The sequence below is a fragment of the Dermacentor andersoni genome, chromosome 10 (genome assembly GCF_023375885.2).
Source record: "Dermacentor andersoni chromosome 10, qqDerAnde1_hic_scaffold, whole genome shotgun sequence".
Taxonomy (NCBI): domain Eukaryota; kingdom Metazoa; phylum Arthropoda; class Arachnida; order Ixodida; family Ixodidae; genus Dermacentor; species Dermacentor andersoni.
Window position 1 is genome coordinate 75,325,053 of NC_092823.1, and position 72,089 is coordinate 75,397,141.

At 45.2% G+C, this 72,089-nt stretch overlaps 1 long non-coding RNA gene across 1 annotated transcript; it reads left to right on the plus strand.

Moving 5' to 3' along the window:
* The first annotated feature begins 11,258 nt into the window (after positions 1-11,258).
* LOC129380687 (uncharacterized) lies at positions 11,259-32,501 on the plus strand. Its single transcript, XR_011890379.1, has 4 exons — positions 11,259-11,279; positions 25,423-25,478; positions 28,269-28,364; positions 32,197-32,501. It is a non-coding gene; the product is annotated as an uncharacterized lncRNA (long non-coding RNA).
* Positions 32,502-72,089: the final 39,588 nt, after the last annotated feature.

The window sequence follows — 72,089 nt, forward strand, 5'->3', positions numbered from 1 at the left end:
CACTGTGGCTACTCTCACTGATGTTTTATTGTGTCACCGAGTCTTACTGAAATGCCATTTGTCATAGCCACACTAGTGATCGCCATTGTTTTATTAGCTGTACATTTTATACCATTTACAATGAGAGACGTTTAGGCAATTTGCACCAATGTTGCTCCAGTAATTAGCATTCCATTTTCCAATTTCATTCAAAATTCATTGACAGCACGTCTTCTGCAATGGCGTCGTTTGATTATGTCTGGCCTTGGCGTCATCAAACACTATACATCTATCAATCAATGCCCATTACACGCTAGCACGTTGCAGGTGCAGAGCAAAGTCCGAATGGCATGACCGTGAACTCGAAGAGGCCGTCTGGCGGTATAAATGCCATCGTTTCTTAGTCGCTTTCGTCGACTTCGATTGGCCAAGAACCAGTCTTGAGATCCATCGGCGAAAGTACTTAGCATTGCAGAGCAGGTCTAATGCGTCGTCTATCTGTTTGTCGTTTTTTGTGATTTTGTTCAAGCGGCGATAATCGACGTAGAAGCGCCCAGTTCCATGCATATTTCCCTTAGACAACAGGAGACGTCCACGAACTTCCCGACGGCTGGATGATGTCGCCTCGCAGCATTTCTTCGACTTGTCTTATAGCTTCTCGTTCTCGCTTCGAAACTCGGTGAGTGCTCTGTCGCAATGGTAGAGCGGATTCTTCAGTTATTTTGCAGTGCTTTGCTTCTGGTATTTGTCGAACCCTTGACGACGTCAAAGCGCAGAATTTGTATCATTGGAGAATACTTTTGAACTGGAGCTTCTTACTTATGGGGAGACTGAGATTTATGTCGAATACTGGTTCCCGACCTCACCGTTGACGCAGATCCGACATAATCCGAAAGGACAAACGAATCGCTTGTTTGCACAATTTCCTCGATGTATGCTATCGTCATGTTTTTGTTGAATTATTTAACCTCATGGCTGATGTTTGTCAGCATCACTTCAGTTTTGTTGGCCGGCACATTTGAGCCATTCCTCTTTCGACGGAAATTTCAACGTTGAACAGTAGACCTTGGTCGTTCTCGATCAATCCTACCTCTGCGGTGTTTCAGTGCCGACAAAAATGAAATAATGCATGGATGAGTCAGATTCTGGTTGCCCTGCATACCATTAAGCACACTTATTTTTTAATCTTGGAAATGATTTCCGAGTTTAGATAACCGCATTATGTAGCGTGTCAGTTATGCCTGATGTGTCTGCCCAGCGGAAAGACCATATTTAGTGTAGGTAAGTGCTCTTCCGAATATAGTTGTTAGTTGCGTTTGTGCCAGTGTTCTGTGTATGTTTCTTGTAGTTGTGCCCTTGCGCAGTATTATGTCATCAAATATAATTATCCGAATGGGCATATTGTAGAGTTCAAAATAGACGAGTTTATCTCCCTTAGCAGAGTATCGTTTATTGCTTGGACGTTTCAGTGCTTTCAAGTTTGGCAAAAGGTTAAGTTACAGAGGCCAAATTAACGGAAAAGGAAGCTACGACGTTTCCAATTGGTTTCTTCAATCCTGTCTTTGAACTGAACAACTTAATCTCTCATATTTGGCGGAAATACCTAAAATATTATCAGTGATTGCTATGCTTTGATAAATGCCATAATGCGTGATTTTCTTGTGGCCTGAGGAATGAACTATGTGTGCAAACACTTAGGAGCGTTTTCAGTGTGTTTAAGAGAGGTGCAACCTATAGACAGCTTCCATGGCCGATATAAAATTTCTAGCAAGATCCCTATTAGCCAACACAGGAGGAACACCGTAGCAGATTTTTCGGGAAGTCACATGTGTATTCATAAATGCGAGATGTGTGACAAACTTTTTAACTATTTAACTGGAAAGATAAAAAAGACCTGACCTACAATGTTTAATTGATTTTCTTCTTCTTGCTAGTGCAGAAATACATACCAAATAAAATATGAAAGGGTTTCTCTGAACACTAATTGAGAAACAGCGGGTCAAAAATATTGTTGACCTGACGCTTAGAGGCTAATGTATGGTCCGAAACATGTCGTTGGCGCTTGTTTTGTCAAGGTAAATTCGCGTTCTTGAGATTCACCTTAGTGGAGAAAAAATAGAATAGCTTTCTTGAACAAAGGAAAAACATTTCGCATTACCGATAATATGGCCACCACGTCCGCTAAGACGATACCGACGAGTTCTTCGAGTGTTGCAACCAAAACATGTGCTGTTGCTCCCGCTCGACATTTTTGTGACTACCACTGTTGAGAAGGCACATAAATTAGGGTAAATTGAAATGCAGAGACAAATATATGGTCTCGTATAGTGTTTGTAGTTTTATTTGTATGGTCAACAATATTGCTGAGCTTCCAATCAAAGGGTTAACAAGTGCTGGGACGAGCTTTATCATTATTTTATTCTTTCCTAATGTGCCCAGGGAAGTTGACTTGACGGAACTTCATATTTGTAGAAACAATCAAAATATGTAGGCAAACTTCAAATGCCCTTGGCATAAGTGAGGATTTTGCAATAATTCATTTATATAAGCGCTAATCTCCGTAAGCCTGAGGTGTGCATGCGTGTAAAATTTAGAACGTTTCCCTGACGTAACTACAAATTTCACAAAGCCAAACTTGGACAATATGCCAATACTGTAAGCAATGTGTGTGAATCAAATACAATGATTGCAGAAAAATTTCAACTGATGTGTTGGAAAGTGTCCTACGGCCAGTGACTACTTTTCTCAATGTCTCGAAAGATCTCTTATTAGAATGAAGTTCAACTTCCGTGACAATAGCGGACATTCTATGTGTAACTATTAGTGAAATGTTAACGTTTTTGGCAAATTTAGGAGCTCTCAAATAAATATGCAATTCCTTTTTGTACTTTACTTCGTGACACGAGGCCGATTTTAGCTTTTCTCGGTGTTCTCGACGTGTAATGAGGACTTGTTTAAATTTACTGACAATTAATGGTAAGTTAAGAGTGGCACGTAAGAAAATTTGAATGCGTGTGAGTTGTTTGCGGTGTTTTCGATATATTATGTATGGAAGTACCCTTGGCTCTTTGCATGTAGTATACCACAATTCATTTCCACTACTTTCATGCTATATACGAGGTGCTAGTACGTCTACCCGTAGTCATCGGTGAGATAAATGAACCCCATTGTTTACCTTTGGTTAAAGTAAACACCTCCTTATAAGTAATGTGTAGGCCAAGTTCAATGAGTGTGTACTAAGTGCTACCTTATATCATTTGATGTAAATTACTTATACAAGTTACACGCATTGTTTTACGTTGGTTTTACGAAAAACGCTATTTCCCGCTGGCTTGGAACAGTTATGAATGCAATTGACGTCACATCTGGCGAAACCGAGGTTGACAGGGAGGGTACGAGACGGGACATTATTACTAATTTTCTTGCAAAACAAAGTGCGTGCGAATAAATTACTGCCTGCACAACAAGCGTTTACCAACGTCCCTCAGCGTAATGTGAAAGCAAGGTTACAAACGCACTAGTCTCATGTTGGTATTCATCTGAAGTATGTCATTAAACAAATGACAACTGAAATTCTTATTACAAATTCTTGTTCCAAATGCCATTCTGATTTTCTAAGGTCGCACAAGTCTGCTATTTTTCTTTCATTTTAAAAATTGTCTCAACTTAGGACAATCCCGGCGACAAAGAAGGCACGGGGCTGCCACCAGCGGCTACTGAGGTGACAACACAAGGAAATAACGATGCGTCTCTGATTGCGAACGCTAATAATGACGAGATGTTGCCGTACGTTTGGTGTCCGGCACTTCGTCCTCGAGAAACACCTACAGAGCCCGTACAGAAGCTCACTGGTAGCAACATTAAATCTCGAAGCTTGGTGCAGACCAGGCTTGAATCTGTACCTCGGTCCATATGGCAGCAGGTGAAGGGGAGAAGCACCCTGGGTGTAGTGAAGTCAACGGTAAGTATAACAGCATCCGTATTTCTGAAATTGATGACAGCTTTTTAAGGCGATGCAGCCAACGCTATGTTGCGGGAGCACGTTTCTTGCTACTTCAATGTCTGTAGGCGATGTGGCGTGGAGCAATACGTAACGACTGTTTCAATTTTGTTCAGGTAATTTTTTTCCTCATGAAGGACAGAATACTTGCTGGGTAAAGGATTTCCGCTTCTTTCCATTTTATGATTTCGGATAATGGGCGTACATGCTTGGTATTTTTTTGGTGGAAGCAAAGAAGATTTCTGTGAATTGTAGCGCCTTCTGGAGACCCTGTAAGAGGGTCATAATTCATGTATCAGGAGCATGCGAATAGAGTCGTGTGGTACGAATAATAATATTATTGTGACGACATAATGATGAATGCGGCAAGTACTGAATGTAAAGCGTCGGACGTACCCCCTCACGCAACAAGACAGGACAGACTGCAATGTTACAGCGGAGCTGTATATGGCTAGGGTACCACAGAATCTTTGTGTCCGCACAAACAAAAGTCATCAATGCATAATGCCACCATTAAGTCTCATAGCCACGTAAGAGAGCAAAAATGCTACGGCGAATAGCCCGTAAGGCAGAGGCTACAATCATTCAGCAAAGTGAAGCGACCAGTGCCTACATTATTTCTAAGGACTCACACAGCACACATAACAGCATGTCTAAAATACTCATCATTAATGTCTCATACCCTTGTACGCAAGCAATAAATGTAATGGCTCCTAGCCCCGTAAGGTTGTTGGCTACTCACTCTGCGTGGGTTAGTTGCGATGACACTACCCCTGTGGTGGTTGTCGGTGGTTTCAATGTGGATGCGTCGGGACCCAAAAGGGAGCGGTTTACGCGCTTGGTGTCGAAGACATATCACTTGTGATAACACGCCGATTCGGCCCAACCAACCACCGAGCGACATACGTGCGTCGATTTGACATTCTCGAAGAACGTGTTTGCAGTTGCCGGTATGCCGATCAGTATCTCATAGCGACTACAAAGCCATTGTGACCGTCGTTACTAAGTAACGATGAGTGATGCAAGAACGGCTTTACCAGTAGTTTTCTTACTACAACGTTTACAGCTCCATGGGTCATCTGCCTTCGCAGGCAGAATGGGCTTGATTTTTTTCATTGGGTCGTAAAAACCAAATACAGGTAACTCGCGCAAAAGTTTATGATGAGAATGAGTAATCAATAGCAAACCAAATTGTTTTGTATGAATTCTTATTTTAGAATTAATTCACCATGAGTAAGCGCTGCTTAAAAACGAAATCTTTCCTTTGCTGTGTTATTACCCAAGTGATGAACTTGAATTGCAGAGTGGCAGTGCCTCAAGAGCAAAAATTTCTGCTCTTATTTCGCTGTAGTCGGTATCGTAACAGTAAAAGTGTGGGGACGCCTATATAAGACAGCAATTTCCTTGTCACTAAGATGAGTCAGAGATAACCCCTCTGAAGACGCTCACAATGAATCCAGATAAAACAAATATAAGGAGCTACGTATATATTTTCGTCATTACCGTGATGCTCCGAATACAAAAAGTTCCCACCAGGCCACGCAGTCCGTATGGTATAGATGCGAGCGAAAGCACGTAAGGGTGAGTCAAGAAAAATGTGGTTTGACAATTGTCCGCCATTGTGTTTTGATGGATCTCGCTTCGCCGCTAGCAGAGCCGCGCACAGGTGAAACCAACGGAAGTGTGTTGTGATTAGGCGGCTTTTCCTGGAAACAAGGCGTATCAAGAATTTACTAGTACGTGCGATCACATACTATTGTGGCAGTAACAGTTTCGTTTGAGGGGTTGTTGTTGTCTCTACTTCTCTGGCAAGAGCGTTAATAATCTGACCTCGTATGCAATATTTTTGTCTTACATAAAACGTTTTCTCAATCACCTGTTTCTCGGGCACGCATCACTCACGTTAGCGACACTATTGGTGATGTGATCAAAACTTCAGCACGTCTTCCCAAAGATGTTACTGGCCTGCTTGGGCAGTTTGCGGCACAAGAAACAGGTAAATTTTAAGGGAGGAAGAAATATCGAGCTCCCGTGCAGGCTAATAGCACTGCAAGGCAGCAAAGCCACAACTTCAGGGACAAGACTGATTTCAATCAAGCGCGTTCGATGCGCTATCCGGCCACCTAACGAAGAAGTCAGTTGGCTTGACACGCGGTTCTATAAAGTTTAGTTGTCAGTGCCAATACAAGGTCATCTGAGGGGAGTGGGCACCAAGGACACACTCAATAGAGCACCATTCTATACCAATATAAAAAATGCGGTTTGGTTAGTAGCTTACGTGGAATGTAATTGAACATGCAAGTCGGCCAGTATTGCTAGCAGAAAATCTGATCTAGGATTTGTATGAGTGTCTGCACGGTTCTTTCAAAGGCATAACTTACAGTGGGGCTTATTCCGTGTGCTTGATGAGTGCGCCATACGGATGAATAGATAAGCAATGTTTAGTAGTGCACGGATACACTGCAATGAAGTTACGTATGGAATCGCACATGAAATTTTTCAGCTCTAACAAAGCATGGAGCATACACATTACGTTGTACAAAGGGTTTTGTTTCGGCTAATGCAACTAAATTCACTCTCCAAAGCTTCTTCAACCATTTTTAAGGGAAGCTGTTAAGGGAAGGTTTGCGGTAGTGGTCAATCCACGCCGTCACACCGAAGGCGAGGAAACTTTAATAGACAGGGCAGGCGCTTACGGATACACAAGACAAATTTTCATTCATATTACACAACGGAACGTTTCTGCTGTGGCTGAAAAATGCACATGCGAATTTGTTATGTGGACAACTGAAGTATCTAGTACAGAGGCAAATCTGCACTAAAGCGCAGTCGCACATAGACGACACTACGAAAGCCGCAGCACATCAAGACAACATCTCTGTACAAATTATGGTTATTCAACGCAGCCCTCACAGAAAACCTCGCTTACATAGATTCCCACAGAGCATCGTTTCCTCATCACCTTTATTAAATAAAGATTTTTTTTTCGCGCTTCACTCGTCTTTACCGTTGCTGCTGATACTGCTGTGGATTGGCCCAATAGCTCACAAAGATGACCACACTCTAATTCCCAATACTTCCACTTGCGACTATTCCTGCGTAGTCATGTTGTCGTCACCATGACACCAAGTTCACTCGCTCTTTGTCACTCCGTTGTCATATCTTCGACATCACGCTGACCGCGTTCAACATTTGTCATCAATATGTCGTCATTGTTCCAACGTCTTCATGACAGTTTCGTTATGTAGGCGTTGTGAGACTGTCTTCGACATTCCGTCTCGTATTTCTAGCATTATTACGCCTTTGTCCTCATGGCATTTTTGTCACGACTTTGTTGTCGTACAATTGATATCCCTGCTAATTGCTGGCTACCGTTTTGAACGATGGCTTGTCCTGTAAATAGTTGAAATAAACACCGCGTATCGTGCGAATCGAGGTGGCCTTCGAGGACACCCTATGCATGTAAGCACATACGTCAGCTACTACGCGAACACGTCATCGTTAATGTACCGCTGTAATCACTGCGTCGCCCTAATGCTATCGTGATCTTTCCTTTGATGTCAGTTCATTGTCATTGTTCCCAACGCCTTTCCTTTATCGTCGTCTCTGGATCGGCATATAACCGTGAGCAGGCTGCTATCTTCAAGTAGTCGACGCCAAAACGTCATTGTGATTTAGTCGACGTCACAGAATCGGTGTGATGCCTTATTCGCGATTCTTTCGCCGTCAGTGTGTCTTATTGATACCACTGTCGTCATCCCTTTGCCATTACTTCTTTGTGATAACGCTGTCGTCATCAATGACAGCCGTCATTTCATCTTCTTCGTAACATGGTCATTATGTCGTCGTCGATCTGCAGTTGTCATCATATCAGCATCATGCGATCTTCGCCATACCAATGTAATCATTTTCATCGTCAGGGAACTGTTATCATTGTGTTGGCGTCATTCCAGCTCCATGATCCTATCCCCAAAGCATTGCCGTCTCGCTGTCGTCGTCGTACCAGCGACATCGTTCCTGCAATGGCATCACGCTGTCGTCACTCCGTCCTGTCATGTCATCGTCATGCCGCTGTCGTTGTTGCATCGTCGTCATGCCTTCGTGGCAGTTTTGTCGTCGTCATTTTCTCGTATTGGTTCCGGTGTTGTCATGCCATTGTGGTCGTGCCGAACTAATCATTCCATCATAATTGTAGCGTCATTATGGTCATTCTATTGCCATGATAGATTCGTCGCCATGCATGATATGCGCATGACCAAACGCCACAAGTTTACACTGAGCGAGGCAGTTCCTAGAAAAAAAGCGCCGAACTTAGTTCTGTAGTCACTTCTTGAAGGTGGTCGTTGTGCAAGAAGAGTATACTCCTCAATCATGGTGAAAGCTTTGCTTACACTGATTATCAGAACGCATGCCTTGTGCATTTCATTTTCTGCCTCAGTCGCTTATTTGGTTTGCTATTGTGGCGACAATCATCTCGAGGTCGACAATGCGCCACCAAGCACAGCAGTCCCAGGCTAGGGTAAGGAAAACGGCAGTGTAGGTTACGATGTCATATTTTTTTTGTTTTTTGTTTGACAATCAGTTCATGTGCTTCTGATGATGCTATTAGTCTAAAACGTATGGATATTCTATTCTTTAATATAATGCGATGTATATGCGCTAAAGCAGTCAAAAGCAATGCCGAAACGTAAAGAGCAAATGAACAGTATATGCACATGTCAGACGTCAACAGTGACGTCGACGTAGCGATGTTACAAGGACGAAGCCGACGAATAATGCATATTTAATGAAAGAATGACGATGAAACATGGATGCACAGGGAAGTGCAACACGTGCGCAAATTTATTTATCCATTTCATGCCATGTGCGACAAAAAGTCACACACCCTCTGTGCAGTAAAAATAACCTAGACGCTTGCGCAGCTTCAGCTGTTTATTCAGACTGAGCATTATACCACATGGAGAGCATGTGCCGGAGCATGCAAGGGGCAGGGCCTTTATAAGGCAACAAGAGACACCGCTCAAACACTACTGAGACTGAAAAGCAGCGTCCTGCGTTTTCTTACTGACGCATCGCAGCGCTCTCAACATAACAAGAACAAGAATATATACATCTTCCTTTCTTCCCCTTATAGTATCACAGCTAGTGATAGATCAGTCGATATGGGGGATGCGCGACATGGGTACTCTGTCTCAGTGAAGAAGCAATAAAATTCTTCGGCTAAGCCATTTCAAGCGAAACTTCTTGACCATCCTTTCCAGGCTGTCACTCATATGCTGTAGTTCAATGATGTAATCACATACTTCAGTAATATCATCCTTTAAAGAGAGCATCGCAGATGATCTGAAAGCACAAATCATTTCTTTTTGTCCTCATAAACCAGTCATTCAGTGGTGAACTTAAGTGTGACCTTTTTTTGAAGGCACCAGTGCACACCTTCACTCCTTACTATGGACACAAACACACTGACTAACAGAAAACGCTATGTGTCTTCTCCCTCAGTAGCTATTTGCGCGAAGCACTTCCGTCTCAGACTGGGCCGGCACTCGGCCTCTCGTGAGGAGAAATTCTCCTTTAAGAACAGTTCTGTGGCGTCTTTCCCATAAATGTATCCATCGTTGTCCTATACGCGAAGACAAAGTTGTCCATTGCACGCCGAAAAAACATGCGACAATTGTTTAAACATTTAAACATTCAAAACAGCGGAGTCAAAGTGTGCTTGACTTCATTAGCAGATAGAAATGAAACACTTTGGCTCGGAATCTTGCTACCTCTGTGTGAATTCTGAATGGCGTCGCGACTGTTTTGCTGCAAACAGCCGTCGTCTTTGGGCAAACGAAATAGGAGTTCAAAAAAAGGGTCATAATTTTTGTACAATATGGCCAACCATGCCATGCCATTTAGGGAACCGAGGTTAGGATTGCGTCCGTTGTCGCTTCACGTTCTCTAAGTTTAGCAGGTTGTGGCATTCCATTTACTGTGGATAAGTAAAAATAAACTTAATTTCTTGCATTGTGTGCGGCTGCAGCAGTTGTGAGAAGCCGTCGGCATGGAGAATGTTAGCTCCTCCTCTGTACATAATACTCTAGGGGTAGCTAGAAAAGCAACTGCGCGATGAATGCGGCTGGTAGCAGCGGCATGAGTAACATATTTAACTTCAAGTTTATTATAAGTGGCTGGTGATCTGCGATGTCAGGCTTGCGTAATGATGTATTAAAAATAATTTTTTCCGAGCACCTAACTAGGTTATTCGACTTTAACTTCCGAGCTTCTTGCGAAAAAGACTGAAATTTGGAATTTTTCCAGGTGATCTGTGAGGTCTTCCCCACCTAAACTATTTTCAAGAGCATTTCGTTGGCCCTGCATCTATTAATTTTTTAGCACCTTGGGATTTATTGGAGTTGCGCGAAAAAAAACTCTTGAAACTGAAATTTGCTTTAGCTGGGCCAAAAGCACTCGAAATGTTCAAATGTGTGGAAAATGATTCTTAAGCTAATCACGTCACTTCATCTAATTGTCATACCTAAAATCTAAATGACTAGCTCATACAACATCCATTCGGAAAAAAGAAACTTGTTTTGTATCCTGTAGCTGAGTTGAATCAGAATAATAAATTGTCGCCAGCATGCTTCAAAATTCTTCGCACCACAAAAAAACATGCAGAACGAGGTTTCAGTACGAGCAAACGTGCGGAATTCTTTCAGCTTTATTGGTAATCATCACAACAACGTTAATTATTTGCCGTGAAACAACCCACTACATATGCAATAACTGTTGGCCCGTAAAGGAGTAAATGTAATAACAATGTTCCCTATCTTTGCGAATGGGTTCTGATCATGCTAGTTCAGTAAAGCGAGAAAGAAGCGTGAAGTATCCTTCCCAATTTCTCCCATAATTCTAATTCGTATACAGTTTTCTTTGACGGTAACCTCTTCGTGTGATGAGTATTGCTGCCGCAGCCGCTATTGGTTGATAAGGTTCAAGAATCATTCGTTTCTATTGGTACCCTAAGCAAAATCTCTAGGGGAGTATGCTTTATTCTGTTGTGTCACTTACCTGTAACCCTGTATTTCGCTTGTTATAAAGTACTGGCGCGTAACTTCCGGAATCGATCAGCTCTTCCTGGCTTCTTCTAAATGTGTCTGCTTTGCATGTGCTTTTATAACTATGTACAACGTAACTATCATTCCACTTTGGTCACCCCCTACCCGCTCATGTATATTCCCACAAGGAATATTCAGGGGTAATTAATAATAATATATGCCTTTTTCGTATTTCAGCTCACACAATGGAAGAAAAAGTGAGTGTACAAAAATTGTCTAATGTTAGCTAAATATTTGTTACAGATAGCGCTAGCGAATACTAACTTCCGGGTCTTCCTCTAACCTTAATTGAATCCTGAGCCACTGCAATCAAGTCCCAAAGGGAACGTCTTCTAGGTCTCAGCCTTCTTTAGGAAATGATTTGATGCGAAACAATTCTGTGTTGAAAGTATGCCACTTACGTCGCCTTAACGAAAGAAGGTTCGTGAATCCTGAATCACCTATTGCGAAACACGCTGCAGCTTAACGCACAGAACGGTTGCCCTTGAGACAGTACTATTGTCTAAGCAACAAAAAATCTTGTCGTGTCACGTCAGATGCATTTTCTAACTGTAGAAAAAGTCGCGTCTATATGTCGGTCGTTGCTGAGCTCCAATGAAAGTCAGAAATAATTCCATTATCTACAGCGTGCAGGATAAATCTGAACAAGAACATTGTTAAGCGGTATAAAAAAATCTTTTATTGTTGAAAAATAAACCGTTGCAGTTCAGTGGTTTTCGAGGGAATAAGAAAGTTTTTGATGATAATTTAACAGTTCAAATAAAAAAAATTTCTCTAGAATCATAAAGTTTTGCAGAAAATGTCTGACATAAAGAAGCCTATGCTTAGGAATGTGAATGTCAGCAATGCCGCTTGCATACCTAGTCACCTTTGTACCCAAGCTCTTCCTGATGTTTCACAAAAATTCATGCCTCGTATTAGGCTGAAAGTGAGCGTCATGCTTTTTTTTTATTTTTGAGGCTGCTAAACTGTCTGGCATGACAAAGTTGCTTTGTGTGCATAAATCGGTCCATACTCCACATCTGAGAATAGGGAATTCTGAAAAACAAGCTCACTACAAAACTTAGGGTTGTTACCAGTTCACGAGGCAAATTTTCGCGATAATGCTTCTTTTTTAGATTCTCTGCATGTTTTTCTTTACTTCGTACCGTAGCACATGTGCTTCCGTTTCGCCTACTTGTTCTCAAGCCGCGCAGACGCGCACGCGGAGAACAGAAATACGTTATTTTCTATACTGCTATGTCGCCACGATCATTCTCTTTCATCGTCTTACGCTTGCCTCAGGGCTCCTGCTTGTGGTACTGAAATATACCGCTAATCAGTTGTTCTCTTACAAAGCATGCTATATCATCCGCTGTGCAGATCGAGACAAACGCAACAACTCGCGCACTGTACGGTCACCAAAAGTTTTCTAATCAGCAAGAACGCCAGGAAACAAAATGGAGGCGGGGCCCCATGATGTATTCGTCACGCGATCATCCAGCTTCGGTTCGGAAGAACGCAGGGAAAGAATTTTGCTTGCAGAGGCTAGATGGGGCAAATGGAGACGCCGTTCATCTTGGCGGTGATGCTCGCCTTCTTAACTTACCTGTTCGCGACACTTGAAATATTTTAAGCTCTCGTAATAACGAACTAACTTGAAGAATCCTTGGGCTAGACCATTCCCTGGAAGCATGTAACATCTGCAAGGTAAAAGCAAAACTTTAAATTTTTTTCATCATTATCATCATTTTATTTTATGAAACTAATACAACAAAACATGATTGGACCCATAGCCAGCTCGGCTAGTGAAAGGTCCAAATACAAGGTATTCACTAAAGAAATGGCAGACATTCAAACTACATGTAGAAAAAGACGTGAGATACTAAAATAGCGCTATTGCAAATATGTAAGGCGCATACGTATTCTGAAAAACAAAAAAATAGGTTCATAAGTATACAAAACCAAACAGAAAGGTATTTAGTCCCACAGTTCTGAACAGACAAAAAAAATGTTTTTCAACAAGGCCGAAAAATTATGTTTGAGTTTGGTGTCATCGGGAATCTCTTTCCATATCTGAGCACCATTGTACTCTAATAGCCTTTCACCGTAACTGTTATGACAAAGCGGTAGGTTAAATCTATTATTAGTGCCGGCTTCCCTTTTTCTCAGCGGCGATCTAAACAGTGTAAGAGGAATTGGATCAGTAGTTCTTATTATTGTGCTTATTATTTGAGCTATCTTTAGTTTGTATGCAACTGATACCGGTAATATTTGTAGTTCTTGAAAGAGTGGTTGACTAGGGTCGGTTGTCCTTGCGAAGGTTTGGGTATGAACAGCACGTTTCTGCAATCGTAAAATTGATTCTAAATACGTTTTAAAGGTACCGCCCCATGTCTCTAGGCAGTAACATAAGTCCGTATGGACAAACACGAAGTATAAAATATGGGTAAAATCGGTGCACGAAAACATTCCCTTGGCCTTAATAAAATATGATCGCCATAAACTAATTTAGAGCAAATATTTTTAATTTGTTGCTTCCAATGCATGTCCGATTCGAAGACTACACCCAAGTACTTGGTGTGGGAGACATTAAGCAAATACGTACCGTTTAATGTTAAAAATAAATTATAACAGCTAATATTCTTTTTCCTTGAGTGAAGTAAAGTATACTTTGTTTTATCGGTGTTAAGTGTGAGCCGATTGTTTACGTACGAACCACTGCGAAATTTTACTGAGTTCCTCGATAACTTTGTCCTCCAGGTCCTGTAATGTATCTCCCGTAAAAAACAGCGCAATGTCATCAGAGTGTATAAAAGCTTCAGAATAGTTCAGAAACAATGGAAAGTCATTTTTGTATATAGAAAAAAGGAGGGGCCCGAGTACAGAGGGCTGCGGCACGCCAAGTGTAATTTGTTGAGGAGCAGATATATAGTCACTGGTAACAACGCAGAGAAGTAGCTGTTAATTAAATCATAAAATTTTCCCCTTAAACCATAAGTCTCTATTTTCTGTTGTAATCTCGAATGGTCAGCCGTGTGAAAGGCTTTTAATATGTATAAGTAAACAAGTACGGCCAGTTTGTTGCTATGTAATGCCGTGTTTATCAGTCTTGTAAGGACCACAACTGCCGAGGAAGTGGATATATGGGGTCGGAAACCGCGCTGATTTAGACAGAGGACATTGTACTTAGTTAAAAAGCTCTGTATTCGCTTGCAGAGCACATTTTAGAGTATTGTATTAATTACACTTAATACAGAAATTGGCGTGTAATTTTGTAGAATGGACCGCTCACCACCTTTAAACGCAGGCGTGACCTTGGCGGCTTTGAGCTCATGAGGATACACTCCACTTAGGGAAATATTAAAAAGATGCAACAAATGGGTACCTAAAATATCAATATTGTTTTTATAAGTCTCACATGTATTGCGTCTGGTCTGGTATTCGCCTGGTCAGGGACCTATCTCGCCTTTCCAGACCTGGCTCAGTTTCTCCGCCTCGGTCACATTGCTATCACCTGGGCGGCAAAGGCCGATAACGTCAAGGAAATACGACACACACTACCACCCGGCGTGGTTGCTCAGTGGCTATGGTATTAGGCTGCTGAGCACGAGGTCGCGGGATCGAATCCCGGCCGCGGCGGCCGCATTTCGATGGGGGCGAAATGCGAAAACACCCGTGTACGTAGATTTAGGTGCACGTTAAAGAACCCCAGGTGGTCAAAATTTCCGGAGTCCTCCACTACGGCGTGCCTCATAATCAGAAAGTGGTTTTCGCACGTAAAACCCCATAATTTAATTTTTTTAAAACACACACTACTCTGCAGGAGTTTGAGGGCTCCAGGAGAAACTTTTTAAACTGCCGCGTTGACGGCCAATTCCTTTGCCTAATAGGTGGCGATGCTTCCATAAATAACATCTTACACGCTTTGGCACTCAGACGGAAACCGATGCTGGCGAGCGTCACTGTTGGGCTCCACAAATGTTTCGTTAAGGCATGCTCGTAATTTCCAAGCACTCTTCATTGATTTTTCATTTATTGAACCCTCAGGGCCAAAGGCATTAAAGAGGGGAGTGGTTACAAAACAGAAATACATAAATAAGTACAATGCATATTACAGAACAAGTATTATCATCCTCCTGTTATACAATGTTAGCTAGTGCTGAACGAAAGTGCTGGTTATCAATTATGTCAACGATATCTACGGGAAGGCGGTTCCATTCGCGTGATGTGCGAGGCAAGAAAGACTGAAATGCAGTTTTAGTGTCACATGTTTCAATGCCAACTTTGTGACGATTTTCAATGCGATTTGACACGTATCTGGGGGACGAAACGAGGGAATCGCGTATCATGGGGTGATGCTATAGTTTATGAAAAAGGCTCAAACGAATTGTCTGCCGGCGGGATGCTAGATGAGGTAAAGAAAGATTAGCTTTCATGCTTGTTACACTTGCGGTACGGTTAATGTTGGACAGGATAAAACGAGCAGCGTTATTTTGAACGAGCTCAAGTAAAGTTATCAGTTTTTCATGATGCGGATCCCATATCGCGGAGGCATATTCCAAATGAGAACGTATTAGTGTTTTACCCGCCGCGGTTGCTCAGTGGCTATGGTGTTGGGCTGCTGTGCACGAGGTCGCGTGATCGAATCCCGGCCACGGCGGCCGCATTTCGATGGGGGCGAAATGCGAAAACACCCGTGTGCTTAGATTTAGGTGCACGTTAAAGAACCCCGGGTGGTCAAAATTTCCGGAGTCCTCCACTACGGCGTGCCTCATAATCAGAAAGTGGTTTTGGCACGTAAAACCCCAAATATTATTATTATTAGTATTAGTGTTTTATAAAGCAGTAATTTCAAAGAAGATGGAGTTTTGGAAAAGTTACGGCGCACGTAGCCCAACATGCGGTTAGCTTTGTTAGTAATGTATTCAATATGGCGCGTCCAGTTAAGGTCAGCAGAAATATGAACACCCAGGTATTTATATGAAGTAACCGCTTCTAACGCAACGTTATTTAGGTAGTATACAGGCGGAGAGTGGGCACTTCTTGATATTCGCATAATTTTGTACTTATTAGTATTAAGTTCCATAAGCCATTCATTACTCCAAAGAGAAATGTTAGAGAGGTCACGCTGAAGGCTGCTAGCATCGTTGGGGGATTTTATTTCGCGGAAAACATCGCAGTCATCAGCAAACAAAAGAATGTTAGGTGATACAATGGAAGAGAGATCATTGATGTAAATAAGAAATAAAAGGGGTCCAAGTAATGGCCCTTGTGGCACGCCTGAGTAAACTTCGCTGAAAGGTGAGTTAAAATTATTAGCGTAAACGAACTGCGATCGGTTAAAAAGAAAGTATTCAATCCATTTCAGAACATTGTAGTGGATACTCAGTTGGGTTAGCTTTAAAAATAATAAGCGGTGACATACCTTGTCGAATGCTTTCGAGTAGTCTAGGAAAATGCAGTCAGCTTTTGATGCGCGATCTAAAATATTGTCACGTGGTAGTGACGGTTGAGAAGGCAGCAAAACTGTGATTAACGAAACGAGCGTTTTATTGGGCGAACTTGTGCCCTCAAAAACAGGCTACACTCAAAGAAGGATGGTAGCGGCGAACACGATCGGCGGTCGTCGACAATCTGATGAGCGGGTCAAGCGCATCGGCGTTTATACATCTGTCGTCGAATGTTCCAGAGCAATCGCTGGGACCCGCGTGCTTTCCATAAGGTTCCACATTATTCACGTCGCGCACACATGCAGTCAGATAACACAAGTTGCGGTGAAAGACAGTAGACGGAACCATCGATAACATTCCAGAAACTTCTTTTACATGCAGGCGCGTCCTGCGCTGTGCGATAACATTTGTTAGGCGGCGTGAAGTGGTCGCCCGATAAAGATAAAGAAGTACACGTGTCAATATGGTGAAGTTTGATAGTGAAGCTGGAAAGTTGTGTTTCGCAAGAAAATGACCTACGAACGCCATGCTGTGTGGGCGTAAAAAATGATTTCGACTCGAAAAAGTTCACAAGGTTAGTGAACATTACATGTTCTAATAGCTTGCAACAAGTACTAGTGAGCGAGATGGGGCGTTAATTTATAGGGGATGTTCTATTTCCTGACTTGAATAATGGAACCACCTTCCCGACTTTCCATTGTGTTGGCAGAGTGGAACTATCGGGAGTCTGGTGAAATATCTTTGTTAGTATTAGGGACTGTAGACAATTGTATTTTTTAAAGATTTAGCATGAATGCAGTCAAAACCGGGCGATGAATGAAATTTTAGGGCATCAATAAGTTTAGCAACGCTAGATGAATCGATGAAAATTTGAGACATAGTTGGGAAATTATACCGGAGTGGAACGGGATGTTTGGTGTTTGATGTGCGCGAGAAGTTCAGAACAAAGGTTTCGTTAAGTTCTAATGCGCATAAATCAGCCGGAATACGGTCACCTGACGCGTCAGTTAAGTTAATAGATTCTTCGGTATGCGGGTTGATGACGCGCCAAAATTTTTTAATGCTGGTAGATAGCATCAATGTAAAGTGTTAGAGAGGAAGTTATCGTTTGCTTGCTTAAGCGCAGTTATATACGCATCAGCGGCAGCCTTGTATGCGTCCCAATGTGCGTTAGTCTGTGATAGCCTGGCTGTACGATATTGGCGCTTTTTTCTGTTAGATAGGCGTTTTATATGGGCAGTATGCCATGGGGCTTGAGGATTAGAAGTGATGGTGCGTCTTGGAACATATCTTTTTGTTAGTTCGTGAACTTTGTCCGTGAACATATCCCAGTTAGTTTGCACAGAGCGTTCGTTAAAGTTTCTGAAGAAGTTTTGAATAAAAACTGATAATTTATTGTTAATGGCATCGAAGCCTGCCATAATATAATCTAGTGTGGTCTTTTTCTTTCTTGCAGGTTTAGGACAGGCAGTGTTAAGGTTGAAACAATGCGAAAATGATGATGTTAGGTAAATAGGTGATGGCTGAAGCAAAGTCGGCTCAATTGGTTAGGATCAAATATAAAGTGTTGGCTGTGTTGACAGAGATTCTGGTAGCGTTAGTGACTAATTGGGTAAGTGAAAAAACAGAGCATAAATCAAGAAAATCGCTGGCATCGGACGAAAATTGAGATAGGGTGGGAGGCTGGGTAACCCCAGAAATATTTGGAAAGTTAAAATCACCTAGTAAAAACAAGGAAGCCGATGGAAATCGGGTGTGTATTGTGTTAAGTTCGTCATGAAGGTCTTTAATAAACGATCGTAGAGAAGAAGGAGGACGATAGCGTACGCCGAATATTATTTTCTGATGGTCAAGAGTAACTGATGCCCAGACAGTTTCCAGGACGCTATTAGTGTAGGTGCATGATGACGGTATGTCTTTCGAAATAGCAAGGAGTACGCCGCCTCCCCATTGATTAGTTCGGTCATTGCGATATGCTGCGAAGCGGTGTGCGTTGTGAAAGAGTTCGTTATCGTGAATTTGAGATGATAGCGAAGCTTCAGTAACTGCGATGATATGCGCAGAACAGGTGTCGATTGCCGATGAAAGAGAAAGAGAAGTTTTCTTATTCAAGATACCTCTGATGTTAGTATACAGAATCGTAACATCAGATGGTGATGAATAACCACTGCCCCTCTCGCGCCCCTAGGACGCCCCATGTGACGAAGCACTTGTTCCTTGGGGCGCGTGTTCGGATGGCTGCTCGATTTCATCGATTGTGTCGTTACATGGATTGTACATGAAGCATTTGCCGCGTATGTATAGCTTATTGTAGCGAAGGCGAAATATGGGTGATCCCGGATGGCCAATTCCAAATTCGGTATGTTTCCGTCTCGCAGTTCGAGTGGCGGGTGAAAAATCTTCGCTTATTGAAATTTTGCGTTCCTTGAAATCGTTGCGATGTGATAGGATTAACTCTTTTATTTTGTAGTTGGTTAACTTGGCAATGATGGGTCTACATTTATTAGCGGAAAATATCCCTAAACGACGAACACGCTGAAATGGGTCGTTTGGTAGCGAGTCGAGAACCTTCGTTAGTGCTTTGGTCAGTGTGCTTTCAGTTTGTTGCCAAGTTTCAGATGAATCTGTTAGTCCATGAAAAATCAAATTATCGCGGCGTGACCTGTCCTCCATATCATCTAGGCGCTTTCGTAACAATTTATTTTGTGAAGTTAAGCTTTCAATACATTCTTGCATGCCTGCAAACTCATGACAGAAGGCATCAAGAACTTTCCCTTTATCTTCTAGTTCATCCAAACGCTTCTGAACGTTAGTTAGAACTCTTCTGCCCAGCCTTAATGGATTTAATGTCTGCGGTCAGCTCATTTTGTGCCGTCGAACTTTGTAATGAGCGGGAGTGAACATCTTTGAACAGTTGAAAAATTACGGTTATCTGTTCTGCAGGGTCTTCAGGGAGTGATTCAATTTCTAACAGGGATTCGGATCGAGTGGTGGGGGCGGGGCTAGTTTGTATGTCGCCAAAGCACAAGAGTAGGAAAGCCATAGAAAAGCACTCATGCACAGTTTCACAGTTTCATCGACATCGTAGCATTCGTCGGTTCCATGAGAGCCAGGGTCGCAAGGGCCGGGGGTGGGGGGTGCGGAGGGATAGTGCGGTTGCCGGTGTTGTAGAAGGATCCTCGTCTCTTCACATAGTGTTGCTGGCCAGCGCATGTGCGCTGAGGAGTGTAAGCAAGCTCCTTCGCCAAATGCCCCCGGCAGAGACATTAATGAAAATATATTTGCAAGCGCTCCAGCGAGTTGCAACAGAGCGAAGCAGGCGGGAAGAACTTTAAAGAGAAGCATATTTGCGCACCCCCTGCGCCTCTATCGCGAACCGTGGCTGCTGCAGCTCGTGCGTTCAGGCCGACTGGCTCAAACATGGCTGCAGGGCGGAGGCGCCATCAAGGAGCGATGGTTCACACCACTTCGACCGCTACAGTGGAAGAAGAGGGAAAAAGACGCTTTGCCCATTTGGGTCCTTCGTCGGGTTGGAGACGGTGAGTAGCCCGCGACGAGAGGTGAGAGAGGGTGGCGGAGGAAGTGTCCTCAGGATCCGCACGCTTTTCGCCTCCTGACAACCACGTGCATGTAACTTTCCTTGATCAAGGGGCTTTAGGGCGATGGTCGCATCTGCGCCTCGAAGTGAAGGTCGGGTACCCGAAACAAATGGATCAACACGCAGGATTCTCTTGCAGCCGCTATAACATCGGTTGCGTTTATGTGTGCATTGAATTCCAGAGCTCCTCGTTCGTGGCAACCTAGAGCCAGATGAGAAGGTGCGCACAAACACTGCACCTCAAGTTACTCTGTATAAAGATTCCAACAAAGCAAGTTGCATCTGCTGCACTTTTCATAGCGGTGCTGGATATGGCTAAAATCTGGTGGATCGCACTCGCGCATAGGCAAACAATTTTTCATACGTGGGCCGATTCCGAAGATAATGCAACCAGGCGGAGCCGCGCCGGAGGTAAAGCAGGAGTTAAGCACTCCCCATACGGGGGCTGATCCCGAAGCAAATGAAATGCCAGGGCAAACCGCAGCGGAGGTGAAGCCGGAGTTAAGCAATCCCTACGTGTGGCCCGATCCTGAAAATTGTGAAATGCAGGGCCGACCCGCGGCGGACGTGCAGTTCGCTATTAAGGGGCCCACATACGCAACTTCGCTGGTCGTCCTTCTTCACAGAGTGGAAGCGCCCTGCGTTTTTTTTTTCAATCGTCGATTTCTTACACATGACGACCAATGTCGTCTTACTCACATTGCTCGCAGTCCTGTGGCAATATTCATTCTTCGGTCCTGCGTATAGCAATCAAGAAGCTTAGTAGTACGAGCTTTCTTCGCGCTTTAGTTCATAAGATTTTTTAAATTGTTGTTCAGTCTTAAGAAGCCATTCAAGAAATGCATCTTTACATGTACCATTAAAATCCCACAAGTATTAGCTTATTAAACTATGTCGGCCACTCATGATAATGTGGGATCAATAATTCCAGTCTTGTTGGATACTAGTGATAATATTGTTTATTGCATGCGTAATTTGGGGAAGCGTTGCATCTGTCTAAACGACACTGTCGACATTGGCACCACTTTGTCAACCTTAGGTCATCACTGTGCCACGAACAGCCAAAGCGCTTCGAAAGTTAAACCAAGCTATTGCAATGGCTGGGTAGATCTGGATGATTCTCGGGTAACCATCTTTACCATGAACGAGAAGAAAGGGGGTTAACAGAGGGGCCTGATTTTTATTAGTCATATCATAAGAAGCCAACAAACACTGACACCAAGGACAACATAGGGGAAATTACTTGTGCCTAATAAATTAAATAAAGAAATGATAAATTAATGGAAATAAAAGTGGTTGAACAAACAACTTGCCGCAGGTGGGGAACGATCCCACAACCTTCGCATTTCGCGTGTGATGCTCTACCAATTAAGCTACCGCGGCGCCGTTTCTCCATCCACTTTCTTGGGTACTTATATTTATATTATACTTATACTTATATTACTTATACTTGAGAAGTTAAAGACCATTCCACAGTTAAGCGCAATCCCCGTCCGCTCCTTTATTACTTACGGGAAGGAGACAACAACTGAAGTGATTTCCGACGTGGAGCTTGAAATCAAGCATGCGGACCTCAAGAGTCTTTTGAGGTCATCGGTGCGCATTATTGAGATTCACCGCTTGGGGCACTCCCGATGTATCAAGTTAACGTTTGCTTCTTCGACATTACCAGCGTCTGTCAAAGTGGGCTACGTTATACACCGAGTACGACCATTCGTTCCGAGGCCTATTCAGTGCCGGAAATGTCACAAGATAGGACACGTGAGCGCTGTTTGTAGAAGCAAAGCCACCTGCTCGCGTTGCGGCGGAGAGCATGATACCACCGACTGTGAGGCGTCCTCATTTAAATGTCCCAACTGTACTGGCTCTCACGAAGCGACTTCGAAGGAATGCCCGAAGATGAAACAGGAGGTTCGTATTCTTCGAAAAATGGCAACAGACCACTCTTCACGTAAAGAGGCTGCTCAATCTGTTCGCCAGAGTGACCAACGCTCGCGACAGAAGCATCACAAAACCATTTCAGGAGAACTACCTAGCGTGGCACAGGTACCACGACCACCTCTGCCTGCGCGTGCATCGAGGACGGTAACGGCGTCTACTGATAATTCAATGTCGACGAGAGCACGCGGCAAACATTCACCTCCACCGGCTGATACAGACACGGAATGGCCTTTGCTGCCCTCTAGGCCCACGGCCATGCCAGCGGGCACTAGCGATCCTCTGCGCCATGAAGCCAAGAATTATAGGGCCAATGAAACCGGTGACACTACGGGCAAGCAAGGAGATGAACACAATGAGAAGGAGAGTGTACAAAAAATGCTGAAGCACCAAGTAAAATCAATGCGCGTGATTGTCGGTGGTCTCGAGACTCCGGCCGCTAAAAGTGCCCTACAAGTGCTCGCCGTGCTAGAGCCGCTTATCGCAGCTCTTTATATGCTATAAAGATTTTGTTTGGCGCTTGTGCTGTTCACGCAGGGGAGGCCCACACCAGCTTCGTCCTAACGCCTCTATTTTTAGGTTCAAATCTGTGACTACAGACTTGAGGCGAAACCTGATTGTGGCTTCATGGATGACATTTGTGAATGTTTATCATCAGAGTGTTGAACTTGCTTTCATCTTTGCGCATCCCTCTTGCTATGTCATCATCATCCCTCATCACACCATTATGTCCCCGTTCCTCCTCCCCCTGTGCAGAGTAGCAGGCTAGAGCACCTTAGCTCAGGCCGACCTCTCTGCCTTCTTTCAATTATCTCTCTGTTGTTATATTTTCCTAGCAGAACCCTGGGAGTGTTAGCCAGCGCCACCACTCACAGACCTTGCTGGCGGACGTGGAACGTCCTTTCCGCCACAGGCGTCACGAGAACGTGATCTTTTTGTGTGAAGGCAATTGGTCAATAAAGCCACATATGCTAGACCCACACAACCTTCGCGAAATGCGAAGGTTGTGGCAAGTTGTCTTTTTCACCCACTTTCATTTCCATTAATTTATTGTTTCTTTACTCCATTTATTAAGCACAAGTAACTCCCCCTATGTTGTCCTTGGTGTCAGTGTTTGTTTGCTTCTTGTGATATGACTAATAAATATTGGGCCCCTCCGTTAACCCCCTTTCTTCTCGTTTATTGCATAAACGAGATGCCTTAGGATAGCATGTGTGGGTTTATTGACTATTTACCTTCACCCAAAAAGATCACGTTCTCGTGACATCTACGGCAGAAAGGACGTTCCGTCCGCCGCCAAGGTCTTTGAGTGGTGGCGCTGGCTAACACTCCCAGGGTTCTGCTAGGAAAATATAAGTACCCAAGAAAGTGTATGGGAAAACCGGCGCCGTGGTAGCTGAATTATTGGTAGAGCATCGCACGCGAAATGCGAAGCTTGTGGGATCGTTCCGCACCTGCGGGAAGTTGTTTTTTCATCCGCTTTCATTTCAATCAATTTATTTTTTCTTTATTTCATTTATTAAGCACAAGCAATTTCACCTATGTTGTTTTTGGTGTCAGTGTGTGTTGGCTTCTTAGGATACATCTTTACCATGAGTGTTTCCCTGATATTCTTCTTGTCGGATCCTAGGTTTTAAATGGGAGCTTTGTTTTTTTGCTTCTTTCTTCGATTCCCTCTACTGCAGCTGTCCTGGTGAATAGGTCATACACAGGACACAAATCCTAAATTTACTGGTGGTCTTTCCATCGTCGTCATTCTGTCGTAGTGGTTCCAGCGATATCATCTGATTGCGGTTATGCCATTGTAGTGGCGCCATCGTCATCATTCCCGAGACGCCATCCCATTGGTGTGATCGTGTCGTCAGGACACAGTACTCGTTATAGCATTTCTCTTCAAGACATCGTACTTGTACCATTTTCGTCCTTGCTGACTCCTGGCTACTCCCTTGCGCAATTACAAGACACCGGATATAGTGCAAATACACAAACAACATGGCAATATGCATGTGAATACAGGCAAATCTAGATGACCTACAGTGGCAGGCGACTAACGTAAAGACGGACATTAGCTCCAACAGGAAGACGCCCAACGTCGTCGTTGGCATTCCCTTCATCACCGTCTCTACGTTGCCACGTCTTCGTTGACAGTGGACATTCTTCATTGCATTGTGGACGCGCCATCGTGCGCATGCAGTCATCGTTAATCCACCATCGTCATACCTATGTCAGCATGCCCTGGTAATGATACCACTGCAACCATTAGAGAATCACCAACCCGTCGCCATCATGTTATCCTAGCCATTGCAATTTTATAATCTCAAAGTCACTCCACCATGGTCATGCTATCGTCGGCATGATTCGTTTCATTCTAGCCGGACATCGTGTAGCGTTACGCCGTCATCTTCACGCTGTCATTTTCCTACCTTTGTAAATCCCTCGTTTCGTAATCGCATGGTCATTATGCCGTCGTCGTCATATTGTCACCGTCATTCTGTCCTCCTCTTCTAATCATTTATTGCGTCTTGGTCGTGCTATTTCAGTCTTTCTATTGTCCTAATTTGGCCGTTGTGATTCCAGTGTCTTCGATCCATGATCGTCCTGCGGTCGTCGTCAGGAAGTCGTCGTTATTGCATTGCCGGCATGTAGTCTTCATGCCGTTGTCGTGCGTGGCTTGTTTATGATCGGATGATACAAATTTATGTTTGGCATGTCAGTTCCACTGAAAATGCGTCAAAATTTGCTGTGTGGTCTCTACTTCCTAATAGTCGCTATGCAGGAACAGAATAATTGAGAAACACCTATGAAAGCCGCTGTAATACTTGTTTCCTCTGTGAATGATATCGGCCAATTTTCTGTGCAGATACCTGTCATCACCATTCTACCCTCGTCAAGCTTCACACTTAACCTTCTTCCAGCTCAAATTACCTGGTCTTTTACGTCCACCTACATGGCATCACCTGTAGTTATACGGAAAGCCTTCACAGAATATCCCGTACGCATAATGAAAGGTGAGGGTAGGCAATAAAAACACGAGCCGCGTCAAATCGAATGACACTTAGAGCACAGTATGGAGATTACCGTTTATAATAAGCGAAGACCGGAATTCTAAGATATCGTGACATGCACAGTTCTGCTCATTTCAAGTATTCAGAGAGGAGCACTCGATGAAGCACGATCGTTGTTTGAAACACAATAGCTTTTACTTCAAACGTATGGTCTAAACATTCGTGTTTTGTTGTAGTACCGTAGCTTGTCAATCGCAATACCTCATATGTATTTGGTAGGTTCTGTTTGTTCGATCTATTTTATTCTTGAGAGCAAGTTCTAATTGTGGCATGCAATTTGACATTCCTAATTCATTTTCTGTTTCAGGAAATATCTACTTTATTTGTCCGTGGCAAGGCACGTCGTCCAGATAAACAACACCAGTGAGAGCGCAATCTTTTTCGAACACTTTGTCTTAGTCATTTTGAGTGCTTTGCTTTCTATTCACGACTATGACTGAATGCTATTAAAGTCACATAAGAGGCAGCTTAAGACACTCGTAAACTTCTTGCAGTCAAATGTAGGCTCCCAATACGTGCTCACACAGTGCCCAAAACAACCTAATATCAAATCGGTCTAACCTACTAGCACTACTCCTGGCGTACTTCTCATACGATGCACTCTTTCACCATACATATTGTTACTCTGCGCTTGCGCACAAACGCGATAACGGCGCTTTCACTGCGAAGAATACGGGGTGCGGGAGAGGCGAAGCATGACCTGGCGGATGGTTTTGTTCTTTCATACCTTTGTATATATTTCACAATTACTCAGCTACTTTTGCTTTACGTACGCGTGATGGCCGTATCAGTTTGGTGGTGTTTGGGGGCTACCAGGAACCCGACCACGTAGCTCTACACTTGTCGTTACTTCGGTGTTTCCATGATTGCGGACGATTCACCGAGCGCAGCGCCAACGTTAGATTGAAGGACATGAAGGACTGTCCTTTTGCAACCGACGTATTCTGCTCTATGGATTACGTTGACGTTGAGTATTTGTTGGAATACTATGAGCATGTGGGTCACTACAACCACGTATATCCGATCATGCTCATGAAAGTGTTATTTTACCTCAATGGAACTGGAAATGCATAGATGAAAAACTTATAGGGGTATCTGGGAAGCTGGGACGCCCGCAAAGACAAACTGCACGGTGAAGCACGTCGCAAAGATATCAATCCATGAAAACCCTATCTTTGACATGAGTAACCATGCTCCGTTCGCGTGTGTTTCTCCTGCATGAAGTGAAAGATGAGAAAACTTAATAATTTGCTAAAGGTGTGTCAGCAAGTACGTTTAGATACAGTAAGAGAGTAGTGTGGATCAGTGACCAAGCGGGCATAGGCGATATTTTGGCTGACAATAAGAGGCAAAAAAGGGAGCTGGGCAGAACATGTAATGTGCAGGGAAGATAATCGAAAGACCTGAATTGAGTTACACAATGGGTGCAAAGAAGAGGGAGCTGCAGCAAACGACGGGAGAAATTTAGTTGCGGTAATGAAAAGAGGAAATTTGGTCTCACGTTGGGGGTCAGCTAGCGCGAGATATGAATTATTCTATATTTCTAGGAGAGGCCTTCGGTGCTGTCGTGCAAATAAAACTATTCTGATGATGATGCCGTTGATATTATATAAGCGAAACTTGTCGTCCTGTTCTTGCAATCCTAGAATCATACTCACATTACCATGCCAGAAATCGTTCACGTTTGGCACCCTAATGATGACACTTCATAAGTACACATCAAATAATTTAAAAAAGCTTCGAACTTCACTTCTTATTTTGATGGAAACGCGAGAAAAAGAAAGGGACAATTTTAGGAAAGTGCAGGAATTACCTTAACATGCACTTCAATCTCCTCAGCTAAGAATATTTCATGGCAAATTACGCAGCATTCTTGTACGAAATTGCACAATCACAACCAAATTGCCTCTTAAATAAAGTGCATACATCATTTTTTCCCGTATATAGCTCGTCTATTTGACACCTTGGACGTACGTAGAGCTTTCAAGCACCTAATAGGAAAACTTGAACTTTGCAAATTCAGTATTTCATCCATAGGCATTTACTTCGCCCGAACATTACTCATAACAGGCTGCAAACGGCGGGTAAATTGCCATAGAAAACTCGTCTAATTGAGCCAGGAAAATTCGGCTGACAAGTTTCCCTCTGTGCAGCTTATTTGAAGGTGCCGTCTTGTGCAGCTGTCTTAGCACTCCGGAAAACATGGCAGTTAACGGCAGTATGACACTTTCCAGCGCTTGTAAAGAGATTTTGAGCAAAGGCAATGGTTTATTTCGATGCATTTAACTTGGCAGACTTATTTGCAATAAATTTCTCCTACTTTTCGTAAAGTTAGACTTCGCGGCATTTGTGCTGCGAAATCTAACATATAACAAGTCTAAAAGGTATCAAGTGCTGCTTGTTACATTTTGCACAGTACTACGTTTAGGAACTATTAAGTATGTAATTTTTCGCACAGGCTGCACCTAATCGAAAGACCTTTAGTCTTGGTTATGCAAAACCGACAATGTGCACTCCCTTTCTTAAAGCGTTAGCTTTGTCAAACATACACTGCCTTTGGCACACATAGAAAAATGGCCTGAAATAGCATATAATGTTTTCCATGAATCGTTCAAGCATTTCGTAACAAAGGCTGTATCTGTTCCGAATAAGCTCAACGTCACATGGTAATCTTTCATAGGGTGACCCGTTTTCGGCACTGTTACCTTGGTGACATACGTAGTTACGCCAGAGTAGCAGGAAACATTTTTCGCAGATTGCACAAGACGCATAATGCTGGGCGACACTTCCACAAGAGCTTATTGCTAAGGCTGCAATTAGCCGAGACCAATTGCATTTTGGCTGAATGTTACCCATAGTGGATCACTTGTTTTGCAACATACGGCTAACAATGGTAAGGGCCATAACACAAACATGAAAATTAGATTGCGGTATTACACTGGGAGCGTATGTGCAAATATTGAGAACATGCTTGAAGCCTCCAGAAATGGCCGTTACTCAGTGCTACACTCCCCATATGTTATATGTTGGACGAGGCTAGCAAACTATACAGGGGCCAAACTGAGCTCCGCTTGGGGAGTTTTACTGAACACTGTGTTTATTGTCGTGGGTTAGGTAAGACAATATGTTGAAACGAGTAATTTAACTTTGCAGATCCTCAAAGCTTACCTGCGGATGTTGACCCAGAGTACGATATTTTGTACGCAAATGACATCTGCATCATTTTAGGGAAAAAGCCATCACCAGAAAGTAAGCACCTATTGTTTAAGCAGCAGTCAAGATTATTTTACAGAGCCTTCATTCTTTACAGAGCCTTCAGGACTGCAAGAGTAGCGGCCGCGATGCCACTTGGACAGGTGGTTTATGCATTTCGGGCTGTACAATTTTTCATCAAAAAATAAATGGAGTTGACAGATTGTAAGGCAAAGAAAATATGTTAGTTGCGTTTTAAATGTCATAATTATGACGGATGAGTATTACTTATGTAGATTCAGGAAAAAGCGCATTCGAATACCCATGTGTCAAATGGGACACACCCACGGCGTTGGTCTTCTGAAATATTAATAACAAAATTTGACGTTCAAACACTGAACGGTAAGATAACTATAAAGGCAATTTACAATAGTGTATGCCATACTCCGCGTAGAAAGTGAACATGAAAGCCGACTGGATCTGAGAACATCTTTGCTTCCTGCACTGGAATAGCAATAAATTACAAAGCTGCTTCCCTCCTTCTTCACAAAATCAACTGTCGATTAGAGGAAGAGATTTATTTGCCTTGACACTCCTCTACTTGAGGGAGAAATTAGCGTACTAAGCTAGAAGCTTGCTCATGAATGTGCCTGAACACAAACGCTCTTGAAGTGTCAAAAAGAATGAAGCTATCTTCGAATGCGAGTTTCTTCAATATTATGTATGTAAATGTACTCGCATAATATAATCGTAGAATTTAAAAGGTAAGTAACAAGTTTTTGATAAGTATTTGTCCACTGCATTCGTCTTTTGAAAAATTGGGACCGCCGAGATGCGTAAACCACCCGTGCAAGCGTTTAGAACACAAACATTTTAGAATTATCGAACAAGCAACCTACCGTGGTTTCTCCGTGGATATAGTGTGGGGCTGTAAAGCAGGAGGTCGCGGGATCGAATCCTGGCCATGGTGGCCGCATTCCGATGAGGCTTACTGCCCAGAGTTCTGCCCGGCCCAGAGTTCTTCGTGAGCTTCACAATGCCCCAACCACTGGCCATCTTGGTATTACTGACACACATGAGCCCGTGCGCCATCGCTTCTATTAGCTTGGTCTAATACGCGCGATGCAGCGCTATATGGCCGCATTCAGCTCCTGCTGAATGCGCCTGCTAGCTCGATGAATGCTGAAATAGCTCGTATCTTGAGCCCAGCTGGTATCTCGAGCCCAGCTGTGCCCTTCCGTCTCGGTTGGGACCTTCTCCGAACATTTCCTGCGACTGCTTGAGGAAACAAATTAGTTGCCGTCGCTACCGATTACGCGACGCGTTACGCAATGACACAAGCGCTGTCGGATAGCTGCGCTACAGCCGTGGCGGAATTTCTGCTTCGTGAGCTAATTTTACCCGCGTACGCTCCCCTACTCCGCGGCGTACTCGAAGGACTGAAAAATGTATCTCCTTTCTACAGTTCAAACACTTTCTCTTCCTCTCGCAAAGAAATATATTTAAATGCTTCTTGTACTAGTACAGCTTTCAATTGGTCAGCTAGGATCAGCTCGAGGAGGGCCTCAAAGTCCTTAATTTCACGTGCCTCTTAGTAGTTTTGGTAGCTATGAAGACGTGTCAGGAATGTTTTTGACGTCTCGCTTTGTTTATTTGGCATTAGAAAACCGTGTTTCGTATTCAGATGCCGACAGCTCTGGCTCCAGGAAAACAACTGATTGAGGCTCCACAATGAGCCGAGTGTATAAGCAAGCCACGGGATTAACGATAATTGACGAAACCATCTGCATCTAGTACACACTGGTTAAGCTGCTAGCGAGCTCTCCATACATGCAAATCCGATGAGAGGCTCGCCACTTTACGAAAACTGTTGACGAGGGCTTGTAAGAAGCCAAAATAATGTTGGCGACCTACTGGACATCCCCAGAGATTGTGCGTTGCCCTATATGTAACGCGTTATACCCAGGATGCGCAATTGAGGTCGAGCAAACTCTACTTTAAGCTGCAAGTACTTTCTTCTGCTAATTTGGGTGTCCACATTTTCTCTCAGAAGCGGGTATACTACACTCGTTGTAACTGACACTACCATCACTATCCCCCCTGCTAGCCATCTCACTCATGTTCTTGTCCGGACTCAGATGCCTAAATCAGATTTGATTAAAAGAGAGGAGTTCACGAAGCTACCACACTCTTCAGCAACGTGGCCAAGGGACCCACTTAGCGCTGTAGAGTTCTTCCAGGTTCCTAAAATATATAATGCTGGCTATTACTTTGCCTGTCTATGTCTTCTTGCGCTCAGGGTACCCTGACTTCTTCCACGGTCACTTAAAGGCTGAATACCAGTAACACCGACAAAGAACCGCTTCGGAGAGCACTTTGTTGCACTAGCCAACTTCGCCTTGTCGGTTGCCTGATCTCCACACCTTTTGGATTGCCTTCGCTTGTAGAATGCGTGCCACCGCTTTATTGTTCGAGATATTTGACACCACGGTTTTCTCCGAAGTGCAGACGCTACTTGGCTCTCTACTGCTCTCTTAATATCTGATGACTGTGTTTATATATCTCGCTGTTGGGTCAGTAATGTACAGTCCCAGTGTGGTCTCGCTGCTCGATGTAGCTGCCATCAAAGTTTGTAAAGGGGCCTCACATTTCAAACTTGCCTTTAAGTGGGTGTCTTTGCAACAGTCCTAAATCTCCCGTAGTTACCCTACACCAGGCCTAGAACACACCTGTACCTAATTTAATTCTAGGTGGCCGATTGCAGCACTCCTGTGCTTCCCGCCGCAGCGGTGGATGCTCGACTGTTTCACCAAAGCTGTGGTGAGCGAAGGGGCAGCCAGAAACCTTCAGAAATCTCTATTCGGCTCTCTTTTGAGATTAAAACCCAAGTAAACAACCATGCGCCGCATGCTGGCACATCTCGACCCATCAAGAAGAGTTAGTGCGTTTGCGGCGGTACAAGGATTCGTAGTACCTTCCACTTACGAGACGGAAGCTTTAGCATTTCGCTAGTGCCGCAAAGCTGAACACTCTGTGGTAGGCACCTTTCTTGCCAGTGCCAATACCCCTGCGGTGCTTCGATGTTCGTTGACTGCGCCAGTAAACTCAGGTTCGTACTTCGCAAGCTTCGAAACTACTTGGAAGAAGTCGACCCAAGTACACTATGTCAAGTGCTCAAACTGTATAGAGGAAAAGAACATACAATGAAAGTCAATACAAAGCATTCTTGGGGGTAGGCAATCTAGAGCAAGTCTCACAATCCTAGTCCATGGTCAAAAAATACCAGGCTACCTAGCCTGATCTTCGGCAGGACATGACTCTCTTGCAATAAAAGGTTACCTAAAAATAAAAATACTTGAAATGTAACCTTGCAAACTGCGGAGGGGGGGGAGCATTTTTTCAGTTCATCTCGTCTGCCTTCACCATCTATACCGCATGTGAAGCATCCGCCTCACCATTTGCCAAGTTTTTTATTGTACCAATGATGCATCCCTGTGGAGCAATAATGTAAGTTAAGCTCGTGTAATGTAGGCTCATTTGACTCGTGAGAAGCCGGACGAAAAGTAAATGGAGAATTGGTGTCTAACCTTACAGAGATCTTAACATTTTGACAGTGCACTGGTTCTAGCATCTACGACGTTCATAATTTTTTCGTTCTAAGAAAGTGTTTTGTGCTTTTCGCATGCGCACAAGGAAATTATTGGTGTTCGCATCTTTCTGATTGAATAATTTTATTGATAGATAGCACGAAGACCTTTGCATTTCAGATTTCACTCTCAACTCCCGCATGTTTTATTTTCTTTGCTCCGGTAAAATACGTGGAGTAAGCCATGCTTCTTCATCTCTATGTTTGTCTCTATGATGCTTTATATATGCATTTCTTTTGCAGAAACGATAGACTGCTATTTATGGACCACTCAAAGCAGTATTACGAAGAGCAATCCTGAGTGCGATTTGATTTGGCAACATTATTGTCATTTCCATGTTACCGTTAAATTTGATTGGAGCGAATGCACGTAGCTGTATCATTTGTCAATAAATGCGAGACAGCAGCTGCACAGTGCTTTAAGTGATTTGGCAAGTTTCACTTCTTATTTCACTGCACCTTGATGTTTTTTTCTGGAAGAGCAGCTGTTTATTGTAAAAATGTTTTACGACATAAATGTATTGCTGACATCTGTCCCAGACTTAAAATCTGCAGTTGAATAGTCTGAGATTTCTTGTTGTTTTTCTGCACACGACGTCAAATGCGAGCGTTACCTCTTCAACACAGAATGTAAAGCAGCACAATTTTAAGAATTTGGTGCTTGGACAACCGTAGTGACATCTTTCTCGGCTAGGCTTTTTTTTTGTGAGGTTGGCGGCAAGCGAGAAGACGCTGCGTTGCTTCAGGTGTGTCATATGACAGTCTGATGCGGTGATGAAGAAAACCATTACACACGCATGAAGAAATGCTGATCGTTTCACAGGTTTAGAACATGTTCAGCATGTCCTGCCATTGGGCTCTTCCTTTGGTGCTCGCCGTTGTAGTATTTCTTTGAATGTAGACAGTTTTTCAGGGCACAGGTTTGCCCAATAAAACGCTATTTCTTGTCATTCAAAGTTTCCGGCTTTCTTCAACCCCACTACTACGTGACAAATTTATCAATATTGAATTTCATGTTCTCTAATCTGCATCTTCATATATTTCTTAGGTAAGTCACTGCGATCAGTTGCATTTAGGTAATTTATTAATTGAAGAATCTAGCGATTCAAGTGCTCTCAGCCATACATTGTTCTGCAATTTTGGAATTTACTTAGTTTTTTTTGTATAGGCAATAGTGAGGTTTTGATGTATACAGTTTGCTAGTTTTTCTGTGTTGCAATCACCTGTAATAGTACATCTGCTTGGCTGTGAGCTTAGTGTGTTCAATCATCGAGTATGCGTTCTGAAGTCCTGAAGTCTACCCCTGTCGTTTTCGAAGCATCCAAAGATTGCTTCTTCTAAGGACATCAATGTCAGTACTTATATCAATATGTTGTACCCCATACAAGCGAACAATATTTAAGTTGTGAATAAAACATGAAGTAATATAGTACTTTGTTAAACCAAAGTGAAATGAGATCTCTGATTCTGTTAAAACATCCCGTGGTTTTGCTATGTTCGAAAAACAATTTTTCCACACGTGTCTGCCAGTTCTCCTGGACATATAATCTTTTAACCGGATACCAAGAAACCCATGACCTTGTGCTTATTCCATTTGCACGTCGCGAAGCCATATTACTAACTTAAAATTCGTTTGTCTGTTAATTGGAGCAAATATTATAAATTCAGCTGTCTTTCCGTCTAATTGCAATTTGTTACTCTGTAACCGTGAAGAGAGCAGATTTAGTGAGTATTTATTTAAAGCTGCATGACTTCTCTGCCAGAAAGACATTTCTGTCAACAGCATACATGATTTAACTTCGAGCATTTGGTATATAAGATAGATAATTGATGTATAGGTTAAATAAGAAAGGTCCAAGTATAGAGCCTTGCTGGACACCTTGTAATGTCTTTAATTTCGGAGATTTACAACTGTTAATTCATACGTACCGATGAAAGTTTCGTAAATTACCGCCTATTAAGTCATATTATGTCCCTCTTATCCCATAAACATAAAGTTTGGTGATGAAAATGGCATGGTTTCCAGAATAGAAAGTGTTTGTGGGATGTATAAAGAGACCACTGGTGTATAATAGGTATTCGGTGTTATTTATTATTTGATGTGGTGGTGGTGAATTGTAGCAACAGGCGGGTGGCGGGTTTAGCCTGGTGAACAAGGCCGGCAATTGCTCCGCTCGAGGGTCTCGCACAATACCGCTGAAGGGTTTCACCATATGTCCATCAACCCAGCCTCTCTTAAAAAATCGATAAGAAGACGTGAAGTTTCTTTGCGGGCTATAACTCATCCCTCGGGAAATATTAGGCGTTGCAGGCGCGCATGCGGAAGGTCCTTGTTTTGCAGATTATTCAGGAGAGTGACTCTTTCATCTTGAAATTGCTGGCAGGACCACAAAAAGTGCTCAATGTCTCCTGTCTCGTTGCATGCCGCACAGTTCGGAGAATCGATTCGCCCCGTTTTTAATAACCAGGCCGGTGTATTAGCGCATGCTGTCCTTATTCGATATAGAAGTATGGCTTCCTCTCGGTACAATCTATTGGTTACGCAGGGCATATGCGGTGGAACCCAAAGCGACGCAAAGTGATTTCGAATGTCAGATTTTTGCACTTGATTACTTTTTGGAGCTATCATTTTGGGAGGATGATAGAGCGCTGCGTATGCAAGCGCATCAGCTTTTTCGTTTCCTGAGATACCAATGTGGGCGGGAATCCACTGAAACTTTACTGTGAAGCCTTTGTTGTTGAAATCTTTCACGATGGCTAGTGGTTTGCGTGGGAACTTGAGGGATGGCAAACCACGGTATACTTGTTGTAATGCGGCCTTTGAGTCAGTAAGGACAACCACATTCTCCGGAGACAAAATCTTTAATTTGCGCAGAGCAGAAGCTATTGCTACGCCTTCCACAACTGTCGACGAGGCTATACAGTCCACACGGCCAGACCACGTATATCTTAGAGAGAGAATATAGAATGCAGCTGTACAGCGGTCTTCGTCTGCCTTGACAGAGCCATCTGTGTATACTTGTAGGTGATTCGGGTAAATTGTGTTCAGGTGTTCCAGGACTAATGACTTGGCTTCTGCAGATGGAATGCAGCGCTTTGATTGCAATCGTGGTACACTTAAGTTGCATGTGATGTCCTCGAATGTCCAGGGTGATTCCATTGTTTCCCTCTGTCTGCAGCAGCGCAATCCTAATACGCGAAGTGTGTTCAATGCTGCATAAAAATGTGAGCGCAGCCTGTTACTTATACGTCGTAAGAGGGCTCTACCGGGCGTAGACTCACTCAATCGTAGGAGCTGGATCATCAGAGCTTGGGAAGCCTGAAGTCGTAGAAGGCGTGACTCAGCTTCGTAGAGCACTTATTGTTTGACGCTGGCTGAGGGACTCCAAGGCAAAGTCGGATACCTTTTCTGTGGATGGCTTCTAAGCGCTGGTATTGGCTGTCTGAGGGTGACATCAGAGGTAGCTGATACAGGATTCGACTGGTAACCAACGCTGTATGTAGCCGCAGCATCGACGTCGGGTGGTTGCGCCAGCGTATGCCAGTGACTCGGTTGAGCACATGTAGCCTGGGTGACGATGACGCCACAACGTGGTCAACACCGCGGTGCCAGAGTAGCCTGTGGTCTAAGGTAACACCCAGAAATCGGACGTTGGTGACTTGTCGAATCTGGTATCCGTCCAAATTCAGCGTCAAGCATGTAGATTTTCTTTTCACTCCACGAAATAGTACGAATGATGATTTCTCTGCTGATAGTGATAATCCAATCGTTGCCAAGTGGCCCTGAATGGCTTTTACTGCTCCCTGGGCTATTTGTGCGAGGCGGCGATGCTGGTAGCCGGAGACCCATATGCAGATATCATTGGTATATATAGATATCTTCACTGGTGTTCGATGGTTTAGTACTCTTGGGAGGCTACTCATGGCAATGTTAAATAATAAGGGAGATAAAGACTCCCCTGTGGCACACCACGAAATATACGTTTTTCATCGCTCAAAGTGTCGCCAAGACGAACTCTGATGTGACGATCATTGAGGAACGTATGTATGAAGTGCAAGAGATGACCCGTGACGCCTATAACTTCTAACTGGCTGATGATGGCTCTTTGAAGCACGTAGTCGTAAGCCTTAGAAAAATCTATGAAAACAGCAAGTGTCGACAGGCCATCCACACTGTAATGTTCTATGTGGCTTAGCAGGTCCAGCACATTGTCTTGAGCGCTTAGACGCTGCCGAAACCCAGTCATGGACGATGGTAGTTTTCGACCCTGCTCGATATACCTAGTCAGTCTTGTGCACGCCATCTTCTTCATTAGCTTCGCTGCACACGAGGTCAGTAATGCCGGTCTGTATGAGTCTAGAGCTGCAGGATTCTTTCCAGGCTTCAGAACCGGTACCACCCATGCTACCTTCCATAAATGTGGTATAGCCCCACTGGCCCAGACTTGGTTAAAAAATGCCAGCAAATCACTCCGTCTCTCAACCGGTAGGTTAGTCAGCATCTGATTACTGATAAGGTCAGGTCCCACCGCACAGCGACGTCGGAGGCTGCTCATAGCTAGTTCCAGCTCTCTGAGTGTGAAAGGAGCATCCATTAGAGACGACGATAGCGGCGGGGGCGGGTTGGTTGTGCTGGCTGACCTGCCGGAAGAGCATATTTCAACGAAGGCATCCGCAAGACAAGCGAGTGTCTTGCCTAACTTCAATGCTAGGGCTTCAAATGGCTTGTTTGGTCGAAAGTTTCCAGCAAGGTTATTAACGACCCACCATACCCGTGGAACTGGCGTGAAGACCGATAGGCTCGCACAAATGATGCCCATTGATCTCTTCTTAGCTTCCTTGTATAACGTCGAATTACTGCGTTATATATAGTCTTCATTGGTGGGCCGCCCTTCGTCCTCATCAGCCTCCGTTCCGCTCTTCTACGGGCAGCGCATAGATTTTTGAGCTTTAGATCCGGAGCGGGGAAGTGGCCGGGTAGCTTCAGCTCAGCGGTAGCCAATCTCTTGCTACGTAGCATGTCCGCGAACAGGTCTCCAGATGATTCGCTTAGGCCGTCCCTGTACGTATCCCAATGCGTCACAGGACAGGATCTTCGGCCGTTGGTTCTGTATCCAGCAATGTTAACGAAGACAGGAAAATGATCACTGCCCATTCTATCTTTACTAGTCGTTGACGATGCGAGGATGTTCGTTGTGTGTAACGTCAAGTCGATGACACTAAGAGGCCGGTGGTCGAAAAAACGTTGGCTGTTTGTAATTTGCCACGCAGAGTCCCTCGGTGTTTAAAGCACTAACAATTTGCTTTCCACGTGCATCAGTCGCCTTGTCGCCCCAGAGAGTATGGTGCGCTTTGAAGTGCCCACATATAATCCTAGGAGCTGGGCAGCGGCTGCAGAGGTCTCTTATAATTTCCCCCATCGAGACCTTCAGGCGAGAGCTCACATACACAGAGGCCACGCTGAGGCTTCGGTTTCCCAGCCGCACTTGTACAGCAATGACTTGCAAAGCACTGCTGCAAAGGTCTTGAACTGGTAGAACGTAATGTGGTATTTCACGTCCCACATACAGCATGGCGCTTCCGTTCGGAAATGTCGGAATACTTTGCTTTCCATGTGCGCATAACCAGCAATTGATCTGGAACTTGGAAGACCAGCTTCGGACAGGGCCAATATTGGCACAGGCATGTTGCGTAAGAAAAGCGACAGTTCAGGTAAATGGCCCGCAAGACCCGCACAGTTCCATTGCATAATAAGTGGCACCTGTGGACGAGATGGTGAACATTGCGTCCTGACCGCATCCATATTGCAAGGTGCTTTAAAAAGAGGCAGAGCTTAGAATCACTGACTCGAGAGCCAGGACTACTTCGAGCATTTCCTTCATCGAGCTCGCCGGCATCTTCTCTATGTGTGATCGCAAGGCCTTGAAGAGAGCACGTAGCACCTGCTGACAGTCCTCCTGTGGTGTGTTTTGATCGCAACGCGATTGGGGTCGCTTCATAGGATATTTCCTTTGGAAAGCCATATCGCGTATCGAAAACTCCAGAGATTCCACATGTTACCGGTACATGTTCCGAAAAAAATAGCAGGCCTGCGTGGCACCAGCAGCACAGTCACAGCGTAAGCGGGAAGAGCTGCTACATAGGGGCTCCATTTTCGGCAAAACGCACGTCACATCTTCGCGGCTAAGTATCTTAGCATCGTTTCCACGAGAACGTTCTGTACTGTCCACCAGGCGTCGACGCCGTGCTGCGGCTTGTCCGGCTCTCCACACAGCGGTCTGCTGAGACCACTGCTGGCTGGCTGCAACCGCTCGCGGAGATACCCGAATCGATTCTTCAGGTTTGTCCATTGCAAGGAGGTGCCATAACGTGTACCGAAGAGCAAACACAGGTATTTAGGCTACATGGCGCACATGTCACATCCCTTGAGCCATGGGAGAGTGCGTTGCTGTTGATGACGGCGATGTTATTGACGGCATCCCCTTCGAATTTAGAATACATGGCGCACATGGCACATCACTTGACCTATGAGACGGTACGTTACTGCTGATGAAAGTGATGATAATGATGGCATTCCATACGCACACTCATTTAGTATCTTCATGAGTGTTCATGATTTCACTCACAGCTGCAGCCGCGTTCTTTGATAATGTCAAATAGATGCGTGTATGCCGCTGAGTGGTCGGTTGGGCCAAATTGGTGTGACATCGCAAGTTATTCGTCTGCAACACGGAACACGTAAACCGCTGCCTTTTTGGTACCAAAACATCCACATTGAAATAACAGACAACGTCAACCGGGGTAGTGTCAGCGTGGCTAATTCATGCCAAATGGCTCGCCATGAGCCTTGTGCGACTATGAGTCACTGCATTTTTCGCTTGCTTACGGGGATATGAGGCATTGCTCACCGGGGCATGGGTCATTGCTCACAGGGCTATGAGCCATTGACAATGACAGTTTTCGACATGCTGTTATGTATGTTGTGTGCGTGATTAGAAAGAATTTAAGCAATGTTCGCTTCACTTTGCTGAGTGCTAGTAGCCTCTGCCTTACGTGGCTATAAGCCATTCAATTTTTTGCTTGCTAACGGCAGGATGAATGCTTACGCGGGTATGAGCCATTGATAACTATAGTTATCATTCACAGAGAACGAAATTGCATGGAACTCTTGCCATATACAGCTTTGCTCTAATAAGTCAGGGCCAAACCGCATAATATAGTTGTCTGTAGGTGTGTACGCAGGTGTCAAAAGATGTCGTGGCATCGCAAAACTCAAGAATGCATCTGATGCATAGACAGTGTAACATCAATTGTGCCCTTTCGTCATGCTTTGCCGTACCTCCTTGCGTGGCACCTCCTCCACCATGCGTCGGCCGCCATAGTTTCATTGAATCCCGCCATGTTACACCCCAATTGCAAGTGCGCATTCCGATAGAGTTGCCGAAGCAACGCATTCTCCTAAGTGGCATTGTGTAGCCTATCCTAATGATGCACGGCTTATTGCTGCGCAATTAAACTCTTAGGCCATGTCCCGGTTTCTTTAAGCGTCGAACCACTACGCCATATGGGTATCCGAACCCATGAGATGAGCGTGTGCACTATGGTGCGGTGATTTCAACTGACGCGTCCGAATACCTCTGGTCTCATTCCTTCAAATACTTTGTTCGATACCTGTCACCCTGTACGAACGCACGCGGTAACCCTGCAACGTCAAAAATCTTATCGAATGAAACATGGCTTCTGACCTCACTAACTTGTGGTCCATGCTCCTTACCCTACTGACCCCTGTAATGGCATAGTTTTAAGATTTCGAAAAGGGAAATCTGAAGGGACGTTTGCGCCACGTTTGAGCGAGCGGTATCGACAACATACAAACCCTCTGTTCTGATGTCTCTCCATGTTACCCTCGATTTTTCTTTTGTGTTTGTCCGGCGTAATTCATTTGAAGTGTTCAGTAATTATATGTGTTTCCTTAGTATTCTCATTTACGACCACCGACTGCAGCAAATGCCACACGCTCAAGCACCCCTTGAGTCACGCTCTGGTATAAAGGGAAAACATGAGGAAGGCGGAGGATGGAAATTCAAGACGATTTCTTTTTTCTAGTAGTTTGTTTTATTTCGTTTGTAGCGTTTATAAATATTTATTGTTTGTTCTATTGCGAATGCCTTAACTGCTGTTCTAATTCTACGACTAGTTATTGACTTTATATGATTTGCAGTTTGTACTAAATATACATTGCGTAATCGTCCACCTAGTGACTACAATATTGTTGTTTTCTGCTGTATATTTGTGCAAATGTATATATTTTCTGACAGAAGGTCCCCTTCCAGCCATATGCTCGGTCACCTCCCTCTGTATACTTATGTAAGCATGTCTCCACTTCTTAAAGAAGTAAACTGAAACTGAAACTGAAACATGAACATGGTGAAAGCGGGAGCCAACGTTCAAACAAGGCCACTTGTCAAAACTTTGGCTCCCGCTTTTACTATGTTCTCGTTTTGCGCTTCGGTATAGAGACATTCTGCAAAGCCCACGCAATATTAAATTTATTGTTCTGCACATCTATTTACACAGAACACAATTTCCCTGAGCCCAAAATTTTGCATACAGACGCTTCGTCCCTTTCACCACGTTTCTAAAGCATAACGCATTATTACAGTTTTACGTCAGCGAGGCGCCTCCGCATAAGTTCAGCATTTTGGTGCTCTCAATACGGTTTTTCCTCAGGCGCGATTTTCCTAGTTCGCAACGCTCTGAGTATTATTGAGTTCCGGCTCATTTCCTCCATTATTTACCATATCACTAGCCCAAAACAACCTGATCATGTTACCATAGCAGGCCATTTTTCATAATATTGCCCCATGACTGTGCGCCGCACTGGTGCTACACTGACGTTGGAAAACTGTCTCGTTTTGTAGATTTAACGCATAGGCCGTCAGCGCTTCCAACCGCGCACATCTGAGAGAAGTTCCCGCAAATAATACTTCGCTGTTTTATACAGCAGAGCGCTTTTTAATTATCCATTTTTGCGGTGTATAGCAATCAAACATGAGAATGACACCTATTTGTGCGAAAAAGCGAGAAAAAACACTTTTGGTAGCATAAAGATAGCTTTCCGTCCTAATGAATTTACGAAAACAATTCGAAGTCTAGAAGAAGGCGGTTGTGCAGGTTAACTGCTAATTACTTTGACCAGGTCGATCCTCAACTCGCAGAACTAATCTCAAGTCACATACTGATCTTTCAGTGTCTGATTGACATGTCTAAGTTGCTGTAAACTTAACCCATAACAAAATTTTCTTCATTCAGCAATTCTTAACGCTAAACATTACTCTAAGATATCGCTCAGAAATCGGCTGAAACACTTGCTCTGCAAGCCCAAGGATAAAATGCTTCGATACAATCGCGTCCACCATTTCTCAGTCGATGAAAAACGATGAGAGGTGCTGGCATTTGGAACAAAATAAATGTCTACGATGACGCCTAAATTATAAGATGTAATTCTTTTCCGCATGTTTGGAGAATGTTCATGCTTCTCAAGAAACCAATAACGGCGCAGGCACCCAGATGCACGTGCTGAAAATAAAAAAGGCCTCTCTTTAAGCCACGTTAAGTCGTAGCCACAATGATCTGCTACTCAGCATATTTTTATATGTCATGACAAAAGCTGAAGACCAACGTAATCATGGGTGGAGCCGAACCAGCAGGTCTGTAGTGGGCAGCTATCTCTATGACGTCATACCCAGGGGCACGTGTATATTGCCTATTATCTAAGGAACCTGAGTGACTTATTCATGGTGACGCTGTTCACGTTTCCCAGGAAGAACTGCTGCTTCTTCTGAATCTTCCGAGAGCTTATTAGGAAATTGTAGTGGATGACTCAAATATATAGGTATTAGAATGTCTTCTTTGCTGCAGTGAGCTAATTAACCGAGATCTCATTGCACATGCACATAATGACCCCAGTATACAAAGTTCTTGGTATTTTTCCTTTTTGTTGTATATTGTAATTGGCTTGGACCACCGCATTGCCTTAACACCGAGACAGGCCGCTCTGCACGATGAATGATCATTAAGACACAAAATTTAATAGCTCTTATTAGGCGCGGGTCCAAGGCTCTTCTATAATTTCAACACTCTCGCTCTTGCGCACGCAATGACGCACGCGCAATCACTCAAGAAGCAGAAATGAATAACATTTATTATATTTAGATAGAATGAGCTTGACGCTATTGCCACGTAGTAGTGATGGTCACGAACACAGTAGCAACAGTAGCAGTAGCAAATTGCGAAAATAAATTTTAGTTAGGCGAAGCTGTGCCCAGAGAAACAGGCTACACTCAAAGTACAACGATAGTGGCGAACATAGTAGGCGATTGTCGAAAACCCTATCTGCCGTTCAAAAGCCTTGGCTTTTATACACTAGTCATCGAAAGTTCCTGACTAACCGCTGGTGCCTGCGTGTGTTCGAGAAAGTTCTAGACAATACGTGTCGCACTTACAATCAGATTACACAAGCTTCGTTCATAACAGACAGCAGATAGAACCGTCGATAACATTCGAGCAATTTCCGATACATGCGGGTGAGTCCCGGGCTCAGGGATAACGTTTGTTAAACGGTGAAGCGCGGCCAAATGTACACGTGGCAATGCCTCCTTCTCACTAGACGAAAAGTTTCCAGCTAGGACCTCGTCAACGTATTGAGGTTCACACCGAAAGGAAGGTCTACGCCAAGGCGTATAGGCTGCAACGCTGCGTGTTATAGGAGATGACCAGGTCACGATGCTTGCTGTAGACGTTTGCCCAGATTCTTCAACATGTCCATAGGATGTTACTTGCCCTGACGCAGCATTTCGTCCCGTGATTGCTGCGGATCTATTCCCCAAACAAGAAGCAGCTCTGTATCGCATTTTGGTTTCCTACCAGAACATCATCAACCTCAACAATCGCCAATTGGGATCGACTTCAATCGTTAAGCATGACATAAATATTGGTGATGCCAGTCCTATTGATCGCCGGCCAGTCGAGTTTCTGCTCCAGAGCGTAAAGTTATACAAGTGCAAGGGAACAAGATGCTCGCCAAATGCATTGTTGAACCTTCGTCAAGCCCTTGGGCGTCACCTGTGGTGCTTGTTAAAAGGAAAGATGTCACATGGCGTTTCTGCGTTGATTGTGGTAATCTAAACCACATTACGAAGAAAGACGTCTACCCCGTGCCTCGCATTGACGACGCCCTCACTTGTCTCCATGGTGCCAACAAATTTTCATTAATAGTCCTTTGGTCTGGTTATTGGCAAATTTCTCTGGATGAAAAGGACCAAGAGGAGACAATGTTCGTCACCCCTGATGGTCTATATCAATTCAAGGTTATGCCATTCGGTCTATGCAACTACCCAACCACGTTCCAACGCATGATAGACTCTGATTCAAGGGCTCAAATGGTCAACCTGCCTCTGATACCTAGATGACGCTCTCATATTTTCGCTTGCATTTCAGACACACCTTGAGCACTTATCAGCTGTTCTTGAAGTCTTCCGCGAGGCTGGGCTACAAATGATTTCATCGAAGTGTCACTTCGGTCGTCAGGTAGATTACGGTTCTGGGCCACCTGGTCGACGCTTTCGGTATTCAACCAGACCCGGAGAAAGTTCGTGCTGTCATGTCTTTTCCTGTATCTGAGTCTGTCAACGACGTCCGAAGTTTTTTAGGACTCCGCTCCTACTTATAACGCTTTGTTAAAGACTTCGCAGTGATTGCCCGACCACTTATTGCTCTTCTGAAGACGGACGTGCCGTTTACATGGCGCCCCGCTCAAACTGCCGTGTTGGCCCACCTCACCAAAATTCTCACCACGCTACCTATACTGGCCCACTTTGACCCGTTCTCTCCTACAGAGGTACGTACCGATGCCAGTGGCCACGGTATTGCAACTGTCTTAGCCAAGCGCCAACAGGGTTAATATCCTTTTATAACCTACGCTAGCCACCTCTTCTCAGCAGTAGAGCGCAACTGTTCGATTACAGATCGTGAATGCCTGGTTCTCGTCTGGGCGGTTTCTAAATTCTACCTGTATTGTATGGCACGCACTTCTCTGTAATCACGAACCATCACGCGCTCTCCTGGCTTTCCGCACTCAAGGATCCTAACAGCAGGCTTGGTCGCTGAGCTCTGTAGCTGCAAGAATATTCCTTTGCAGTAGTGTAGAAGTCGGGCCGATTACATGAAGACGCAGACTGTTTATCAAGCTATCCAGTAGACGAACTACCCGCCGACCCTGTCCCCGATGCCGACGCTTGAGTTTTCTCCGTTTCTCTCCCGGTACACGTTGCCGACGAGCAACGCCGTGATGCCACCTTGCGCTTGGATTGATGGTTTGGAATCTTCGCTATTTGATTCTTCCCTTCACCTGTTTGTTCTCCGGGATGGTGTAATATACTGTAACAATGTACGCCCCGACGCTCCTGCCATACTCCTCGTCATTCCCAAGCACCTTCGCTCAGCAGTTCTTTAAGAACTTCACGATTTACAAAGGACAGGTCACCTTGACGTCTCCAGCATCTGCGACGGGATTCGCCGACGACTCTTTTGGTTAGGCCTTTCCCGCTCCTTCCGGAAATACGCTGCGGCGTGTGAGAAATGCCAGCGCCAAAAAAAAACACCATCGACGCTCCCTGCCGGCTGTCTTCAGTCGCTCGACATTCGTTCGGAGCAGTTCTTTGACGTTAGCTTGGACTTACTTGGCCATTTTCCTATATCCACGCCTGGCAACGAGTGGGTCGCTGTGCCGACGGGTTACGTCACACGCTACGCCATCACCACAGCGCTTCCAAAGGCTGCACCACAGATGTCGCCGATTTTCTTTTACGTGACGTGATTCTGTTGCATGGTGCTCCACACCAACTGCTAACTGACCGTGGTCGGACATTTCTTCCTAGAGTCGTCGACAAGATCCTGCAGTCTCGCTCATCCAAGCACATGCTGACTACGTCTTGCCATCGACAGACTAATGATCTCACGGAGCGTCTGAATCACACCCTAACAGACATGCTTGCAAACTATGTCTCGTCCGACCATACTGATTGGGAACTTTCTCTATCCTATGTGACTATTTCATATAATTATTCGCGTCATCACACTGCTGGTTATTCCCCTCTCATTCTGTTGTTCGGCCGAGAAACCACATTGCCACTGGACGCATCCCTTCCATCCGCCGCAGCAGAGACCAGCGAGCATGTTGTTTACGCAATAACAAGGGCAGCCCAAGCACACGAAATTGCCCGCGCTCGCCACCTGACCTCCTAAGGGAAGCAACAGCGTTTATACGATCGCCAACACAGGAAAGTCCACTTTTCGCATGGATCTCTGATACTCCTCTGGTCCCCAACTCGTCACGTTGGCTTGCAAAAAAAAGCTTCTGTCACGGTACACAGGTCCACATAGAGTGCAGCGTGCCGTGACTCCAGTTGCGTACGAAATCATCCCATTTGGTAGCAGTACCCCATCTGCCGCAAATTCCACTGACGTTATGCATGTCGCATACCTGAAACCGTATTACTCTCGTGTTATCACCAATATTTAGACGCCCCGGGACGGTGCTTCTGCTGTCGGGGATAATGATTCATGCACATTGCGTGTTTCTTGTGGACGACCAACGCGGGAGCCGAAGACGACGAGTGCTCTCTGGCTCTCTAGCTGTCGGCTGAACTGGCCAGCGCTGCAGTTATCCTTTGTAAGTATACTATAAATAGTCTCCAGTTCTCAATCCTTTGTTCGTGTAACAATATTATGCCTTCTACTTTCTTATTGCTAAAGCAGAATGAGAGGGACAGGGACAGGCAGATTCGACAAACACACATCGTTAACTTTCTACACCAGATATGTTTTCATTTATCAGAGGCGTACTTATGTCCCTCAAAACATCACAAGACACGTGTAGATCGGCGAAAACAGGAAACCGGGAAAACCACGCGCACACGCTTTTGTTGTCCCACTGATTATTTGGAAGGATGCCCACTGCGTGCAAAGCTAGACAATCGACCTATATTTTGGTTGCGGTAGCAATTATATGGACCCTTCAGGCACATTTTTGCTGTCGTCGTCGCCGTTATGTTCCGCACAAAGTTGAATGGTGATAACACCGTTACTGCGGGTCGGATGCTGTATGTGGGAGGGATAGCACCCTAAGTAAGCCGAATATCGCGGTGAAATGTGGCGTACACGAAGGAAGAAAACGTAGAGTAAACGCGCTGTTTTCCGTCGCGCGAAAGGACGTGGACGGAGGGATGGAGGGTGGTGTTGTGTTCCGGCAGTAGCTGCGCAGTTCGCGACAGCGCGCCAGGGGAACTGATGAGCTCGGCTGAATTTCCCGCGCTACATATGGAGGAAACCGGGGAGGCGGTGCGGGAAGACGGGGGGGGGGGGGGGGGGTAGCAGCTTCAACTTCGCCGACAAGGGCGCACTTTGCACGATGGCGCGCGGTTGGGGGCGCGGTATCTTGAAAAGTATTTGCAGACAGCTCAGCCTTGGTGCGCACTGCGTTGTCTACGCTCTTGCGTTGAAACGATAGACAGCACGACGGTTATTTTACTCATGCCGCGTTTGCTCACCCCAGTGTTTTCACAGCAAGTGGCCCCGCTCATCGAGTGTGTAGTGCTCATGTTTGCTTCTGCGTGCTGACACCATGTTCGCTAACACAATTAGTAAGCAGATGTTTCTAAGTTTACACGACCGATGAAATGACTATCCTTACTTCGTACAGCTGTCTAGTAATTCGCTATCGCAATCGACGCTTCGCGTTTTGGACGGAACTATGACTCATTTTAATAATAAAGAAATGTAGGTACATGCGCTTGAATTTTGATGCCATAACGTCAGGTGGTCAATTTTCCGACACATGAACCATCTAATACTTTCGCCTTAAAGAGCAGCGCATATGGAAAGCAAGTAAGCATGTGCGAAGGCCGAGCCGATTAGCCGCCGGAAGGTTCAATGTTAACACACCTAGATTGGCGCTGTTCGGAGCTCTTTGTGCACATGAGCACACGCAGACGAACTTGGCACGCGTGCTCGCAGTAGTTACCGGCCAACGACCTCGAAGGCCGGTTCAACGGCCATCAATCTAATCTGTACGGGTGATGTCGCGATGGGCTACTGATGAATACCTTGTGGGAAAATATTAGGCAACGAGCTTTCTGCGACAATTTGCGGTGCGTGATCACATCGGCCAGCGGCGAATTTTCCTCATGACCATGCCATTAACCACGCTGTCTAATCTCCTTTGCCTAACCGGAGCTGCGTCGTCAGGTGTCGGCGATTAAAGTCGTGGTTTAGTATGCGATCAATGCAGATCTATTTAAAGCGGTCTCACAACCCTCACAACGCCCACAAACTGCCTCGGCAACGAAAGCGAGTGTGTGGGATGACCGTTCGTCGTTCACTGTCAGCATGTTTGCGAAACACCAAGTGGTGGCCCCTGGTTCCGTGCTCCATACATAGAAGCACAATGGTCTCTCTTCGAAGCTTCGAGGTACGTGTCACAATACTAGCTTCGGGGTTACATGAAGAGCTGGAACATGTCATAAGACCAGTGCGCTTACCCCTGTCTGCCGATGCATTTACAATGATGGCAGGTGGTCGCGGATGAAAGGAGAAAGAAGGTTAGGAGGGGGGGGGGGGGGGGGGGGCTGATACCGTACGAACTTGCCACAGGTGCTGATCGTGGTCGACGCGTACTGTGCCGTTGATCGCGCGACGCGGTGCCGAGTGACGGGATGCGCATTCCATACTTTTGTCTGTCGCGAGGATTAGCCTTCACGTCTTGATAACCTACAGGAACCACCTGCCATAAAGTTGCAAATACTCTCCTGTTTGCTAGAAGAAAAACTGGAAAGCAATGTTTTAAGCAATCCAAGAGAAAGAAAATGATGCATAGAAAGGTAGGGAGGTTAACCAGAGCGTTCCTGTTGGCTACCCAGCGCTGGGAGAAAGATGAAGGAGGATAAAAAGAGAAAGAGCGTGGAAGGAGGCGATAGCGCGAAAGAGACACGAGAACGAACAAACCGCGTACGCTATAGAGCGGTGGGGGGGGGGGCGTTCTTAAACGTAGCGTGAAGCCCCGTAGACCGCAGCGACCTTAAGAGGAAGCTTTAGCTCGGGCCCAACTCCGACGCGGCCTATTCAAATACATGTAAAACGCAAAAACGTTTTTATGAGATAACCCCTGGACCAATTTTGATGAAATTTGTGGCATTTGAAAGAGAAAGTTAAATTCTAGTGACTGTTGCAAGCGGAATTTCGATTTAGGGCTTGAATTTTCTTAAAACGATTTTCAAATATTTCACCGTTTGAAAAAAATAGAAGCACGAAGTTTACAAATTCATAGCTCTGCATCAAGAACTGATATCGCGGTTCTGTAAACGGCATCCATTAGATCATTCAAAGCGGACAAATTCAGTACGTCATTTTACATCTTACGTGAATTTGTTACGTTGGTTACAACGGTTTTGCAAAAGTTGTATTTCCCTGTGATTAAATTTTTTTATATTCATGTGTAACACATCAATTTTGTCCGCTTTAGATGTACTACTAGATGCAATTCACAGAATTGTATTATCATTTTTAGTGGTTGAGTTACAGAGTTGTAAACTTGATAGTTTCGTTTTTTGAAAATTTTCGATTTTTGCCAATTTTCCATAAAAAATTGACGACCTAACTTAAAAATTCGAAACGTACAGTCACTAGATTTTAAGTTTGTCTTTTAAATGCAACAAACCTCGTCAAATTTGGTGCAGTGGTTGCCGAGAAAAACGAATTCTCCTTTTACATGTATTTAGATAGGAGCACTCGAGCTAAAGCTTCCTCTTAATAACGCGACTCGGGCCTACAGCGCGGATATTCTTTGGGACCACTAATCTAAAGCTTTGAGTTCTGATAGCGGACGGTTGTGTAACTGGAATCGAATACTGCCATTAAGCACACTATGACCTACCATTAAGCTAAAAAACGCATTGGTATTTGGACAACTTTGCTATTTATTCTGCTTCAGAGGTGAAAAAAGCATTATATTTTATTCCCCCGAAAGTCTAGCAATGAAAATATTTTCCTACCTTCATGTACGAACCTAGTTGTTATCAGTGCTGTCATACATGTCTAGTGTTCGCTTTAAAAAGAGTGGAGTTTACATTCCACCTCATTTCCTAAGCACCTATGTTAGTGATAGCTAGCTTCGTTCTTGTTACGTAGTGTGAGCACCCTCTTGAGCAAGTGTAGCACTGTGTTTTTTGTACACAATATGTAAGCGCAAATGTTTGGGTTAAATTTTATGATATTCAACGTTCGATTTGACATTCAGCGTTTTCCTTGATTGGATTCGATATTTGATTTCTAATCTACTATACGGTATTCTCACACGCGTACAAATAAGGTATAATGTACTTAATGGAAGAAATATTGTTACAGGGATGTTAGGTGCGCAGAAAGACTGTGTAAGATATATACACAAGCAGAGTCAGTGTAGTTAAAGATGGCTGACCAGCAACAGCACGCAGCAGTGAGCGTCTCGCGATTTTTAATGGCTGATTGCGACGGAACAAGGCAATGCCCGAGTTCAAGGCATTCTTTAATGAGGACGCCTCTCCAAAGCTGCATTTACCTGATCAAAATAGTTATTCTCTCTCTCTCTCTCTGTCTTCCTTCCTGTTCGTTTATCCTTCCGTAACTGGGCCCCCGGGTGCTGAAACACTGCCTCGGCGCATGGTAGGCGAGAACTCGCGAGCGAAGTATGTCTTCAGTCGCGGAACGTGCAAGATGTTAACATGCGCCGGACTGAAAGATGGATCAAACTGTAACGCCGAAACCTAGTAATTGACGTGATTAACTTGGCGTAGGACTTCATAAGGCCCTGTGTAGAGAGAGAGAAGCTTCTGGGAGAGGCCGAGCCGACGAGACGGAGACCGAAGGGCCACTCAAGCACTTGGAGCGAACTTAAAATCGCGATGGCACTGGCCATAACGCTCTTTGTTATATGCTGCGAGGCTAATAAAAAAGATTGGGCGACTTGACGTGCCACGTGAGCGCGATTAATGACTTCACGAGCATACTCAGTTGCAACACGGGGCACAGAAGGGAGGATGATGTGAAACGGCAATGTGGGGTCGCGTTTGAGACGTACATAAACAGCACCTCTGTGAGTATTCTTGTGAGACGTTCCGTAAAAGCCTTTTTTTGTGGGTGGTAGGCGGTGGACAGCTTGTGCTCAGTGGCACAAGTGCGGAGGAGGTCGTCCACAACTCGAGAGAAGAACTAGTGCCGCGGTCTGTAAGTAACTGTGGAGGTGCACCGTGGTGGAGAATGACGTCGTGGTGGAGAAACTAGGTGACGTCTTTTGCGCAGCTAGTTGGAAACTGCTTTGTGATCGCGTAGTGTGTCACGTAATCAGAAGCGACGGCGATCCATTTATTCCCCCTAGTTGTCGTCGGAAAAGGACCAAGCTGATCAAAGCCTACGCGAAGGAAAGGTTCATATGGAACTTCAATTGGATGGAATCGTCCGACAGGTGGCAGGGGAGGTTTCTTGCGATAGTGACACAATTCGCAAGTTGCGACACCATGACGCACACAGCCGTAGAGACCCTGCCAGAAGAACGAGCGTCGTACGCGGTCGTGTGTACGCAAAACTGCAAGGTGTCCCGCCGTTGGTGCATCGTGAAGTTGTTCCACAATCACGGATCGCAGATGACAAGGAAGGACAAGGCGCAATTCAGGGCCGTCAGGGTTAATACTGCGGCGGTAGAGGATGCCGTCGTGCAGCACGAACATGCAACCCGTACCGTCGGTGCAGCCAGTTTGCACTCTGGCGATGATAGGTTGTAAGGATGCGTCGCGTTGTTGTTCAGCGCGCATATCGGTCACGTCAGTAAAAGCCATCACCCAGGTGACCAGATCATGCACCTTTGCAATTGTGTTGGGGGTGATTGCACAGCGGCTTTGCCCCAGTCGAGGATATTCTTTGAAATTTTGAGGTCATTCTTTGAACCGTTTGCTCCGAAACTTCACAGTGGCCAATGAACTGCAATGTTGAACTTATACGGCAGCCATACGGCGACTAATTTCTTTTTAGGAAACACCTTCAGCTGTCAAAAACCTTACAACACAACGCTGTTAAACTTTGAGAGTTTTCATTATGTCACGTAACCATGTTCAACCCAGTGTATGAGAGCATTAAAGAGCCTTTATCCTCACATCTGCGTTTTACCCTTGTAAATGAGAAATGCCTATGTGATACACGCATGCCTCGCAGATAATGAACAGAACCGTTGTTGTGTTGGGTTGTTCGGTTCACTTTCACTTGACCCACAATCGTGCACTAGAAATGCGAAGAGACAATGAAATGTACAAATGCGAAGAAGCAGCTTAAGGGCGAAAAAGTGTCATTGCCAACAAAGTACACTGCACGTATACACAAAACCTCGCAATAAGATATTTAAATATACGTATAAGTCTCCAATAAATCTACGTAACTAAGAAAAAGTGAAAGTATAAACAGTTTTATGAGCGACGAGGAAAGTAGCCTCGAACCAGCGTGCGGCGCCGCTTTCTTTCTCACACTGGTATGTGCGGATTCTGTTTTCCCCTGGCGGTAGCTTGCAAATGTAGCGGTTTAATTGCAAATTAGTGTGATTTTAACGTATTTTGTCAGGGATTTTCGCAATATCAGATGACTCAAGGTCAACAGGCTACCACTCTGCCGTATCCGCCTGCAAAAATAATTTTATGAAACAAGGGTGTAATGTATCTTCAGCGGCGGCGACTTCGTGTACACCACCGCTACCATAGCAGAGAAGCGTCCGCTTGGTATTGACAGCATGAAGATAAATGACTTGTTGACATCGTGCGCATATTCGGAAGATGTTCCCAGCGAGCGCTTGGCGACGAACTCGGAATTCGGCCCTCATGATCAAACTGGGATATGAAAGAAAGGTGCGCATTTGCGTCCGTCAACTATTGCGAATGGATGAAGGTATTTCTTCGTGGATGCACATTACACATATTCTGTTCAAACATGTTCAAAGATTATCATGCTTGGCAACCAACGTTCTGGCTGAAGTTGACCAAAGACGTATTATGAAACCTGTACGTGCCGACTAAGAAATGAAGGTGTTTTTTTTTTCATTCTGTAACCAAATCCATGCCTGCTGTGTGCCGGCCGGCCCTAGTTCAAATGGTATTCGAGTTGAGGACGGTCTCGCCGCTGCCACCAGTTGTAAACGCTGTAGGTCGTAGGGAGGAACTTGGGAGGACAGGACTAGGCGAGCAGGATTTATTTACAGATAGTCACATTAGAACAAGAGATACATTCGACAGACTAGAGTGGCTCCCAAATGGAGCACGAAGACGAAGCATACAGCATGCGTGCACGAAGCTCCAAACACACTGCTTGTCGAGCACACAGCTCACGAGCACGATCACAGAGCACACACTAGCAGCGACAAACAGCTTCTTATAAACACTCCGTTCTCCCTAGATCCCTAGGTGAGGGAAAACTGCTGTCGAATCGGACTGTCCATAGTCGTTGGGGCGTAGTCAAACCGACTTGGAGGAGGAAAGCTCACACACACACGTACGCACTTTGGATTCCCAGAACCCGAGGGGAGCGCGTCCTCGTATTTAGGTGGTCACGCCTGACCCCAGCCGGAGCCTCTAAATTCCAGAGCTGGCTTTCTCCTGTAGTCGCCACGAGTGTCAGCAGACTGTGACGAATCCTGGGGCCCACGTACCTCAAAGCACCATATTGTTAGGGAAGCTCTTCTTGCTGCAGAGAGACCATGAAGACCCGGAAAATCAACCAACAATACACGGGGCGCCAGACGTGGCCAGCCCAGCTGCCGTCGCCGACTCTCCGAACGAGGCGCATGGTGGATTAACGCTACCGTAGTCTCTTCTACGAAGGAAGTTCATGGTCGGATAGCCCTGTCGTCCTCGCCGGTTCTCTGAAGGGCGCCACCACCGCTGGTCGATCGAAGCACGTGAAGCGGGCTGAAATAGCTTTGCAGAGCAGTACCCCTGCAGGCCGATTGTAACAATGGGCTCTCCCTTGCTTCCAAATCTCGCGGGCAAGCTGTCGACGCCGCTCATCGCGCGCTGTATCACTGCACAAAATAAAGTTGCTGTTGCAAAAAGTACTTGTTCGTTTTTCAGCTTTCTCGAGTAGGCAAAGTGCCCTTGCACGCACAGGCAGCATTCGAGAGCTAAGAGTTCGCATATTCTTTCAACGTGCCGTGTGAGTCCGGTTTATTGTGGTACATTCGCGGCCACTATCATAAGCTCAATTTATTCAGGTTAACAGCCCTTTTGATCGAGGTATTTTACAGTTCATTATTTTGTAAGACTTTTTGCCAGGGTTCCAGGTAAACGATGTTTAGAAAATCGTACCGCGAAAATTTTAGGAGCACGAAAGCTGCCAAATGTGCTTCATCGGTGCTACACAGTTATCCGAATTGGGATACACCGCATGACACATTTAGGCACCTCTGGTTGCACCTTAATCAAGGCACCTTAATCAAGTTCAAGGCTGGACATGCAATAATAACACATTAGATGTACACGTTAAGTATCGACAATGTTCAGACTTTACGCGCCTCCCATTCCTATCGTCGGCGGAGCTGCGGGAGTGCTTCTAGGCCCGTCGCCGTTCGATGTTGCGGCTACATTGAAGCTAAAAGCTTCGTTACGACACGCTAAGAAGTTATGCGATCCAAACAGCTTGTTGACACCTCTCGGGAAAGCGCGAAAACGTGCTACTCGCCATCAACAGCACGTTCGCCGTGCACACTAGAGCACGATTCCAAATACCAGCATGACGCCGGACGATAGAGGGCGCTGCGATCGTAAAATGGCGGCGCCATCCATAAAACTGTCTATATAGTGCCTCAAACAAGGCAAATAAACACTTTGCGCAATCGCAGATTCACAGATCACAGAATCCTAAGGCGCGCCTCCCCTCCCTCCACTCCTCTCGATCTATCGCAGGCGATGGAAGGTGGCGCGCGCCCTCCCCGGTTTTCTTCCTTGCGCACACAAGCCTGAGCAGCCATCGTCGGCTCACCCATGCCATCCCATCCCCGTCCCACACCCTTTCACTCGCAGGTACAGCATGCGGCGCGCGGTCACGTAGTTACCCCCCTTGGACTTTATACGGAACTACATGAGGGCAACGGCGACGGCAGGAATGTGCCCGGAGTGTCCATAAAACAGCTCTCGCAGTAATGCAATAAGAATATCTGGCAACTGAAGGGTCGCGTGGCCCATTACTTTCCGCAAGAGAATAAGTAACGTAATCAAACTTTCATCACGCGGAAGTTCACTGGGCGCAACAATGTCTTTTCTTTTTTTATGGGGCGGATGCACCGAAATGAAAAAAAAAAAACGCAGAATAAAGCATGTTCGCCACAATAGAATGCCTACTTTGGGCACCTAATGTGGCTACCGAAGGAATATCGAAGAAAACGTGAGAGACTTGGTCCGCAGAGGACCGATACGCATACTGCTCGGTATCCTACACCAGCGACACAAGATTTTCCGGAGAGGTTGCGTTCATGCGAACGCGTTGCAATACGTCGAATACCCTTACAGACGGTGGCGCGCGGCCATTGTTTCTTTTTCTCGTCTGTTAGCAAGAAGGCACTCAAAGTTCTGCCAGGCGAAAATCCACTTGGCCAGAGAGAAATGAACGCACACCGAAGTGCGCCGCGTGGTAGTCGGGGCAGCACGAGGAAAGCGCATGCTCTCTGGCTGGCTCTGGCAGCCCGCGGGTAGCGAGAACAAGAAAATTGAAGTCTCAATGTGTCCTCGCGAATAAAAGCCAGACTAGAAAAATAAATAAGAATGTAGTTACCTTTGCTGGCTTTAGTGTCTTGACATGGATGCCCTGACACAGGCGAAAAAAATACTGGTATATTTTTCTGTGACATGATGGCACAAATGAACCACCGCCGCCCTTTGTCTCATCAGACCTGGCTGCGTGCTTTGTCAACTTGATTTGGCTTGTCTCTTTGTTTGTTCCTACGTACGACTTTAGAAAACGTAATGCACCTTTTGCGTCAAATGCTTAAACAACAACAAACCGTCAAAGTTCCGGAATTGAAAATCTAAAGACTGTAGAAATGTCAATCCAACATCGCATCAAAAGCTTCTGACAATTTTATACCCGCAAAGTTTCGAAATTGAAATCCATGCACTCCATACATTCCGCGACCTCCGCGAGATGGCGCGACGAGCCCACTCGCGAGCAAAACGCCATTGAAACTTTGTGCTCAGATGGGGCGCCTTGCGTAATGTGACTCCCGGTGCTTGGGTTTTGCCACGAAATCCAGCCTGAGTCCTCAATGAACGCACTGAAATGTGTTTTTGAGCGTGAAAAATGTATTCTAGACAAAATCGAAAATGATTTCCGTTGCCGGGGCTGTTTTGGTCAGCGGTGCAATGACAGCACGAAAAAATTTCTGGGGGGGCGGCGGAAGCCCTATACCCCCCCCCCCGCCTAGCGGCTACGCCCCTGCAGCAAAGTGCGTGGTGGTCTGTAACGACAGAAAATATGCGGCCATACAAATGTGGGTGGAACTTGGAACAGCCCAAACCTAATCCATGCACTCCCGCTCGGTGATGGAGTAATTTCTCTCGGCAGGTGACAGCAGGCGGCCGGCGTAAGCTATCACGTAGTCAGTACCTTTCTGTAGTTGGGCGAGAACTGCGCCGATGCCGTGGCCGCTGGTGTCAGTGTGGGTATTTGGTCGGTGCAGCTGGATCAAAGTAGGCAAGTATGGGAGGGGCGATCAGAAACCCGATGAGAACGTCAAACGCGTGAGACTGCTCCGGGCCCCCCCATGTGAACGACGTGTTCTTCCTCGAAGATGTGCCAAAGGCCGAGCAACTTCGGCGACCTTTTTGACGAAACGGCGAAAGTGCGAACCCAGGCCGACGAAGCAGTGCACGTCAGAAGCAGAACGTGGCACAGGGAAACTGTGAACGGCAAGAACTTTTTTCGTATCTGGTTGTACACTGAATGCGTCAACAAGGTGTGCCAACACGGTAATTTTAAGGTGCTGGAGTTGACATTTCGTGGAGTTAAGTTGAAGGCCAGGTTTTCGAAAGACCGCAAGAATGACAGCGAGTGGGCTAAGGTGGCTGCCGAAAGCGGGAGAAAAAACAATAACATCGTCAATGTAACAAATACAGGTGGTCCATTTATAGCCACGCAGAATAGAGTCCATCATACGTTCAAGTAACGCGGAAAAGCATCGGAGTGGAGCGAAAATACTAGAAGGGCTTTCGTTAGCTCTGGGGTTGGCGACAACACAGAGAGATTGTAAACCAATGTTTTCAAACTCCTGGCGAACGATGGCTTGTACGAGAACTGAAAAAGGGGTAGAATCGGGGCTATGCGAACAGAAAGCTGCGGGCGCCATCGAATCCGGTTCACGTAGAACGATTCGCACCACGTCCTCGGATGGTGACGCATGCTGCTGTGCGGTTTGATCTTCACATGTCGACGTTGCGGCAGTATTGGTAAGTCCGGCGAACGGTTGTACGACTCGTCGGCTTTTGGCCCTCTTGAATTGTCGGCACTCTGATTATAGCATCAGCTGTCGAGCAGGTTTTGCATATGAGCAGGTTAACGACTCCGTCAACGATGCCCTTAAGCACGTGCCCGACCATCTCAGTTTCTGTGATCTCGTGTTCGGCTTTACTGCACAGCGCCAGGACGTCTTGCTGTACGAGGCATAGGACTACGGCGGGGGGGGGGGGGGGGGGGGGATTGGGCACGGGAGCCCCTGCCAGCCCCTGCCACCAATATGTTACGGGGATGTTGGGAGTATAGAAAGACTGTATTTACAATATATACACAAGCGGAGTCAGTAGAGTTAAAGATGGCAGAACAGCAACGACACGTAGCAGCCAGCGTCTCGCGAACTTCTTCCTTCCTCTTCTTTTATACTTCCCTAAGAATATTCTTGGTCCCCGTTGCATTTGACTAATCCTTTAAATCTGCACCATATGCGTACTTACACGCATGTTCCGGAAAGCTTCTGATACTTCTTCTTCAGCATAATGAATTTTTGCATCGCCTATTGCTACAGTGTGACTTTCAGAGCTGCTTCTTCATAGGGATACTGCGTAGCCACTTCTTGGCGACACTGGCTTGACGTCAATATACACCTGTCCACCACAGCTTTGTAAAGGGCTACGCTATGCTATACTACTCATCACGCAGTTGCGGTTTCTGAATGGTTTTGAGTAGGGCTCCCCTAATAATTACTCCCTGAGTTGCGCATAACGTCAGTAAGTGTCATCCTATATACTCAAGTGGGTCTACCAAGCGTTGATCTCCCATTCAGCGCTTGCAACTGCGTTCATGCTTCATACCGTGTCCTAGGAACGTCCTCTACAGGACGGCGTATATACTCCGGCGTCCGCGTCGGCGACACAAGGGTGCGTTCACGATCGCACCAATTTTTCTGTCGCACGAAGTAGATTTTCTGGGCGACTGAGAAATCTACGCCATAATACTTGAACATTACCTAAACACGCTGTTTATTCTCAGACCATTTTTCGGCTATAAAGAAACATTCCTTGTAGCAAACAGTAAGAGCAAGAGATTTTTGCTTTGCGGGCTGATGAAAACTACGATTCTCGATTGGGAGTGCGTAGTACCTAATTGTTTGAATAAACATGAATGGAATATACTCTCTTTACTAACCATGCCTTTTCTTGAGCCATGGACACGTGACTATTACATCAAACAGCTAGTTATCCTAATGGGTAGGAGGCGCAATGGTTAGAGAAGCGTAATGTGTTGGAGGATCAGGCTGCGATGGTATGGGGGACCGAGTGTTAATCCACCAATTAGGCACTTCATTCTAGTTTTTTACGTATGAGCGAATCGGAATACCCCATCCCTCAGGAGCCAACGTCAGGTATGTGCAGGACGATTCGCGGAGAAAGATTTGCTTTAAAATTTCATTAAGTGACGGACGATGGGATCGATCGTCACTCTCTAGTTCAGCACGCCGATGCTCTTGGGACTAGACCACATTAGCACACGCGCTTTAACAGTGCCAATGCCAGATAGTTCTTCGATATGATCGCCAAGTGTGTCACATTGCACAGCACGGGTGCCCCGGACCACATGAGCGCACGCCGGTTTCCTTTGCGCAAATACGCAGGAATTAAATGGGCAAATTTATAGCATTTGGTTAGCCACTTCACGAGTGCTTCGCTGCACACAGATTCAAATATGTGGGTCGGGTGTGCATTATTTTTCTTATATTTGTGAACGGACATTCCAAGAACAATCGCTGCTGCTCGCGTAGATCCGAGTAAGTACAACACTTTTCGTGATGTGTGTGCAGTGTTATGAGACAAAATGTTTTGGTGTGGTACTTTCGAGAATCTTAGAGTGATTTAGGATACAGATATGCATGCTTTTCTCTGACTTACAGTTGAATGAAAATTTGTTGAATACGAACTAAGACGCAAAGTAAAACAGCGGAACACGTCAATATATTCCTAATTATACATCTTACTTCATCTTTTATTGTTGCTTGCCTCTCTTTTGCCACAGGGCAGCGGACCAGGTGTTCACCTGTTAGCCCCCTTGAATTTCGCTATTATGACGCTCTGTCGACCATACACGCGTATTTGCTGTAAGTTTGACACATTTTACACAAGCAGTGACAGTGACAGGAACGTTATTGGAGTGTCCTGAGGAACGTCATTGGGGAGAACCGAAGGCTCCCCAATCATTGTTGACTCGGCCCAGGACGGGACAGGGAGCTGGTGACTCTCCGCGACGTCGCGGGCCATCTGTAGGGCCAGTAGTTGGTTCGTGAAATCCGAGCTATTCATCAAGGCGCCCCACTTGGACATGGATTGAATGTCGGAACCCGCGTTGTACGGGCACAGCCACAGTATGTGGTCGAAGGAGCATCATGCGTGACCGCATTTGGAGCACGACTGCGGGAAGTTGGGGTCAATACAACTAAGCGCTCAGGGGTTGAGGTAGGATCAGGTCAGTAAGAACCTGAAATTACTGGCCTGAGCCCTGCTCAGTTTCATGCTGGGGGGAGGGAATTTCTCCTGTTGTGTCTGTAATGCGACGTAATTTCATGATAGGCGGTAAGGGGATCTTTGAAGGTGCCATTTTGTGGGAGAGTGGGACTGTTATCTCGGGTGCGGTTCGCGAATTCACGCGCCAGGCAGTTGGGCCACTCGTTAGGGTTGCAACCCGCTTGGTTAGTCAAATCTTTCACGTGGGCCGGGAACCACGCTATGGTACAATTTCCAGTTTCTTCGAGCGTAGTAATACGATATAATCTGTTTACGATGCTGGCTGCGTATTTAGAAACTGGAGCGGACGAGAAAGCCCTGACCACCGTGAGCGAATCGGCGAAAGTGGTCGTCGGGCCTTTTGCGGCTTGAAAAGCCAAGGCTATCGCAGTTTCCTCAGCCTCGTTCGCGTGTTTAGTGTGGCGCTGATAAGTTTGCCGTGCGCATCAATGACCGATAGTGCAAACATGTCTTCGCTATCATATTTCGTGGCATCGACGCAGAATGCATCTGCCCCGTAAGGATCGATTCGTTGAAGGATGGTTCTAGCCAGCGCTCTTCTGCAAACTTCGTTATATATTGGGTGGATGCTCCACGGTACGGGCTCAACCTTTATACCTTCCCGGGTTAAATTAGGCAACGGGGTATCTCTCGAGCGGTGCCTGTATAGGGTGTATACCAGCTCCACCAAGAGTCTTAATTCCCGGCTTAGTTGACGAAAGCCTGGAGATCTCTGCAGTAAACTGTGCTTCGAGTAGTTCGCCTGTGGTATTGGGAATTCCGAGTCGAAGTAGTTTTACAGTGCTAGCGGACTGTGGAATACATAGTATCTTTTTGACGCCGGACCTGATGACCATGTCGAGTTTGGTCCTTTTGATTTTGCTCCATTTGAGGTACAGGTCGTGCAAGCAATATGAGTGATGAAAGAGATTGGAAGACCCTGAGTACGTTGTCCTCTTTGAATCCTCTTTTTGCTTGTGATTCTAGTGATGGGTCTTAGTATATTTTTCGCCTATGCACCTAGCTTGTTTAGAGCTTCTGCATTACAGCCTTTGGCGTTGATTAAAAGTCGTAAAGTTTTGATGGTATTCACCCTCGGAATGGGGTGTCTTCTCGAGCCGTAATTTCAACTGGCAGCGTTTCCACAGGCTCGAGGTTCCTAACGCCTTACCTCAACTGTCTGTAGAGGAGGAGGTCGAATTTGGTCGGTGAAAGCTTGAGACCCATGCATGTAAGAAATTCTTCCGTTACATCTGTGGCCGCCTGGAAAGCTTGCTCTAGATCGGCTAGAGATGCCCCCGGGGACCAGATCGTGATATCGTTTTTATAGAGTGCGTGGCTTGTTTTTGGGAGTTCTTCCAACCTTTCGGGGAGTTTATGCATGGCGATAATAAATAGTAGCGGAGATAGGACCGAGCCCTGAGGGGTTCCGTAGTTTCCCAGTACGTAAGGTCCTCCCGAGATCGTGCCCAGTCGAAGGAACGCTTTCCTTTCCGATAGGAAGAAGAGAGTGAAATTAAAGAATTTCTGTCCTAGATTGAGATAGGAAATTTCGTTCAAGGTGGTTTCGTGAGACACCTTATCAAAACCCTTAGCGATGTCGAGTGCAATGATATCTCGTACGTCCCACGTCTCGTTCTCAAACATGGATCTTTTCTGGATGAGCATGGCGTCCTGTGCGGAGAGTCCCTTTCTAAATCCTATTAGATTATACCTAAATAGTTCATGGTTTTATATGTGTTCGATGGTTCGATTGTGCACTGCATGTTCGGCGCCTTTGCAAGTACACAATGTTAGAGAGATTGGAGGCGCGTTATTTATGTGCGCAGGTTTCCCCGGTTTGGGGATGAGCACCACCTTGACGGTGCGCCATTCCGACGGCACCTGCCCCGAGCTCCACACCTCGTTTATCTCCGCCGTTAGGATATCGATGGCCTTGTCGTCCAGGTTTCGGAGGAGCTTGTTCGTCACCCTGTCTGGCCTCAGGGCCGGTCTTCCATTTATGTTGAAGATTACGTGTCTGGTTTCTTAAATTGTGAAAGATTTGTCTAATTCTGGCCTGTCTAGCCCCGTGTAACCTGCTCTCGCGTTTATGCCTTGCGAACCTCCTTCCTGGACGGGTAGGCAAGTTAGCGCCAGGTCGTTGACAATTACTTCAATTGTTAGGCCCGAGGTGACCTGCTTATTTACGAGCCTATTGACGGCGAGATTTAAAGCATTCCTGGACTGGTTGTCTTTGAGGAAGCTCTTAAGCAGATTCCACTTACTACTTCTTCTCATGCGACCGTCTGTTTCGTTACGTGTGTCGTCCCGCTGTTGCAGGACCAGTTGTCTGCAATACCACTCTATTTGCTTGTTTCCTGAGGTTAATTGTGCTCGTAGTCAGCGATTTAATTTCTCCATTTTCCACCTCTCCCCAAGAGCGTGTTTAGCCTTTAGGAGGTCCGCCAACCGCGTGTCCATTTTGGGGACATTAAGTTGCGTGCTGATTTTTTTGGTCGAGCTTTTGACGGCCTGTTTAAGATTGGCAATTAGATTTTTAAAGGGTTCGGTTGAGGGCGCCGTTTGTAGTCGTATTTTCCGGAAAAAGATCCCAATCGACCAATTCGTATTTGACTTGAGGTTTGGGTTTGACCTGCACCGTGATTTCGAGAACGTGGTGGTAACTACCCAAGTCTTCCCGGAGATTGTCCCTCGGGCCCTCAATATTTCGGAAATGTGAGGTCTGGTGTTGTGTCTCGACTGACCGAATTAGCCCTTCTAGCGGGAAACCTAGGATCCGTAATAAGCGGGAGGATAAAATCGGCTGCACATTCGGCTAAGTTTGTGCTCTTCTTGGTGGTAAAGCCGTATCCCCATTCCGTGTTCGGTGCGTTGAAGTCCCCCGCACTTAAGAGGGACGCGTTTCTGGCTGTCCTGAGTGCGGAATGGAGTACTGCAATAAAGTTTCTGTTTCCATCTGCAGGCTAAAAGTAGACGTAAGGGATAAAGACATTCCCGCTGCTCGATATACTGGGCACGAGCTCGATCAGTTGCGCTTCTAGTCCGATCGGATATTTTGGAACGGTGTGCTCCACAAAGGAGACACTCTTTTTAACTAAGACGGCGATGCTTCTCCCCATTTCGCTTTTGTACGCTACCACGCGATACACCTATAGAGTGGTATCCTTCTCCGCGAGCAACTCCTGCTGTAAGATGACTTGTGGCTTGTCTGTCACCGATCTGGCGAGCTGACCTAATGGAGCCTTGCGCCTCTGGGAGCTACCGCAGTTCCACTGCCAAGTTTTAACGGTATTGTTATTTGTGATCGCCATCTTGTTTACTGTGAAATTTTCAGAACTATTGGGCGCCCTCGTCGGGATTTGATCCGGTCGGGAGCGTTTCAAATTGTGTTGTTTGTCTACTTTTGGTTGAGCCCTAGGTCTTTCTAGTAGCGTTACTCTCAACTCTATGGCGCAGAGCATTTCCATAACCTTACTCAGGGACATTTCCAATTAACCCTCGTTTTTGACGGGGGCAGCCGAGGCGGCGGACTAGGTCTCGCTCATCTCGATTATGTCGCCCTCTTCTTCCTCCGTGTCGCTGAAAGGTTCCGGGTTGAGCGCCTTGCGTTTTGACTTCCGTTAGGGTAGGGTAGGATCATAAACGTGTGTGAACTAGTGGTTCAATTATTTTGCTGAAGAATGAAAGAATACAAATAGGCGTGTAGTTCTCGGGAGTTCACGATTGCCTTTTTTGTAAACAGGTGTTGTTTTACCAACTTTCAGAGAATTGGGTAATATGCCTGCTTTAAACATTTTTAAATAATATTTGCTATGATAGGATACAGTCCATTAGAAACTAACTTCATACGAGATGGGGGAACAGAGCCTAGGCCAGGTCCAGTAGACCTAGGAGAAGATTTAACATGTAGATCTTCCTTTGCACTCGTAGGTCACAAGTAGAAATAATGAAGACGACGAGGCAATGTCGGTTATGGGAGATTTATTTGGGAATCGGAAGTACTGATAAAATACTCACTGAAGGCATTCGCGATATCAGCTGTATGGAAGTATGTTTCTGTCTTAGTTTTTATTTTTGTTAAATGCTCACAACATTTATTATCTAAGAATTCGTTGATGACCTGGCTGTTGTGCCTTGTATTATCGCCATTATTCAAAATTGTGTTCTGAATGTTCCTGTTCGGTGCATTTAATTGAGGCTGCAAGGGTGTTACTATATTTATTGAAACTAGATTTAAGTTCACAGTAAAATGACTCACAATTTACCCTTTTGTGGAGCCGATTTTTCTTCAAGATACATCAAAGTAGCGCTCTCGTGACCTATGGTTTTTTGGGGTAACTAAAACAAACGAGTTATGATAAATGCAACAGTGCATTTAAGAATGCAGCGTGTAACTTAAGCCAAAAACAACTGATAAGCCTCTTCAACGCAAGATTCACTTAGTACGGCGGTACGGAAATTTTCCTGTATAATAGAGATAAATGTTTGAGAGACAAAATAGACTTTCTCTTTCTTTTCAGTCTATTTAGATTTTTTTGTCCTTAAAGTGAGGAAAATATGGTAGTGGTCGGTTATAGTGTGCTCGATGACTCCTGCTGTATGATCTGCAGTAAAGGTGGTTATTATGTGATCAATTAAAGTATTAGATTCTGCCTTGTCACATCTAGTTGAAGAAGTAATTGAAGAAGAAAGGCCATAGCTAAGAAAACATCCGAGATAATCAGAACCTGATGGAATATTAGGGTGTGATCCCCCCACATAACGAACATTATTTTGCACAGCTCACAGCTGACGTTTCAACTAAAAGGACTGACATTTTCCGATGTGCACCGTTGCTTCACCATTGTGGCAACAAATTGTAGAAAGCTGCTATTTAATAAGATGAAGTACGTCAATACGTGTGGAGCTTTTGATGCAAAATGCTTTAGCTGTATCAGTGGGAAAGCGGCGTAATTAAAGATGACATGCGTACTGAAGCATGAAGATGGGAAGAACGAATGCAGTTAAGGATAAATGAACTTATCCTTCACTGCATACCAAATGAGATCTTAACGGCAGGCTACATAAGTATGTCTCACTTGTAATGGCAAAAGACCGTATGGCAGCAACCATAAAATGAAGGTCATCTCATCTCCGGCGTGCGTAAGCAACAAAATTGACAAAGAATTACTCGCGTCGCGCACTTTCGAGATACCCATATGGAGTTGCCACATGAAGCCTCACTTAGTCCGACTTGCTTCCTTCGCACTTAAACAATATGCATGAAACAATTAATAATATATATATATATATATATATATATATATATATGTATATATATATATATATATATATATATATATATATATATACGGCTTCCAGAGGCTATACACGGTTTGAACCGGTTCCTAAGGGACCTTGGTGGTTCTTGACTAAACAGGAACTTGAAGTATTCTCAGGTAAGGAAGTTTTCCCCATATTTATGGCAGAATATTTACGTTGTACTTACGTTAGGTAATACACGCTTTCGGTACTTATTATTTAGCGCAATTTCCCGCACTATCCATTATGCCACACATTCGAATAACATTTAACCCAACGGACAATTTTCTCCTCCTTATATATTCCGAAAAATCATAATGGATATTCATGAACCCAAGTAAATATTTTTCTGCACGTCACATTTTGTACGACTCGACTAAAGTGGCATGCAAAATGTTAAACATTTTCTTGCTCCTTAGCTGTAGAAAACGCCTCAAAATGAAATTGTGAGCTGAAATTCTGATTTCCTATACATGGCTATTCGGGAGCAAAATTCATGACTTCATGTCTTTCGCTATACTGGGTTGTCTTCATACACCATTACTGATGCCGTTGTGGCCATACCTTCATCGTCGTGCGATTGTGGTCTCCCTACCGTCATTACGCTGTCGTTCCACCTCTTCATCGAATTTTAGTCATGCCGCCGTTCTCACGCGCATTTGGCCATTCCAGCCTTTTCATCTGATTATGGGGATGCCGTCGTCGCGCTGTCACCACTATACGATATTGTCGTCATGCTCTAGTCACCATGCCGTCATCGTCATACCGTCGTCTTTCCTCCATTGTCGCCATTTCTTCGTTGTCAAATGTCGAATCCGCGTTTTAAAGTGTTACCCTTTGCTGGCTCTTCGGCCCAGACATAAACACTGCATCAGTATTAAGTTGGGACCTTATGCTTGCTAAACATAAGTATTACAAGTAATTGTACGTTGCACAGGGTGAACGTAAACACATATGTGCGAGTCACCGTTAATTATATGCAATATAAATAACTGCTTCACTAAAGCTTTAGCTTGAGCCTGGTTACATGACTAATTTTACGTCTCAGGCGACGGTGGTCACATGGGCACGTCAGTGGCTCGGCGATGTAGTTGACCGGCTAGGCTTGGTTAATGACGCGTTAAGTTCCATCTAATTTCGGAAGTAGTTTAGAAGAGAGGCCAGGACTCGTAGGTGCAACCCACAGTCATAGGAGGTATTCAGGCGGGCAGGACGGAGCAGGTTGGCTGCCGTCACGTCGAAGCTTGTGGCGGGATTAATCTTCGGTAATCAGCGAGCGGGTGAGCTGCCGAGATTCCTCGACAAACTTCGCAGCGTTGCAAACCGCAGTGCACTCTGCACTCAGGAAGGTTCACTGCCGTAGAAATGAAAAAAAGGGAGAGAGTCGGGTTGTCGCTTATTTGGCGGTGTTGTAGGCTTCTCTTGCGAACGTTAGAACAACGCCCCACCCAGTTGTAACAACCCGAGATGACATAAAAGGACAGCATGCCGCGGAGAGTATGGTTGAACCATTCCGTCAGACCGCTTGTCTGGGGGTAATAGACGGTGTTGCAGTGAAGTGTAATGTGGCATTGTTAAAGCAGATGATGCAGATGAAGCAGAGACATGAGGTGTGGCGCAGAACGAGTTTATATCGGATGAAAGAAGCGACGTCGTGCGCTGTGCCACAGTTGCTTCCGCATGTCGCGTCAGATGATCGACCACGACAATAACCCAACAGTTGCCAACAACCATGCGTGGGAGAGGACACATAAATGAATCCCGACACAGTCAAAGGGGTGGTCTCTGCATGGAAGTGGCTGCAACGGAGCGGCTGGAGGAGGAGCGAGTTTGCGGCGGGGGCAATCTGGACACGAGCGGACGCATTTTGTCAACTAATTCTATATGCCCCACTGGTAATATCAAAGTCGAAGGCGCGTTTAGGTCTCGGACACATTAGCATGGCCACACTGCGGGTCGGTGAGAACAGACTGAAAGAGATATACCAAAGAGGGGAAATGCAGGGAGTTCAGGAAGACGAGAGTCCGGTTTGCTACCCTACATTGGGGGAAAGGAAAGGAGGAACGGAAAGAGGAAAGCGGCATATAAGGAACAAAGTGTGTGGGCGGAGTAAAGCGCCTTAAGATCAGTCAAATCCAAGCGAAGCGCATATATCGCTACGGAGCTGGCACGGGACCCCTTGAAGCCAGTTGTGGTAATTGCAATGGTAATTTCGGCGGTAGATAAGTTCATCTCGAACAGCAAAATGTGGTACCTGACTGCGGAGCGCACAAGCTAGCGGTAGTCCGACAGAATTATATACAAGGCTCACATGAGTAGCTTATCCATGCGTACTTTTGGTATTCTGAAGAGAAATCGCTGATGAAGAAAGGTAACAGAGGCCCCTACGGTGTCAGGTGCGAAATGCTGTCGACATCATGTGGGTACGGCGGACGGAATAAAGCATCGGCGTCAGGATGTTTTCCCCCGCAGCGGTTGACAACTCTTATCGCCGATTTCTGTGGACGCAGGGCCCATCGAACGAGGCGGCTTGGCGAGATTTTGAGGGTCAACAACCAGCAAACCACATGGTAGTCTGTGACCATGTCAAAAGGTTAATAAAGGAAAGGCCGAAATTTGGCCAGAGACCACACAATGGCAACCCATTTGTTTTCGGTACCAGAGTACTACGTCACATCAGGTTTGGTGAGAGCTCGGCTGGCGCAGGCTACGACGTCCTCTCCAAAGCCATGTAGTCCTTGCGCTAGCACTGTACTCATACCGACGCCATTGGCGTCAGCGTGAGTTTGCTTCGGAGCATTGTGATCGAAGTGACGAAAAATTGGTGGCGAGGTACCTTACGTAGACGGCGTAAGATGTTATGTGCGGATTCATACTGTTCTGACCAGTTGGAAAAGTCATTGGTGCCGGTAATAAGCTCTTTCAGGGGCGTAATGATGGCAGCGAAATTTCACACAAAAAGGCGAAATAGGAGCAAGGGCCAATGAAGTTACAGAATGCCTTAAGTGTCGTTGAATTAGGAAAATTGGCTACGGTTCGCAGCTTAGCGCGACCAGGCAGTACGTCATGTTTGGAAAGAACACGGTCCACATAGTTTTTCTTAAGCGAAAAGAAATTCTTCATATGGGCCCTCACCAGGTCTGACCATAATGAGCTGACAAGCACCGTGCCTACAAGGCGCTCCAACAATCCTGTCTGCTAAGTATGTATTGCGTCGCTACGCGGAGCGGGAGAGCTAAATTTCAAACTGAACATACTTTGCCTTTCTCGCGGGCGCCAAGCTCCCAGCAGGAGAGTCGACGTATGTTGCACAAGCGCGCTTACCTACATCGAACTACTGTACATCGTACATCATAGATGACGGATTGAAAGAAAATTCCATCCCGATATAAAGTCGTGAGAAAACGCGGAACAAAAAGGCAGTAACATGACGGTCATCTTGACTGATAACTCGTGGTATGCATTCTCCTAACGACTGAATGTGTTGCATGCTAGCTGTGTATTGCGAAAGACCTTAAAGCGATGTCATCACCTTCCGAAGTCTGCGGCAGTGGTGCGTCTGCATTACCAAAATAGAGCCTCCTGGCTTACGCGTGCTAGTTTTTGTACGCTTTCCGCGACCATATCAATCACGTAAAGAGGGGACATTGGGAGGCGTTGAATATTTCGCAGGGAACGCAGTCCATCCCTCCCGCACTGCGCTCACTAGTTGTGTGGTGGACGAGTGGTAGGCCGACAACTCATGGGCGAAATTGAGTGGTGGGGAGGGGAATGCGGTTGAAGACGGGCAAAAGTAGACTCTTCCGAAGCGTTCTGATAACCCAAAAACGAATCCACTGATGTACATCGTTGAAATTCTCTTGGCCAGTAGTTGAAAGTTCTTCGCCCGAAGTGAGCACACAGCGCCTACAGAAACGCGCCACTTGGCCAACAATTACGCAGGAGTAACAAATCGGCCGGTTGTTTGGCGTGCACCATTGACATTGAACGCGGGGATACTGTGGCACTAACCAGGCGGGTGACAGTGGCGTGCGTGTTGGTGCATGAAACATGGCTTCATTCGGCGTTGTGGGCTTCGTAGCGACCTACGCATAGTTGGTTTGTGCAGCAACATGAGTGTTGTGAAAGGCAGTGGGAATCCACTCAGCGAATTGTTCTTGGATGTCGTGCTGCAGCACGGTCATCAACGAAGAGGACGATATCAAATCGCGGCTGCAACGGCCGCACTTTAATGAGGGCGAAATACAATATCACTCTACTCCTGTGCAGGAATGGCACGTTCAATTTCACCTGGTGGTTGCAACTAATCCGGAGCCCCCGGCAACGGCATTACTTTTAATAAAATGGAATATGTTCGAATAGCTTATCACCGCGGCAATTTTAGCGGTTTTTGTATCACTCTCGGGACTGTCCGCGGTGCCCGTTAGACGCAATCCCGTTCTTGTACACTCTATTCCAGCGCCTTGAGAAAGCCCTGCAAGCGCGTAATTATTGCGCTGTATCCTCTCAAGTATAGGCCATCCATAGTTGCTAATTGAATTTTATTCTGAGATGTTATGAGCCAAAACCACGATTTGATTACGAGTCTTGCCCTAGTGGGGGACTCCGGAATAATATTGAGCACCAGGAGATCATTAACATACCCCCATTGAATAGGAAACGGGCGTTTTTTGGGTTATTCCCCCATCGAAATGCGGCCGCAGCAGCTGCCATTTCATCCCGCGACCTCGTGCTTAGCGGCGAAACACCATAACTGCTAAGACACCGCGGCGATTTTATATAGGTGCTTACGCCCGGTTTCAACATCCACTGCGCTAGCCATTCTGTCTCCTGCGGATATCACTTTTATTGGACGTGACTCCAGTCCTGCTGACCAGTTTCGCGAAGAAGTCAGACTGCACTACCGGTTTCGTCAAGGATACTTTCTTGTGTCATAACTACGCCCAACTTTGGGAGGAGAGAGCTAGCTTTAGTAAAAACAGCAGCTATTCTGCTAATGCCATTGTACACTGAGAAGTCTCGTGTTGCATGCCATCCCATACGATGAGAAATGGCGCTTGAAGTTTTAGACACGCGTTAATATGCGCTCGTTGTTAATGAAATGTTTCTTTTTGTTGTATATATTTTGCAGATTTTGCGATAATAAATAGTAATAGGTAAATTTTCTATCAATGCCTAAAGGTATCGACAAAAGAATGGGGTTCGTGCATCATCTGGTGATTGTGACTGTCTTGATCTGTGAAGCGTCAGCAAAGAATTGTAAGTCTCTTATTTTTTTACTGTTTCTATTTTATTTTGTAGTCTCTTGCGTATTTCAGAGTACCTGTATGGTACTTGGGTATTTTATATAGGAATATTTGCTGCATTTGGGAAATTAAATTCATATTTCTGCTCAAGAACTTGATACAAAAAATTATTTTTTATATATAATCTAGGACTTTTTCGATAGGAGATCACATTACAGATAGTTTGTACACTTTTGGGAATGGCAAGCAGCTATAAATACCACTACCAGCAGGGGCAAAATAAGACTTTCAACAGTTAAAAAAAAAGGCAATAAGTGTATACAACTTCCTTTTCCCCATTTCGGATCTTTTCGAGTAAGCATACTGATGGACTGATACGTTAGAATTAATTAGAGGAACCCTATCGTCGCGTGTTCATGCTAAGGCTCGCTACGACGCACGACATCTGCCCGTCAGATTCCCCACTGGTGACTTCGTGTGGCCTGTGGACACTGGCTCGGAAAATGTGACTTTGCCAAAAGCTTCTCTCCAAGTATTCGGGCCCGTTCGGCATTCTCAAATGCTTTAGTGAAGTTACCTACGTCATGGCTAAAGTGACGGCTGATAACCACCGTTAACATTAGACGCTAGTTGTGCATGTTGCACGATTGAAACCATACCATAAACGCACACTCTGGCTCGCTCGGTGAGCTTCGTCTGCCCCGGAGGAATATGTAACGCCGCACCGGAGGAGCGTGAAAGAGAAAAAAGCGGCGTGAGGTTTGCGGAGTGATCGGCTGTTACAGACCGTCCCATGTCTTCGTTAACATTTTCACTATAAATAAACTCATTCTTCATTCGTAAAAATATCTTGTGGCTGGAGCAGCATGGCCTTAGCCACTTTTGAGCAATAAAAATCGAAATAACTAACTAGCTTATTGGGCAAACCTTCGTAGATTTGTTTCTCTGACCGCCCTCCCGTTTTATTCACCTCCGAGGAATATTAGTGTTTTGAAAGTTGACAAAAACCGGTGGTTGCGAGAGGCAGGGTTAAGCACGAGCAGGGATTTTTAATGACATTCCAGCTGATATTGTCTACAAAGTAATCGCGCATGATCACCCTCATGATGGATTAGGCTGGATTTGTTAGGCAGGATTTGATAAAAAAACAGAATAAAAAGAAGTGAACGCAATCGTGTATTGCTTCATCGCATGACACGCACGCGACAAGTCAGAGCATTTACTCCCCTCAATCAGTCTAAAATAGCGCAGAGTATAAAGATTCACCTGCATAAATGTCCGCTATTGCGGAAATTGCTAAAGGCCCAGTAATATAAAAAATGCTAATAAATAGTTGTTACCAAATCACCGGTTAAATTTGGTTTGTCAAATGTTCTTTAAAAGAATAAAAAATTAATCACTTCAAGAATGACTGAATTTTGTGAAAGCTACTCAGAATTATACAATACATTGTTGGGAATTTCCCCCCGCCGCTGCAGAATGCTTAAGCACTTGAAAAAAAAAACGTCTTGGAAAGATTTGAATATAAAGTGCTGTCATTTGAAATTGTCATACGCTTGTGAGACATTGATAGGCTTAACCATTTCGTCCTGAAATAAAAATTTAGAGTAATGGCATATATGCTACTGTGCTTGACTTTATAAAAGGCGTTCTACACACCATTTAGAGTGCATGCTAATAAACTACATGAATGTTAGCTGTCTATCCAATCGTGCACGGGTTCCGCATTGCAGTATATTAGTACTTTGATCTTTTTGACACTTATTAGCGATATTCTGCAGATCAGCTCCGATGCTATTTTTTGTGTGCTGATGATACCAGCCTAGTTCTAAGTGCAGCCACTGCTAACAAGATCTCCCGCTTAAGTAACGACATCTTTAAGAAGTTTGATGACCTGAATACAGATAACTCACTCCCAATTGTTTCAAAAAAAAACGAAAGCTGTTATGTTTGAAACCAAACACACGTCAATGCATTACCCTGCAAATCAACTCATTTTCAAGACCAACAATCACTGGGAAGCTGATACAAAACCATTAGGAGTGACATTTATTTACCGCTTTCCTTAAGATATACATGATTGTAACCTACATGCAAAGCTCTCAAATGTGTGGGGCGTAGTCGATAAGAATTGCTCCTTTTCTCCTATCAACACGAAGCTTCGAAGTTACAATTTCTTGTTTTAGTCTCACCTATTACAGGCATTCATAATACAGGACGCAATCAGGAATACAAATCTCAATAAACAGCATATTTCACAATACAAAGGACTCGGTACTAATGCTGACATTGATTACAGTAGTAGTAGTAAACAACTTTATTTCGGGAAAGCGCCGGTTTCGTTACATATACAGCACACAGAGTCAATTCGAAAATTTGTATTTTATTTCTCTTTATATTCTTTTCAAGCCCCTACTCTTACGCGACTACATTGGGAAAATAAAGTCTAAGCACAAGCTACTGCCAAGACACTGCCAAGTCG